At 34.9% G+C, this 70,412-nt stretch overlaps 8 protein-coding genes across 15 annotated transcripts; 3 read left to right on the top strand and 5 right to left on the bottom strand.

The window, feature by feature from the left end:
- Nucleotides 1–2,173: 2,173 nt before the first annotated feature.
- On the bottom strand, nt 2,174–3,370 carry LOC141704708 (uncharacterized). Its single transcript, XM_074507897.1, has 2 exons — nt 3,150–3,370; nt 2,174–2,816 (listed from the first exon to the last, which is right to left on the bottom strand). Exons 1-2 carry the CDS (start codon nt 3,368–3,370, stop codon nt 2,174–2,176), a joined length of 864 nt encoding a protein of 287 aa, XP_074363998.1.
- Nucleotides 3,371–15,797: 12,427 nt separating this feature from the next.
- On the top strand, nt 15,798–17,576 carry LOC141704699 (protein FAR1-RELATED SEQUENCE 1-like). Its single transcript, XM_074507890.1, has 4 exons — nt 15,798–15,881; nt 16,026–16,255; nt 16,446–17,158; nt 17,515–17,576. Exons 1-4 carry the CDS (start codon nt 15,798–15,800, stop codon nt 17,574–17,576), a joined length of 1,089 nt encoding a protein of 362 aa, XP_074363991.1.
- Nucleotides 17,577–20,095: 2,519 nt separating this feature from the next.
- Nucleotides 20,096–25,132, bottom strand: LOC141704687 (uncharacterized). The gene is made up of 10 exons (XM_074507883.1): nt 25,002–25,132; nt 24,789–24,914; nt 24,110–24,196; nt 23,297–23,980; nt 23,075–23,215; nt 22,841–22,969; nt 22,653–22,748; nt 21,127–21,288; nt 20,880–21,040; nt 20,096–20,279 (listed from the first exon to the last, which is right to left on the bottom strand). The coding sequence occupies exons 3-10, from the start codon at nt 24,113–24,115 to the stop codon at nt 20,096–20,098; spliced, it is 1,563 nt and encodes a 520-aa protein (XP_074363984.1). The 5' UTR covers nt 24,116–24,196; nt 24,789–24,914; nt 25,002–25,132.
- Nucleotides 25,133–25,789: 657 nt separating this feature from the next.
- LOC141704677 (putative ubiquitin-like-specific protease 2A) lies at nt 25,790–28,552 on the bottom strand. Its single transcript, XM_074507878.1, has 5 exons — nt 28,423–28,552; nt 26,729–26,853; nt 26,307–26,480; nt 26,103–26,231; nt 25,790–26,006 (listed from the first exon to the last, which is right to left on the bottom strand). The coding sequence occupies exons 2-5, from the start codon at nt 26,791–26,793 to the stop codon at nt 25,790–25,792; spliced, it is 585 nt and encodes a 194-aa protein (XP_074363979.1). The 5' UTR covers nt 26,794–26,853; nt 28,423–28,552.
- A 6,953-nt stretch (nt 28,553–35,505) lies between these two features.
- LOC141708937 (homeobox protein knotted-1-like LET12) lies at nt 35,506–40,084 on the top strand. Of its 2 annotated transcripts, none has more exons than XM_074512787.1 (6): nt 35,506–36,417; nt 37,529–37,649; nt 38,708–38,898; nt 38,967–39,098; nt 39,176–39,312; nt 39,663–40,084. In XM_074512787.1, exons 1-6 carry the CDS (start codon nt 35,917–35,919, stop codon nt 39,664–39,666), a joined length of 1,086 nt encoding a protein of 361 aa, XP_074368888.1. In that variant the 5' UTR covers nt 35,506–35,916; the 3' UTR covers nt 39,667–40,084. The 2 variants fall into 2 exon arrangements, with proteins under 2 accessions (XP_074368888.1, XP_074368887.1); XM_074512786.1 differs by having other exon boundaries at nt 39,655–40,084.
- Nucleotides 40,085–40,400: 316 nt separating this feature from the next.
- LOC141704666 (uncharacterized) lies at nt 40,401–48,043 on the bottom strand. Its single transcript, XM_074507869.1, has 11 exons — nt 47,645–48,043; nt 44,038–47,102; nt 43,589–43,963; nt 43,340–43,485; nt 43,141–43,212; nt 42,904–43,056; nt 42,659–42,822; nt 42,418–42,565; nt 41,363–41,485; nt 41,142–41,229; nt 40,401–41,034 (listed from the first exon to the last, which is right to left on the bottom strand). The coding sequence occupies exons 2-11, from the start codon at nt 47,090–47,092 to the stop codon at nt 40,817–40,819; spliced, it is 4,542 nt and encodes a 1,513-aa protein (XP_074363970.1). The 5' UTR covers nt 47,093–47,102; nt 47,645–48,043; the 3' UTR covers nt 40,401–40,816.
- Nucleotides 48,044–51,535: 3,492 nt separating this feature from the next.
- On the bottom strand, nt 51,536–56,793 carry LOC141708936 (protein CHLORORESPIRATORY REDUCTION 6, chloroplastic). 2 transcript variants are annotated; one of them, XM_074512785.1, is made up of 6 exons: nt 56,521–56,793; nt 55,727–55,858; nt 55,432–55,640; nt 54,853–55,107; nt 52,056–52,123; nt 51,536–51,930 (listed from the first exon to the last, which is right to left on the bottom strand). In XM_074512785.1, the coding sequence occupies exons 1-4, from the start codon at nt 56,741–56,743 to the stop codon at nt 54,904–54,906; spliced, it is 768 nt and encodes a 255-aa protein (XP_074368886.1). In that variant the 5' UTR covers nt 56,744–56,793; the 3' UTR covers nt 51,536–51,930; nt 52,056–52,123; nt 54,853–54,903. The 2 variants fall into 2 exon arrangements, with proteins under 2 accessions (XP_074368886.1, XP_074368885.1); XM_074512784.1 differs by having other exon boundaries at nt 52,369–55,107; nt 56,521–56,792.
- Nucleotides 56,794–57,690: 897 nt separating this feature from the next.
- LOC141708935 (protein RGF1 INDUCIBLE TRANSCRIPTION FACTOR 1-like) lies at nt 57,691–65,323 on the top strand. 6 transcript variants are annotated; one of them, XM_074512778.1, is made up of 5 exons: nt 57,691–57,917; nt 59,313–60,611; nt 63,825–64,070; nt 64,195–64,335; nt 64,774–65,323. In XM_074512778.1, exons 2-5 carry the CDS (start codon nt 60,576–60,578, stop codon nt 65,194–65,196), a joined length of 846 nt encoding a protein of 281 aa, XP_074368879.1. In that variant the 5' UTR covers nt 57,691–57,917; nt 59,313–60,575; the 3' UTR covers nt 65,197–65,323. The 6 variants fall into 6 exon arrangements, with proteins under 6 accessions (XP_074368879.1, XP_074368882.1, XP_074368881.1 ...); XM_074512781.1 differs by having other exon boundaries at nt 57,693–57,917; nt 59,313–59,444; XM_074512780.1 differs by having other exon boundaries at nt 57,693–57,917; nt 59,313–59,449.
- The last annotated feature ends 5,089 nt before the right edge of the window (nt 65,324–70,412 follow it).

The raw sequence follows: 70,412 nt of genomic DNA, 5'->3' as shown, positions 1-70,412 counted from the left end.
CGGAGGAGAGGCCCGAGACTGAGAGGGTCTCGCCGCTTCGCCAGGCCCCAGCTGCTTCCGGAGGGGATCAAGAGGATGAGATGGTGGTGGTCGGGGAGGGGAACCCCTCCAAAAGGACCCGTGGCCGGGAGGGGATCGTTCAGTCTTATCTCCCAGGATGGGGTGTGCTGACGTCCGATCACACGGTCTACCCGACGAGGTAGTCTACAAAGGAGGTGGCATCGGACTTGTGCCACGACCTCCAGCTCCCGGCCGATCTGCCGACCTTTGCTTCGGCTTCTCCGACCGAGGCTTGCACTGAGCTTCTGTCCTTTTTGTCCCTGGTATGTTTTTAATTTTGTTTCTAATTTCACTCATCTTTATCCTCCGGCACCTTTCTCTTCCTTCGTTTAATATTTTTGCCTTGTCTTTTTTGTAGGCTGCTCCTTGGGCTGCGACCGTGGAGGACAAAGTCCGGGACATGGAAACTCGGATGGCCGAGGTGAAGGAGCCGGAGAAGAGGGCCACGGAGGCCGATGAGGAACTCAAAAGGGTGAAAACCCAAAACGAGGTCATGGACGGTCAGACCACCGCGCTGAAGGGGGAGACAAGGCCAAGCTGGAGGAGGCCCTCGAGAAGGCGAACCGAAGGATCTCCCACCAGAACGTCCAGCTGAAGAAGTCCTGTAAGGAGCTTCGAAAGAAGCAGAAATAGCTGGACCTGACGGAGGAGCGCTACTTCCAGTTCGGCGCTGACTATGTCCTGGAGAAGGCTCATCGCCTTAATTGGGATTATAAGCAGCTGCTGGACGACAGCCTGGAGGATCCTATCGGCCGGCCATCAGTTGAAGCCCCTCATGTCTCCTCCGACGAAGACGAAGAGATCTCGGATGAAGACCCTCAAGCTTAAGCTTCCGACACCGAGGTGCTTGATATGACCGAAGATGATCTTGTGGCGAAGTTTGTCGTTGATGCTTCCATGGTCATACCCAACTCTTGCAGCGGCTTCCTTCGTTCATCTTCTTTAATTATAATTTTATTTTTTGTAATTAATACTCCTGCTTTCGAGCTTTTATAATTTAACTATCCTTAGAGCTTTTATATTTTTATGGATCTTTCGTCTTTTGTCAGCATTGTTTCTTTTATATTAACCGTGTATTCGCCCTTACTCATTTGCCATAATGATCTTAATAAAACAAATTGTATCTTCGGCTGTATTTGTCTTAATAATTTTAATAAAACGAATTGTATCTTCGACTTATTCTCCTTAACAATTTTAATAAATGAATTGATTTTAATAAAACCAATCGCATCTTCGGATTTATTCATTCGCCTTAGTAATTTTAAAAGAATGAATCGCGTCTTCGGCTTTATTCATTCGCCTTAGTAATTTTAATAAAACGAATCACGTCTTCGGCTTTATTCATTTGCCTTAGAAATTTTAATAGAATGAATCGCGTCTTCGGCTTTATTCATTCGCCTTAGCAATTTTACTGCCTTACTACCCCTTATGGCCCCGAGTGTTACAGGCCGAAGGTGACTTTGAGCTGTTAATACTTTGAAAGACTTCTGTGGGGCGAAGGAACAGGGATGCTGATCCTTTTGTGACTGTCGCTTGACTAGCATTGCTTCGTTCATTAGGCCATAAAAGAGGAGGGGTTGGTCTTTTTCGAGGTCGCCCTTAGCCCAGGTCGTCATCGCTCTGTATATGCTTTGAATACATGCGTGATGGAGGCTGAAGGATCCTGTCTTATTTGGGATTGCCCCTAGACAGGGTTTTCTTCGAACTTCTTCAATATCATTAAACAATAAGGGAAAGACGAAGGAGAAGGCCCTATCTTAGGATTGCCCCCTAAGGTTCTTCATTCGTCCTTACCATGTGCTCATTGTAAATTAAATAATAGTGGTGGAGTGAAGGATGTTTGATTTATATGGGATTGTCCCCTAAGTTCTTAACTATACATGCTTCATTCATAAATTGGACAAATGTGGCGATCAGAGAGTTTATCATCTTCGGGATAGCCCCTGGATAATACTCTCGCAGCCGTGCATTTGGTAATTAATAAAGATGAATGTGACAGAAAGTGCATTTTCATTTATGATTGAACTGCTTACACTTTTTATATAAAATTCAAGTACAAATTGACTTTAAAGGAAATATCTTACTAATAAAACTTTCGAAGGCGACTAGCATGCTAGGTGTTTTTGAATGCTTCATCAGATAATTTCTCAAGCTTGAATGTTCCTGGGCGAACGACCTCAGTCACCTTATAAGGCCCTTCCCAGTTAGGCTGAAACTTTCCTTGTTTGGTGGGCATTAAAGCGGCCAGCTCCCTCAGGACTAGGTCTCCTACTCCGAACGACCTCTTCTTAATGTTGGAGTCATAATGCTGGGCTGGCTGCAGTAAGTATTTCATGTTCCTTTGGTGGGCAGCTTCCCTTTCTTCTTCCAATAAGTCCACGTTCGCCCTTAGCCTAAAGTTGTTAGTCTCCATATTGTAGACCTCGGTTCGGTACGATTCCAATTCTACTTCGACTGGGACCAGGGCTTCGGTTCCATAGGCCATTCTGAAGGGAGTTTCCCCTGTTGAAGTCCTAGGGGTCGTTCGGTAGGCCCACAAAATCCATAGGAGTTCTTCTGACCACCTTCCTTTAGCTTCGCCCAACCTCTTCTTTATACCTCGAAAGATCACTTTGTATGCCGCTTCGATCGCTCCATTCCCTTGCGGATGGGCGACTGAGCTAAACCTCTGTTCGATTCTGAAGTGGTACAGGAACTTGCGAAACTTGTTTCTAATAAACTGAGTCCCATTATCAGAGATGCAAATCTTCGGAATCCTGAATCGGAGAATAATCTGTTCTAGGAAGAACTTATTTACTGCTTCTTCGGTTATTATCGACAAAGGTCAGGCTTCGACCCACTTGGTCATGTAATCAATGGCGATTATGCTGTACTTTACTTGCTTCGTGCTAGTTGGGAGAACGCCAATTATGTCCACGGCCCATACGGCGAACGGAATGGGACTTAGAACGGAAGTCATTTCTTCTGGGGGTTGCCTCGGGACCGTGGCAAACAACTGGCACTGTACACACTTCTTGGCATACTTGTTGGTATCGGCCTTCAGGATTGGCTAGAAGAATCCCTGGCGAAGGATTTTGAAGGCGAGGGACCGATCGACCAGATGCTCGCCGCAAATTCCTTCGTGCACTGCCTCAAGAGCTTGACGTTGTTCTTCGGTGTTTAGGCACCTCAGGAGGGGCTGACTGACTGATCGGTGATACATCCTCCCATTAATGATAGTGTAGCTCGACGCTCTATACTTTATCTTTAGCGCCTCCCTTTGGTCCAGAGGTAAAATACCTTTCTCTAGAAAGTTCCTTAGGGGAGTCATCCAATCGTTCCCCTAGCGAATCTCCAGACATTCTTTCTTCTCGATCGAAGGCGTTTTGGCTTCGGTGAGGTAGATAGAATCAGTTAGGCTCTGTGTCTCAGCCGAAGCTAGCCTGGAAAGGGTGTCTGCCCTTCCATTGTTCTCCCTGCCAATTTGACGTAGCTCAAAATTTTTAAATGACAGAGAAGCATCTTTTACCTTGGTGGCGTAAGCCATCGTCCAGGGGTCTCTTTGCTCAAATTCTCCAGAGAAGTGCTTTACAACCAACATAGAGTCGCTGAAGGCCCTCAGGTGCTTCGCCTCAAGGCTTCGGGCCAACTCCATCCCCGCGAGGAGTGCATCATATTCTGCTTCATATTCATCAGCGGAAAGTCGAATCTTATAGCCTGGCATATCTCGAACCCTTCAGGACTGGAAAGTTTCAAGCCGGCCCCACACTTTTTCCCAGTTACCAACTCGTCTATAAAGAGTTTCCATTTACCAGGGGTCCGAATGAGTTATTCGTCGGGCGTGAGATCCTGCGGCCCCGAAAATGTGCACTCGACCATAAAGTCAGCTAGAGCTTGGGCTTTGATCGCTGTTCTGGGGACATACTCGAGATCAAACTCCCCAAGTTCGATGGACCAGGCCACTACTCTTTCCAAGGCTTCGGGCCTTGTTAGAATCTTCTTCAGCGGTTGACTGGTGACAACTTGAATCGTTCGGCTTTGGAAGTAATGTCGCAATTTTTGGAGGCCATAACCAACCCATATGCGAATTTTTTGGCATTGGGGTACCTTGTCTCTGCATATTTGAGGACATGTGACACGTAGAACACAGGGTATTGGTTGCCTTCATGATTCTTCACAAGCACCGCCCCCAGGGTTCTGTCAGACACAACCTAGTAAAGCTGGAGAGTTTCCTTCGGATCAGGCCTCATTAAGAGTGGTGCCTTGGTAAGATATTCTTTCACTTTCTCGAATGCTTTCTGGCATTCGGGCCCCCACTCAAAATTCTTTGACCCCTTGAGCACGGTGAAGAAAGGGAGTGCCCTTTCGGCTGATCTGGAGATAAAGCGCCGAAGGGCGGCGAGTCAGCCGGTCAATTTCTGGATTTCTCTGATGCATTTAGGGGCTTCCATATTAATGACTGCTTCGATCTTTTCAGGGTTCGCCTCTATCCCTCGGGCACTGACCATGTAGCCCAGGAACTTGCCACTGGAGAATCCGAAGGTGCATTTGTTCGGATTGATCCTCATGTTGTTTTTCTGGAGAGTCTCGAAGCACTCTTTCAAGTCTTCGGATCTTGGAACAGTGATTTTACAATCATGTCATCCACGTATGCTTCCATATTCCGACCGATCTGCTCTTTAAAGACCTTGTTCACCATTCGTTGGAATGTGGCTCCAGCGTTCTTTAGTCTGAAGGGCATTTTGATATAAGCATAAGTCCCCTTCGGAGTTATGAACGCTGTCTTGGGCACATCCTTATCATTCAAAGCAATTTGATGATATCCGGAAAAAGCATCCAAAAAACTAAGTACTTGTAATCCTGCTGTAGCGTCTATCAGCTGGTCGATGCTAGGCAATGGGTAGTGGTCCTTCGGACATGCTTTATTGAGGTCTGTATAATCTACGCACATCCTCCACTTCCCGTTTGACTTCTTGACAACCACCACATTGGCTAGCCAGTCAGGGCATTCAATTTCCTCAATGAACTTGGCTTCCAAGAGTTTTTCTACTTCGACTTCTATAACCTTCTGTCGTTCGACTGTAAATGTTCTCTTCTTCTGCTTCACCTGTTTGGCCTCAGGCTGTATAATCAAGCAATGTTTAGCCGTCTTGGGATCCAAACCGGGCATGTCCTCCGGCCCCCAGGCGAACACATTATGGTATTGCCGAATGACAACAATTACCTTTTCCTTCAGGTCTTCCCCCATGTTTTTCCCTATCCAAATCATTTTTCCTAAATGGCCTGTATACAGTTCTACCTCTTCGGTTTCTGCCGCGGGTTCAACGATAGGGCTTGAAAGATCTGCTCTGAACTTTTCTAACTCAATGTTCAATGTTTCTCAGCTTCCACTGGGCTCTGTCTCGACCCTCTTTCTTTTCCCGGTTTCGTCCGGCCCTTCATACACTTGATCCTTTTTCAGGTCTTCCAGCATTATGATTCGGGCGGTTTTTTGATCATCCCTCATTTCTTCTACCCCTTTCTCGGTTGAAAACTTGAGTTTAAGATGGGGTATAGACTCCACCACTTCAAAGGTCGACAAGAAGGGTCTCCCAAATTGCATTGTACGGGCTCTCGATTCGAACCACATAGAACTTCACCGACTTCTCAACAATATATGGCAATTTGCCCAGTAGGACAGGGAGCGTTATTGTTCCCTTGAACTGAATGGGGTGTCCTCCAATGGCGTAAAAGGGAGCCTCATTGCAGGGCTTTAACTGTTCTCCTTCCAAATTCATCTTGCAGATTGTTTTGTGGAACAGTATGTTGGCCGAACTTCCGGTATCCACCATCACCTTCCATATTTTGTTTTGCCCAATGATAGGGTTAATAATGAGAGGGTCCTCGTGCGGGCGAATGACATCCTTGTAGTCTTCAGTGCTGAAAGTCATGGGCATGTGGGGCTTCGCCTGACCGAACTGATAGAGATTGTACACTTGTCGGGCATATTTTTTCTTGGCTGTCTTGCTATCCTTGTCTAGGATGCTGCCGCCAAATATAGTTTTTACTTCCCCCTTATCCTGTCCCTTTGTTCTGGCTCTTCGACCTCTACCTCCTCCTCTAGGTTCTCCTTCGGCCCCAGTCTGTCTCTCAGATCTCGGACGAACTGATTAAGTTCGCCGTCTTTGATCATACGCACGATGAGCCTTTTGAGGTGATAGCACACATTTGTATTATGCCCCTTGTCCCTGTGGTAGTCGCAGTATTTGTCGGGGTTCTTCTTGTGGTTTGGGACCTTTATTTTTGTCGGCCGAACGAACCCAGGTTTGCCCTTGATTTCATGGAGAATCTTGGATATTGGTGCATTCAAAGGGATGAATACGGCCGAACCTCTATCTCGTCGTTGTTCGGACCCCCGATCCGTCTCTTTTCTTCCTTCTTTCCTACCATGCCTTCGGTCAGAGCCTGATCTTGAGCCTTCGTATCTGTCAGCTCGCTCCGATCGGTCATCCCTTCGGGAGTCCTTATACCCCCAATACTTTTCATCTTTCGGTGAATGTTCTCTCCCCTCACATATATCTCATTCAGGGATTTAGGGGGGAAATCGTAAAGAGATGAACAAAGCTTTTTCCTTAATAGGGGTCCAGCCCCGCCGTCAAGAAGCCCATTGCTTTGACCTTGTCCAGATTAGTAACTATTCCAGCTTCCTCTTTGAACCGAGCGAGATAATCCCCCAACTCCTCGTTCTCCCTCTGTCTGTAGTGGACCAGGGCTTCAGTGTCCTTCGCCTTTCGGCACATGTGCGAATAGTACTTCAGAAACTTCCTTTTCAGCTGCTCGTAGGATCCAATGGACCTAGGCTTAAGGGATTTGTACCACATCGAAGCTGACCTCTTCAGATAGGTCTTGAACATTTTGCACAATATGATATCATTATGATCCATCCCGATCATTAGCAGCTCGTACTTTTTGCAGTGGTCCTCAGGGTCTCCCTTCCCGCTGAACTCACTCATCTTAGGGAATTGCCTTTCTTCACCCAGAGGGGGCCGATACTGTTCAATCTCTTGGTTCACGACTGGTTCCCTGTCGGCCCTCCTAACACCGAACAAGGCCTTTTCCAGGAGAGTGAGCCTGAGGCGGGATCCGTCGGGCTCCTCGTCCGAGTCAGATGAGAAGGGTTGCCTCGTTCTCTTCCTTCGGGGATGCGAATCAGAGTCAGACTCATCTTCTTCATCATGCGCCCTTCGATATCTCATATCCTTATTCGTTCTTGTCTGCTCGTCGGCCCGCATTGCTTCACATAGGGTCTTTTCTTACAGTTCAATTTCTTCTCTTTGAAGCTGCAGGGCCTTCAGTCGTAACGCATCAGCCTCCCTTCGCTTAGCGCGGGCTTCTGCATCCTTTTCTGCTTGGTCATTTTTGGCCTTGCCCTTCTCCGCGGATTTTTCTGCCCGGATCTTTAAGAGCAAGGCTTTCTCTTCAGGAGTTAATGTGATGACTCCATATTCGTCCACCAGGGTGGATTGTTGCCCTTTATCAGTAAAACCAGGTGGTGGTGAATGCTCATGAATTATTACTGTCATGCTCTCGTTGTCTCGGCTTGTAACTCTCGTAGTTCCCACAGACGACGCCAAATGTTACGCCCAGATTCCTTCGGATGGATGAAAAGGCTTCGGCCTCCGTGAAAGTGGCTCTGGATTAGACCTGAAACTGAAGAGAATGCGAGGGTTTGTACCCCCGATTCACATCCGGCGTGAGAATAAGAATCTGGTAGTAAATGGGTAGAGAATACAAGAAAAGCAGAGTGTTTTTCAGAGAGAATGTGTGTATGTTTTGTCTTACTTTCCAAGGGGTTTTATACCCAATTTTGTCATGAATGATAATTCGTTATTCATCATTAAGGAGGGAGTGAAAAGGGGGCGTTATGCCTCTTCTGCTTTCCAACGGTCCAAAAGAAAGATAGGCCTTGGCCTGAGCCTCTTCGCGGGCCTTTGGCTTATGGGCCTGGTGGACCTTCGGCCCAATGGCTCAATCGTCCGATGAGCTTCGTTCAGAGGGCTTTATTAGGCCTAAAGCCAACATATATATTTATAGATATTATGTTTAAAAAAACAACCCCAATGATGCATTCTCGTTAACTAAAATTTTAGCAAACCCTGAATTGCCTATATTTGTCGAAACTGTAATAAAATTGTACATCATCATTTACCGTATAAAAATACTACATTCTTTTTATAACAACTTAAAAAATAATAACATGCTACTTTTAAATTATAATCAATCACTATAACCAATTCCGCCGGAGGAAATTATCTTACATGTTCTGTTCCCCGAACACACCTTGAATCCGAAACAGGGATTTTTCATTACCGATCTCCTCCAGAACGGGGATTCACACGGGGATGCGGGAAATAATTAAAAATAAAAATTTTGTATTTCAGTATATTTTTTAAATAAAAAAAATCTACCAATTCATAATATATAAAAACATTGATAATATCTCATATTTTTAATATCAAATCATATTAAGACTGATTTATAATGTAAATAAATGACAAATTAAAAATATATATTACATTATAATGTAAAAAAATAGATCAATAAAACTATAGATAATTTTAAAATTATTATAATTTTTTAAATACTATTTTATATAAAACTTTATTTAATAAAATATGTAAAATATATATACTGCATCCTGATATATATATATATATATATATAACAAATCGGGGTTGATTAAGAGATTTTATAAATATGAAGTGAGTGAAATAATTTGGAAATCAATATGATATGAGTGAAACAAATATGAGGCGTCCTCATTTTTAAAATTTTATAATAAAATTAAAAAAAAATAAATAAAAAGGAGGCACGGAAGTAATATAAATAAAAAAAAATGAAAATAGATGTCCTGAATATATTTGTTTTTGAAGCTAAAGTACAGTAAAAATAACAAATTTCAAAAATTAAAAATATATTTTACACATTTGTAAAAAGAATGATCATATATTGTCACGTCTAATTAAGTAAAATATATTGATACTATGTGAACTGATTATTACAAGAATAATCTCCCTCAAGCTTTCCGTACGTTTCTAGTTCAAACGAATATTAGTACTTTGGAAATGTGAACTCAAGCTTACAATTACAATAACAAATATAATCAGTTTTCACCGTATTAGATTGATTTAGTGGTTTAAATTAATTTTTAGTTTTTATTTCAAAAATATTTCTATTTAATTATTTCCCTATATAAAAATATAATAAAAAAGCAATATTGTTCAAAAATTCAAAGTATATCAAATCGAATCTAAGCAGTACTCGAACTTTGAAAATGTGTATTTCGAATATTGTCCGGTTACTCGTATTTCAAAAATTTACCCGTGTACAAACCAGTTTCCGAATTTTACAAACTTGTTTAAAAAATCATAACTATGAAAATTGTTATAGGGAGAATTTGGTATAACAATATTTTGGAGGTTGGCTGAAATCACGGAGCAAAATATGATTATTTTGCTAAGAACGCGAAGAACACGGAATGGATTTTGATGAATGTTGTAGCTGATCTTGTTCGTTGATTCAAAGAATGCCAGAGAGAAAATATTTTTTCTCCCCTTTTTTCAGACTATTGATCATCCGCAAACAAGAGGCCTACGTACCCTTTTATAGGGGTTCAAGCCACACGTAGTTCTTGGAGGACAAGTTACCTAAACGGGCTAGGGTTTGGCCCGGTCCATCAAAGCCCAGGTCCGTTGACCGTTGGATAGTTCGTAGAAAGCCCATATTATTCCATGGCCCAAGCCCAATTAGGCTATAATAGGTTGTCATGGTATTAGGCGAAGATATCTCGTTGGTGAGGCACGAGACCACCTAGAGGCCTCACATGCAACCCCTTAGAGTCTGGTCATGTGATGTGGTCCCGAAAATATGAAAGTAGTGCTGACCTCGATGAGGCCCTTCCAAGCATATTGTAGTCCCGCTATATTTCCATGATGTGCCCCAATAGGGTCATGTAGTAATAAATTGTTGTAGTTATACCTCATGTGCAATTGAGATAGCAGTAATAACTCCCACTTGTCTCTTCAAGTCTCTTTAAAATATGAGGTGAAGACTCCTCTCATGTTGATACGAGAGCAGGACTTCCCTACTGTTTATGTAGAGGCCGCCATGTGCACTCAGTAATATAATGGCATGACTCATCTTATTGATATATCCCCATGTGTCAGCTGGTGAAGTCTTGGTCAACATAACGGTACATATCTCTGGTCAATATACCGGTACGAGAGTTCAACTTTATACTCGGACCCAATTATTTTAGCCCAATAATAATAACAATTCTTGTTGTGGGTCTGTTTAGAGCCCATATCAATATTCAGGTATAACAAAAATCATTAATTACTTGTAAACAACATTCATAAAATATGTACAATTGAGCAAAGGCCATGACATAGTTCTAGTTCTATGATTTTTATCATAAATATGTGTTGGCAAAAAGCAAGAAAATTCGAGGTTACTAAAAAACAACGAAATACGCCGCATATACTCTCAGCCTCTTACCAAAACTTCCGCCAAAATTTTATATTTCAAATAAAAAGCACGAGAAAATAATATAAATAAATAGTATCAAGTCAAACAAAATACGCAAGGGAAAAAACAAGCGTGTACAACTCACTACTAGTACATTTTATTTTACTAGTGCTATATATAACCTAACAAATTACTAACAACCTTTGTAACATTGCACTTTATAGACAGAAGAATGTCTATAGGAGCTGCAGGGGACGGACTTTTCCGGGGAATGTACGACGGTTGCATTCCCGGACATGATACGGGTGTTCAGAACCGCCCGTATCATCGTAACTGTGGCTGCGCGTTGCACAAGACGCGCAGCGACTGCTCTCATTCGCTTCCAACTTCGAAGGTCTCGTATCCGATACGTCGAGTTTGGAGCAAGGCGATTACGGCGTCCTGTCTGGCTAAAAATGGAGAGATTGGGAGAATGAATTGTGACAAAAATCTGGTGTCGTTGTACGGAGAAGATCATGATAAGCAGAGGTATATATCTAGTATATCTAGTTCGTGTAAGCCGGTGAATTTGTTAAAATATTTGTTTCTGCCTCGTTTCTTGTATATGTTGTGATTGTAATATTGTGTTGATCGCAAACTGGTTATGTGTAATTTGTTATTTTTGCAATTTGTTACGCATATAAACTTCATGTTATATAGAAATAACAAACCACCAAGGGTTTTGGATCGGTACGTGATTTCGGTTCAAATCGGTTTTACATTATTTTTTCTTTTTTTTTGTGGGACAGTTTTACGCGATTATTTTTTATCAATTTTTATCAGTTTTAGTTCTGGTTTCATTTTGATTTTTTACTCGGTCCGAGATCATATTCATTTTGCCCTGAAACGACAAGATCCAAGTCCTAAATTATTAAATAATATTTTGATATATCTTTTGTAAATGAATGAAGGAAACATTCTCGATATCACTAATACAAATATGTCACGTATAATTCGGGAAAAAAAATTGGATTCCGATTGAATTTCCAGATATTACTCTTTTTTTTTGCTAATGAAATTATTCTTTCAAGTAAAGACATTTGATCAAGAATTTACTCTTGTGAATCTTTTAGTTGTGTTAATTATATGCAAAACCCGAAATTGTACTCCGTCCCAATTTATCTGTCTTGTTTGATTTTTTTATGATCAAATTGACTCAAATTTGACCGTAAATAAAACTCATTTTTTCATTATTTTGAAAAATAAAAAATATATATATTAAAGTAGATTAAATGTACTTTCTAGTGGTATAATTTTTTTACTATATGAAATATACTATATAAAAATATATCATCAAAATATGGTCAATTGGATCGTAAAAAATCAAACATGACAGATAAATTGAAACGGAGGAGTAGTTGTTTTCTATATGTTCATTATGCACATCCTTTGGTCCAATATGGCGTGCACATTTTGTTTTGGGTTGTTATTATGTGTAATATAATGCAATAATACTAGAGAAAAATTGGCTAGAATACAGTATAGAAAATGACATTTCCTTGCAATTGTACAAAGTACTAGAGGGAGTCGCAATTTTCAAGTTCTCAAGGCTTCCACGTTTTAGCCACCGTGCAAAGTCCACAAACGCCTGCTCGATGTTCTCAATGTAGAGGTAACTGCAGGCGGGCGGATTGTTACTCAATATTATGAGCTCTCAAGTGTATTTAAGTTTAAATCCAACAACATCACCATGACTATATTTGATCTTATAGATTAAACGTAAATTAGTAGTCAATGGCTTATCATGAACAATATAAAAAAAAATGGGAAACGTAATATGGGACGGGCGAGTAATTAGGTATTCAGGAATCAGGACTATCAAGGTTTTGTTACTTGTAAGCAAGTGACCAACAATATTTTGTTTTTCCGCGAGCCTCGTACTAATGAATCTAATCGATAATATATATATATATATATATATATATATATATATATATAGGCCATCCTTCTAGAGAGGGCCCTCTTATATGGAGGTTTAGAGAGAACCCCCTTATTTAATATGAACCCTTGGATTAAAAATAAATAAACGATCCAGATTAGTTCTCATTAAATAATTAAACTTACCGATAAATATAATGAGACAGTTGTATCTACAGCTCGGCAGTTATATACATGCAAATCCACGCATCTTTGTTATTCTCCGACGAGCTCTCTCTAGTAATATTTCCTACGAGCTCTTTCTTTTCGAAATCTGCTGCTTTTCTGTGATTTTGATCTAGTCTTCAAATTTCTCTTCACCGTTTCTCAGTGAATCTCCTTTTATCTCCTCGATTCTATTGCAATCTATGGCTTCTTCGTCAAATCAAGCTCAAACTTTTGACTCCACAATTGAAATTCAGTCTTCTTCAGGTAATTGTTTTCATCTTTCACATTTAATCCTCAATTTTCATTTTACTGAATAATTCTGCTAATTTAGGTATCGGTCTTTAGTAAATTAGAGATTAGATTTTGTTAAATTATATAATTTATTCATGTTTGTTAATTGTTGATTGAATTCAGTTAATATTTAACATTTTTGCTTCTATAATGTAATCAACAAAAAAAAAGGTTGATCATTCAGGTAATCTGATGAATTCTGATTAACTTTTTTTTTTGACAAATGCAGAAAACTTTCATTAACTTCAATATAATACAGTCGGGACAAACCCCCAACTGTCGATAGAACCAGGTGGTAAAACAAATATCATACTAAAAACAATTAGATGATTTGTTTCCTGATCGTTTAACACATAGAATTTAAAAATTCTTGAAATTAAAAACGAAATCAAAGACATCCCGAGCAATCCAAATTGTACCAACATCTCTGAAAATAGCAACATCGCAATTGACCATATCACATAAAAACCATTGTTAGCCCAATGTTCAAAAACACCAATCACTGAGATTGGAGAAACGACACCACAACTATCTACTTGCCGGACACCGGCTATAGACATGCCGAAAACACCCCAGCTATCTACATGCCAGATACCAGCTATAGACATGCCGAAAGTGTAAACACGTGAAAGATGAACAATCTTTGGTTGTGAAAGGTGAGCTCTTGCAATAATCAACACTGCTCCAGATTCGACGCAGGCTTTGCAGATCACCAAGAATATCAATAAACTCGTTCTCAATCGATTCAACACGAAATAAACCCAACCATAATTAAACAAAAACATAACAAAGCACTCCAAAAGGAGAGACAAAACACACACTCCAAAAGGAGAGACACACAAATACCCAAAAAATTGGGTTTTATTGTAGGGAAATTAATAAGGACAAAAGAGAATGAAGGGTTGGGGCTTTCCACCGGAGAAAACCAGTGGAAGCCCCTTGATTTACTTGAAAATAAAAATAAACAAACCCTAGGAGAGGAGAGGAGAGGAGGGAGGCTATTCAAGAATAAGTAGTTTAGTTTTTATGAATTCTGATTAACTAATTTAAGTATGACCGTCTTTTTTAGTGAAATATAAATTTGATCATTTATATGAGAAGAATATAGCTTTACGTTCGTTTAGGTTCTACTGTATTATTTTATTTAGTTTCATATTTTACTTTTTGGTTTAATTGTTGTTTTTTTTTACTATGTAAACAAATTTTTATAAGTTCATTTGATGTTCCACTATAGAATAAATCATGATTTGTAGATTAAATAATCTTATTTATGAACTCAAACTACTGTTATTGGTATATTCTGTTATATATCAATTTAGTTTTGATTCTATAATGTCTGCATATTACTAGTTCGATTTATGTTCTATACTTGAATAAAAAAAATATGAATTCTTTTTATTGGAAGCCATGTTCAGTGCTATATTTTGAAAAATCTATATAATGTTTAAGTTGAGTAGTACACAATATCATGATTTTTGTCATTTTTTGAAGTCACATATATTTGGTTGCCAATTATTGTTTTTGCAGAATGTTGTTATTATAATGAAATAAATATTCTTTTTTGTTACATTATGTGTTAATGTTTGATATCTCTTCTCTCTTAATTTTTATTAATGTCATGCAGTAAATGCTGGGAATACACACAATAATGATATGGCTGAAGTATTTTGTGATTCTGAGGGTTATGATATGATTGAAGAGTTGATAGAAGGGTTTGATGAATCTTTTAAAAGGACTACTCAAGTTTGGAATCCTAAAGTTCCTGACCTAAAACTCAAACCATATATTGGTCAGCGATTTAAAGATATTGACTCATATTTTGATTTTTACACTGAATATGGAAGGCAGGGGGGTTTTAATGTTCGAAAATCATCACATAAGGTGAGGAATAGAATTGCTGTGTCAAAATATCTTGTTTGTCGGAAGGCAGGATACCCATGAAACTGGTAAGATAAAGGAATCTGATTCAAAAATCAGAATCATCGCATGCATCTAATATTGTTGGTAATCAAATTCGAAAGAGGAATACAATCACCAAAAAATGTGATTGTAATGCGAAAATTATTCTTAAGTACATTGGTCCTGATGGCCCCAATAAGTATGTAATTTCCACTTTTGTTGAGGGCCACAATCATCTGTTAGCTTCTGAGTCGGGCAAAGAGTTTCTTCGTGCGAATAGAACTATGACTGCATTTCAGCGGCATTTTCTTTTAGCTACTGCAAAATCAAACATTGGTGCTTTAAGGGCTCATAGCATCTATACCTCCTTATTTAGTTTATACTCTGATGTTGGATCTACTACTATGGATTTTCAAAATTGGATGAGAGATATCAAGTTGTATATTGGAAAGCATGATGCAGATATGTTACTTCAAAAATTCAAGATCAAACAGGATACATCTGATGGAGGGTTTTTTTATGAGTATGAGACAGATTCAAATGGTCACCTCACTCGTCTATTTTAGGCTGATGTTCGTGGTCGAAAAAATTATGATGTATTTGGTGATGTTGTATCTTTCGATGCGACATATCGTACTAATAAGTAAGTATTGTAAACTGTCTATCAGTTACTACTTATTAAATTAAGATTTGATGCTTTAGTTTTATTTTGTCAAATTTGATTATTTAATATACACTTTTTCTTGTTTATTTTATACTTCAGGTATGGTATGGTTTTTGTGCCATTCATTGGCGTCGACAATCATTGGAAGAGTTCCACTTTTTCTTCTGCTTTACTTAATTCTGAAAATGAGACAAATTTTACATAGGCATGTGAGATGTTTCTCAAAGTTTTTCGCCGCCCTCCAAAATGCATAATTACTGATCAGTGCCTTGCCATGAAAGTTACAATTGCTAAAGTGTTTCCTGATTCTGTTAATCGATACTGTATGTGGCATATAATGCAGAAGTTTCCATCCAAGGTATATTTTATTTTAAATGACATTTTTTTTGTTTATTTGTCGCACATATAAACAAATATATTGTGATTCTTATTACCTTGACTTATATTTATTAATTAACTTGCAATGCTTAAAGTAACTGTGCCTTTTTTATTTTGTATATAGGTTGGTCCTATTTTTTGTGCCGAATCTGGTTTTATGGACAAACTAAACAAATTTGTGTGGTCATCGCATTTGACGGTAGCTGAATTTAAAGAAGGATGGAATGCTGTGTTGAAGGAATTTGGATTGACTGATCATGTATGGTTGAAAGATATATATTCTATGAGGAAATCTTGGATACCTGCTTTTTTCAGGGACAAGCCAATGGGTGCACTGCTTAGAACCATGTCAAGGTCAGAAAGCACGAACTTTTATTTTAATCACTTTGTGCAGAAAGCAAATAAAAAGCTAAATGATGGAAACACATGTATTCCACAATCTGTAACAGAAAAAGCAAATTGAAAAGCATGCGTCTCATATTTACACTCGTTCGATGTTCTATAAGGTTCAGAAATAGATTAGGTCAAGTTGTTTCCATATTAGTTTGGCAAGCCAACCAATTGTTGTTGATGGTGTAAATAAATATGTTGTTCGTGATAAAAGCTTTGATGAAAAATTCTTTGTGGTTGAATTTAGTTTCTTGAAGAATGATGTTCAGTGCTTGTGTAAGCTTTTCACCAGAGTGGGTTATCTTTGTAGACATTGTTTCTATATATTAGGTCTTTGGGGTGTGGAAAGAATACCTCAGCAATTCTTGTGCACTCGTTGGATGAGAAATGCAGAGCTCAGATTCTCTAAATTAAAGTTTGGTAAAGAAACAGAACGTAGCAATGGTTCTATAATTAGAGACACATCAAAACAAATATCGTCAGAATTTCAAGCCTGTTTCGGAAGTGTCTCAAGTAATGTTGATGGACTAAATTTTATGTTGGATGGGATGAAATCGTTAAAAATCAGTATTGCTGATAAATTTCAGATTTATGGTGTTACGAAAGATGATATGCTTCAAGAGTGCTTTGGTGTTAGGCCTTCTGGTTTGAGCAAAGTTCTTCCTCCACTACAAAGCAATAACAAAGGGAGCAGAAAAAGGATTGCTGGCCCTGCAGAGTTAAGTTGTGATGGGAAGAAGAGAAAATTAAGGATGTGCAAAACTTGTAATTCAAAAGGATACCATGATTCACGCAAGTGTCCAAGCAAACTAATTCAGCTGCAAACAAATTCTTCTCTTCAGAGTGTTCAAACTACTTTAAATCAAGGTATACAATATTCAAATTTTGATCTCATTATCTTCAAGTTTACCTTGATCAAAATAATAATAGTTTTAATTTTTTTTAATCTTTTGTTGATCAGAAAATGTGATTCCTGTATTTGAGCAAACATTTTGAATGAATTGATATGATTTACCTTGTTTGTTATCAACATTCTAAACTTCTTGATTATTTAATATTCTTTTTTGTTATTCATTTTGTTAAGCAGTCATTCTAGCAAGAGGTCTATACACATATTCATTTTATACAATGCCTTAACTATTTTCATACATAAATTATTTAACAATGCATTGTTGTTGGATACTATTATTTTTTTATTCATCACTATTTTGTTATCTGTGCAGGTAATGTACAAGAGTATCCATCATCCAGTCAAATACTTGTTGATATGTCATCTGGATATTAAGGATGTTGTGCTGAAAAGGAATTGAAACATAAATGTGAATTGTGATTTTTAATTTGTGAATCGTTATTTTTTGAAGCGAACTATTTCATGTAATGATCTGATAGGATACGTTATTTTTACTTTAATTTTCAGTATAACCAGATTGCTATTATAATGTAATGACATTTGAATGTTATGATTCAATATCTGGTCATTTTATTATTTCCACAAAGAATGTTTTATATTTTTATGTTTCGGCAATCTTTCTTTGGTTGTTGATAGTTATACAGTTGAAGGAAAAATTAGGGTTTAGGGTTTAGAGTTTAGGCCCTAAACCCAAGAAACCAATTGGGTACATTAATTTATTAAATTTTAACCCTTTAGGGTTCACAAATTCCTCTTTTGGGTTTTAGAAATACTCCAATATTTATTTGATTGACACCATGAGTTTTGTTTCTGCTTATAGCCGCAGAAATACTTTCTAAGTTAAAGCAAAGTCATAGAAAACACTAAATAATAGAAAGCTTTTTTGACAAGTACTAAATGATTATGTTTTGCAATGCAACATTAAGTCTGAAAATAAAAGTATCCACCATCATAGATTCTAACAAAATTTTTGAAATGACAAACACTAATTTCCCACAGTCTGACATGCTGACTTGATTTCTTTAAGTATCTTCTCCTTCAAATAATTGTATTTTGAGTGCATTATCTTTGCAACATATATTTGACGCGCTTTTTCTATCTGCTTTTTCTGCTCATAATTCTGCACCAAAATATTAAACACTAAAGTTAATTTTTCAAAGTAGATACACAGTACATGTTAATCATCTACAATCATATATAGTCAGTAATATTGTTTTTCTTGTCCATCGAACCAGTATTTTGCACAACATAAAGTCTGTGTAGCATTCACAGTTTACATTAATTTTATTTGTAACAGATCATTCAATTCCTACTAAGGATAATATATGATGAATCAAATGATAGCTTGTAAAAAGGGACATTTTAAATAATTGCGTTTACAATATACACACTGTAAGATTTTGATAATTAAGGCATTATTGGTAGATGACTTGGTATTTAGTAACATGAAATGCCTAGATGAAGTTTAATAGAGATCAAAAAAATTATTCTTAGAAAACTAAAACTTTATTGAAAATGAAGGAAATTTTGAGATTCGAATTAGATAATATGTGTTATCCTTACCTCTTCAGTAGCAAATTTGCAGTCCCAGTTGCGTAAGCCATTCCCCATGTAGGTTTCCATGTGGTTCATTGCAAACATTCCACAATCTACTTTATTGTTCTCAGTCCTCCACTTCATTTCCAAACGTACAATTGGAGCATTTTTTAGTTGCATGCTCTTTCTTTGGCTAAATTGTTCCAAGTACTAAATAAAGTTTTCTTTCTAAAATAATATAATGAATAATATATGTTAGGATCTGATAATTTTAAAGTTCAATTTCTAATTATTAAAAGTTTATAATATTTACCAAACTCTCTGGTATTCCATCATAAATTGATATCACATTTCCACCAAGTGCATTGTTATCAATAATTTCAATCTTGATATTTTTCATGTTGAAACACACCACATAAAAGTGTTCCACATAATGGATTGCAAAAAACATCTGAAAATAAAAGCAATGTCAACTTGAAAGCATATAGTAGTTTTTTTACTCCAAATTTTAAAACTGCATGATTGATTATTTACCAGGTCTACATCATTGATATTAATTCCATGCCTGTTGAGGACAAAATCCAAATTGGAACGGAATCTCACAAATTTCATGTGCTTGTCCATACTATCAGCTCGAACAGGATTTGTGGCTGTCAATGTTCCAATCTGCAGAATATATTTTAAAATAAATCCATGTATTAATAACATGCATTCCATATTAGTCCTTCTTGCTTCTGTTATTCTTTTGTTTCTTTATTTCTAATTTAAGTTTTTAATGACTCTCCTACGTGCAAAAGTGCGTGACTGCATGATCAATGATATTTTGCTATCTATTACTAATCTGTGTGTGAATTTGTCTGCATGACAGTATATATCAAGTAATATAAAAAACCAGTAGTTCAAGAATAAGAAGTCTGAATGCCATAGTCTGATATTTGGGTAACAATTATATATTATATAGGAGGAGAACAATTACAAAGATTATATTAGCTTAAAAAAATACAATAGACTGGTTGTTGTATGACATAGTATAATGTTATTCTATGCAAGTTGATAAAAAATAATTATTACCGTGGTCATTGTGTTGCAGAAGAATCTATTAGGAGAGTCAGCTGATCTATATTTTTCTTCCTCGTTCAATATGGCTGTATATGTATCTACCACATTTGTATAGATCTTTTTGCCAAACTGCAAACTTTGGATATGGTGCTTTATGCATGTTACATTGTTCCAAAAAAAAAACTTCTTCCCTGAATAATGGATTAGTGTTACAAATATATATTCAAAAAATATAAAATTCTTCCCTGAATTATAAAGTGGTTCTATTAATTCATAATCAAAGAGAATTTATATTTTTCTTACATTGATTTTTCTGATTTTGCATTGATCCATATCCAAACTTCATCCTCTGCTTTTGTAAGTTTAGTCCTATTGAAGTCAATGGTTCGATTGAGAAATGGAGATTTCTGGAATTCGCTGACTTTGTGCTCCCTTCTTAGTTTGTTGAGACCGAACACTACTTCTTTAGTTTGTTTATCAGATCTAACAAAATCAACAATTTGACCAGCAATTGTAAGTTCCCCAAGGAAATCATCTATGTCATGTAGCTTATTGTAGGCTCTATCAAAATCATTAAGAACTAATATATCAATGACTTTCCAGTCATTTTCTGAGAAATCAGGTCCACACACACACAAATTTGGAGTGCACTTTGATTCTGGCCAATGTAGTTCAATATTGTTTCTGAAATAAAAATTTAATGTCATCTTATTAAATTAAAATAATAAAGTGAAAAATGAGTTATAATTACTAAACATAATATTCATTAACGAAGTTAAAAGAGTAGACACAATCATTCTTGTAAACTGAAAATATGATATTCTTTTTATACAGATTCATTAAAATTGATATAAACATAAGACTTACATTTAATCATGTATAAACATAAGAATCTAATTTGACACAAATGAACTACATATTCAATATATATCTTACAAGAAAAAAAACATAAAAAATGTTGAAAATTGAGAAAAACAAACTTTATTTGATTAATAAAATTTAAGATTAATAGTACCTGAATCAAGGATGAATTGTAGCGGGCATACATAAAAAATTTTGTATTATTTTAATTATTTGTTATACCTTTTTTCTGCAGCTCCACTTATTTTGGCAAACTTTTCTTGAAGCTCTTTCCACTTTTCGTTGTTTGGGAAAAGTGTGTTAGCTTGTTTCAAGCTTTTCTTGATTTTTTCATGGATTGACTCCATTTGAGTTAATTCCACCTCAAGTTGTGATATCATTTCCTAGTTCCATAAAAAGAAACAATTTAATTGCACAATTATGTAAAATACAAAAAAAAGTATAAATCAAACTTACGACCACATTATACCTGCTCCGTGATAATGTCAATGTTAGTATGATTTTTTTCAATTTCCTTTGCAATTGACATAATATCACTGTCAATCAACTCTTCATCTGAAATGAAGAGGCTTGACCTTACTCCTTGAATTGTTTCTTTTGGAGTTCTCCAAATATTGTTTACTTCAAATTCCTGTACAGTAAGTAATGTAAAATAAGCATACTAGTCCCTTGCAGTCATGTACTAAATATTAAATATTGTAAACAATGTCAATTATGTACTACAGAATAATAAAAAAAGCTACTATTACATGTGCATAATCGAGTACATATACATGAATGCTTAATACATAATTAGTAATGCTTAATATTGGTAGCTACGCTCGCTGGTACAATTAAAAACCAAGCAACACTTATAAATTGGGAACGAAATAACTGACCCGAATATATATTCAAAAATTAGTATAACTGCATATTATAATCATGATAAGTAGAATTGTATACGTTCAGAACAGAGATTGGTATCTGACACAATCACTTAGGTATGAGAAGATCTAAAAATACTTAATCCTTGTCAGTGAATGCTTTAAGATACATTAGGTCCAATGAATGGTATCACAAAATTTTATTGATGCCACCATTCTAACAGTAACTTGATATCTCGTTCTCCATTAACTTATGCAAAAGAGCTAATTGCATATAACTAGACATCTATGGATGTCATATTTCACATGCAAAAGGTTAGTGTTTATGTACTATGACCTATGTAGGTGTGTATGTAAACACCACCACGCTTAGCATTTTAGTACAAGTGATTGTTGTTAATAAGTCAGATCTTCATTAAGCTTAATTGCTAGAGAACATTCCTTCTGTTGACCCATGTGACTTACATTCTATTAAACAGTTATGCATGTACGTAATATCACATTGGTAAGCTATATTATCAAATTACTTAATATTTATCAAATTGGTGCTATTGATATATAAATCTCTCAACCAAAAGATTTTCTAATAATACACATTGTGTTAGCCTGCTTTGAGATATAGTTAGCATTAGTACGCCCGCCTAAAAAATTATGCCACTCTCTGTCTCCTTGCACTCGTGACTCAACCAACCTATGTAAACTTACTGAATTTTTGGAAAAAGAAGGTTTAAAAAGAATGTGTTATATGTTTCCATTTAGAAGAGCCAAAATATATATTTATATGAAAAAAGAGGCTTTAGGGAAATAGTCTGCCTGGGTCCTAGTATATTTTAAACTCTGAAAAGTGTGTAAACGAGATCTTCGTATCAGTTATTTTTATTGCAGAATGCAAGATGTTCCGCGGGAGCAAACCTGATTTGTAGCGAGTCAGTTATCAACCATGACTGTTGCTCCAGTACAGAGTAACTTGACTCTTATATTACGGGCATTTTAGACTACAATCCCTGTATAGAATCTTATACTACACTTCAGATTTCATAGTATGGTGCCACTGGGAATATTCCACAATATATTACAGGCATTGTATATACGTTATACAGAGAAATGGAAAACATTTGAGAAGATAATTCACCTTGTTGATAAATTCCTCAACAATGTCAATATGATCTATTTTGAATCTCTGCTGCCGATCCTCATTTTTCTCATCAACATGAATATTGTCAAACACCTATTATCATTTTATACAAAAAAAATTATAAATTGAAATTCAAAATGTTAATTTTTGATTCTATAATGTAATTGAAATTTATTTTTGTATACCTCAGTTTGGTTATCAAGATGTACTGTACTTGGGTCATTATCTTTTTTATCAGTTAATTGATCTTGATCAGATAAAGTATTCTTTATAATATATTCCCCTTCTTTGTTTTGTGCCTTGAATTTTTCAACCTGCAAATATAAAGCACTAAATAAAGTACTCTTTGTTTTATAATAAACTTTTAGAACATAAATGCTAGTTATTGAATTAAACGTTCAATTCTAAATTGAACTTACAGTTTGTCCTTTTCCAAAACTATCATTATACATTTCAGCTTTGCTTCGGTTTGCTATTAATGATGTCTTCCATCCAATGAATGGTGGTAGTGTCCTTTCTACAATTATTCGTTCATGTTTTGTTCGATCGAGGTAAAGAAACTGAAATATAAAACCAAACAGAAATTAGATCAATTATAAATAATATGTCATGATGGGAGAACATTTTAGTATTTTACTTACGAGAAGGAAGACAAGTGAACCCGTATAGTATTGTGAATGTGGTTTCTTCCACCATGACTCATGTGCTTCCTTGATATTATCTAAAACTGGTTTGCACCAATTGAAGCTTTTTGTATTTTCATAATTTCCTTTGAATCTGAGTGCATATTGGCTGACATTTGCAGTCTTATCCGTCCTTATGAACAGATTTGTCATGAGGACCGTGAAATTTTGTTTGAACTTCTCATCAGCTTCTGTGGACATTCCAATTGCATTAGCCACCATCAACTCAGTTATCCTCTTCTTATTAAATTGTGCCCTCCATTTGTTATATACAGATCTATCCTTCTCAAATTGAACAACTTGTTCACCTCTTGGCAGTCCCAAAGTCAAATTTACATCTTTCTCATCCACCTTGATGCTTTTATTATTAGGGAAAAGCATTTCAGAGTTATTGTGGTCATACCACCATAATACATTGATTCCAATCTCACGGGATATGGTTCTCAACTCAAATGATAGTAGTGGACCAAACCCAACCTTCGTCACCCATTCCTTTTGATCTTTTGAAAGTCCACTTACAACTTTTGAGAACGTTGACGGATAAGCTCTTACCAATAATATTTTTGGCTTTTCTTCTGGTACATCTTCTGATTCTTTACCAAATTCTTCACATCTTTGTTTCTTTGCCTTTGTATATTCAGCCTGAAAGAACAAAAAAAATCAATATTTTAGTCGTACAAAATCTGTATTATATTCATTCTGACCGATATCAAAGTTGCCATAGGAACATGAGAATTCTAGCTTCTGTAAAATAACATAAATATAAAGTACCTGCATAGGAGTTTTTCTTTTTTTTGCTTCATTCTTTTGCCTTTGTTATTTTTCTGTATTACCTCTTGATACCCCTACACGTTCAGCCTAATAGAAGAATAATAGGAAAAATGTAAAGTACATAACTTAAAGGTATACTAATATTTTTTAATCAACTAATAGAAAAAGTCAGAGTTAAAGCACTATAAATTTACGTATTAAATTATTAAATACCTCATCACAAGTGGCTTTACTTCTCTCAATTCTTTCTTTTATGTTTGTCCTTCTTTCTTTTCTGCCTAATTTTCTTGGAGGAGTCTTTTCAAAATCACTATCAGTTTCAAATAAACATTCCTTTTTCTTTTCTACACATCCACTACTCTGATATACAATAAACAAGCAAAAAGTTTTTTAATATTAATTTTAGATTCATATTTAAATATGACCTATATATGTACCATTCAATATTATGACGACATCATTAACAACTAAAAGTACAATCCTATATCTTTTATCACAAACTACATGAAAAAATATATAGCATCAAGAAAAGTGTTGTTATCATAAGCCTTATCACAACCAAGAAATGAAAGTAAACTATATATTCTTAAAAAACCTAAACTAATTGAAGTAAGCAAATGTGTCAATACAATTGATATTATCATAAATGTCATTAAGATAGGACATAGATGCTTCTTACTGGAATTTTTATTTCTTCAGTCTGTGCTCTGCTAATTGGAGTCATTAGCCTCAGTGATCTTCGTTCTGGCATTGTACCGACATAAGTGCCTCTTTTCTTCTTCTTTTTTTCCTTTTTTTTTCTTTCCTGATAGAATGAAAAAAAATATCATAAAATATATTATTAAAAGTCATGTAAATTTATATGCAGTTAACATAAGGTTATAAAAATTACTTCAACATTTATGTCTAAAATTTCCTCCACTGAGTTCTTTACTTCATCATCTTTTGGCAAATCTTTTACAATCTTCGGACTTAATTTTTCTCCCCCTTCAGCAAATAACAAATCTTCCAGAACAATGTCATTATCCTACAATACATTTAAATAATTTACATATTAATACAATACAATTCATTTTTGTCCAATGAATATTTTTATAATATATTTAAGAAAAGGGGTACATAATGAACCTCTGAGTCACTTAAGTTTCGTTGTGCCCTCACTTTGATTTTGATTTTCTTTTTCTTATGCTCGAATTCAGACTTTCTAATCTCTTTCAACGACTCCTCATTAAATTTATGCTCTTCTTCAGCTGTAAACAAATATTGAGATATAAATGTTAGTGCTATTATTTACTTCTGATGCTAGTAATTGAAAATTTTAATTCTTACATGGTTGTACAGTTGGTGTAGTTTTGTCTTGAGAACTTTCTGGGGTATATATACATAAAGCCATGAGTGCCTCACTTTGTTCAATATTGCAAATACCAGAAACATGAGGTAATTGAAAATTACTCTCTTTATCATTGTTCTCTTTCTTCTTTGAAATATCTCTAATATTAATTACTTGAATATCTTCATCATCATCCTCTGTGTCTTCAGTTTCCTTCAGCATAGTCTCAAACATTGATGGTAATTTTTTAGAAAATTCATCTACATCATCATCTTTGAACCAGTTCTCATTCATCTGTTTTTAACAAAATAAGAAACCAAATTAAATACAATGTATTAATTAAAAAATAATTATATTATTTGTAATCCACTTACAAATCCTGGATAATCTTCTTCCCAATTATAATTTTGTGGACAGCACATTAAGAATTTGTATATGTAATACAGAACATATTGCCCACATTTTGAACCATCTGTTTGTTGTGGGACTTTTGGAATCCCAAACGGATATTTGACTACTGCTTCAGCTCCAACCCTTCCATCCTCTTTGTAAATATTCTTGACAAATCTATATATTAAATTTTTAATAAGATTAGTACAATTGTGCAGTTAAAGATGACAGAAAATCCAAGTTAACAACACAAAAATAAATAAAGTAACTTACGTTTGAAGGCCTGCTTTATGCTTATCTGAGATTGTTGATTGTAATGAGTCCAACAACAACAAACAGGGTCTTGTTTTGCTATCTACGGTCTTATCCAAATTACATAGTATAAGCAAATTCCAATGACCCCTGTTGTCAAAATAAATTCAATATTTAAACAGTTTTATATTCTATTATGTTTGTTTATAAGAAATATTTACTTACCCTTCACACATTGGAATGAACACATATCTCTTTTCAAAAACTTTTTCATTTGATATCCAGCGCAGTGCATCTGTTCTTGAATTACATGTATTTGACATGTAATTTTTGAACCATAATGTATATATGAAAGTACATCCTGCAATTTTGTTCTTCAATATTATTTTCCACATGCCCCTATAAAAATCAAACATAGTAGCAGAATATAATACCAAACTTCACACAATTTGTTTATGATTATTATATGTACTTCAGTAGAATATAAATCTACTGCAGAAGTGAAATTAACACAAGAACTAATATTAGTATTACAAGTTCAAGAAAATGGAAGCACCAATAAATTATGAAAGAAAACTTAAAATTTGATTGAATTTGACAGCATTATCCTTTTGAACAAACAATAAACATAAGTTTTCTTTAATTACCTCAAATATATATCAAAATTGTTTGTGCTCGGTTGTCCTTCTTTGTTTCTCATTTTCCTTTTCATTGTAGCTCTCCTTGATTCAGAATTTTTAAATTTTTTTTCCTCTACTTCTTGAATGACTACCTGCATTTACATCTATCAATTTACAACTGTAAACACTAACAATTAACATAAGTTTTGTTTAATTAAATCAAATATATATCAATTAACATGACTATGTACAAAAGTGCATAAAACCATGATACATGTCAGACCGGAGAATACAACAAGCAAATGTTTAAGGCCATGTCACTGCCAAACTTATTTTCATTTAATCGTATTGAACATTACTGATGGAGTATAACTGCTAGTCTTTTCCTTATTTTCATGTTTTACTTGTCAGACCCGAGAGAAAAATAAGCAAATTCTTAAACCATGTGTACATAATCAAATATTACTTTACAAGTCTAAATATCTTCTACTCTAGATGTCAAATAACACTCAATTTATATTAAATATGCTTATGTGCTTTAAAACAAAAAAAACTTACACTTAATATATCATGTTTACACTAATTCTGTTACAGAACAGTAAAAAATTACTATGCCAAATAAATCTAATGTTGAACAATATATTTACATTATTCTACTGTAGATCCACTCCATTGAACTGTTTGGTTGTACTCAGGCCCCCATGTCCCAATAGGTTCAAGAGTTGTGTAAGTGGTGCCATTGTGACGAAACGAAATATGATAACTCTTTTTAGATTTTATTGATTGTTTCTTTCGAAGATCTCGATCAAGAAATTGGACTAAATGAGGATTTGTTCCTTTCACCACATCACAGAATGTCTTCATCTTCCCTACATTTAACCTCAGGAACTCATGCACATTAAATAGTTCATCTACAGATGCCCTATTCTCTGGATTAGCATCAAGACATCTAGCATATACAGAATAGTGATTTCACCATAGAGGACAAAATACATATATCCACTCCATTGAGCAGGACAAATAATGCTTTCACTATAGAGCACAAAATACATATTCAGAAGCATATGTTGATTATATTATAAAGCAAACACTAAATAAATTGAATTACATGAACAAAATTTGGATCTATTTCAGAATCATAATATTAAACTTTGAATATTTTATATTATTCTACTGTATATCCACTCCATTGAACAGGACAAATAGTGCTTTCACCATAGAGCACAAAATACATATGCAGAAGCATATGTTGATTATATAATAGAACAAACATTAAATAAATTGAATTACATGAACAAAATTTGGATCTATTTCGGAATCATAATATTAAACTTCGAATATTTTATATTATTCTATTGTATATCCACTCCATTGAACAGGACAAATAGTGTTTTCACCATAGAGCACAAAATAGCACAAAATACATTTGCAGAAGCATATGTTGATTATATTATAGAACAAACACTAAATAAATTGAATTACATGAACAAAATTTGGATCTATTTCAGAATCATAATATTAAACTTCGAATATTAACAACAAAAATGTTTAAAATATAAGTATACAGAGTATACGGTGCCTAATCGAGTAAGCATTTCCGATTTGAGCTGGATTTTTCCTGAAAAATGAATAAACGATGCAAAATTTGGTCTAGTACGGAATCGTTATTATCGAATGCTCAAAATATAGTTCAAATTTAATAAAATAGAATGATTCAATACCTTACTGAGTTTTAAACGGAGATTTAGCCAACTATATCTCGATTGAAGCTTAAAATTGAAGATCTAATCGTTGCTTACTGGTTGCATGTCAGGATTTGTGAGTTTTGTATGTATACTGTGTCTATAATGGTTGAAAGGATCTAGATTATAACCGTTTATGCACAAGATTTTAATGCTTAATAAATGTCTTTGGATTTTATGTATTTTACAATAATGCCATTGTTTGTTTTTAACCGTTAGATGAAATGGATGGCCAAGATTAGAGTTCTTTGTAGACCTCTGTTTAAAAAGTTCTCTCTTGATGTGGACTCTATATATATATATATATATAAGGTAAAATTCTATGGAGTCCACCTTTTAATTGGAGTCCTCGGAGTCCATCTATGTTTTGCAAATAAAATATCTTCTAAAACGTGTTATCTTGCAAAACATGTTCACAAATAACATTACTTCAATAAAATCATGCAAATCTCATATATTTACAAGTACAATATGTATGTTCTGCAACATGAATATTTATGTTCTGCAAACTAAGCATGTTTTGTAGAATAATATATTTTGCAACGTTCTACTTGTAAAATCTATGCAATCTGCAAGATTTTCAATAAAATTGCGATATTTGTAGAATATCATTCGAAAAATAATACGTTTTACAACAATTTAAGCTATATTTTACTTGCAGAATATATATGGACTCCAATAAAATAGGGTACTTTATAAAACCTAACTCATATATATAATGTTTTGAAAATCGGTTGATTTGGACGAGTACTCGGATGAGTATTCGTCGACTGGATGTAAATCGGTTCCGATTTAAAAGATTAATAGAATGCTGAAAATGAATATTCGAAAAATTAATCGATTATTCGAATTTTGAAGACATAACTGAGTTGAAACAATTTCAGAGTTTTAATAAGAATTTTTTTATAAACCTTTGCTAATATGTAAACTAATAGTCTCCCTCTCCTGTAAACATACAAACAATCTTTTAGTTCACAGATAAGTTCGACAACTATCAAAATCTGATCATAGCGTGATTTAAATTAACTTCTCCAGCCCATATGAGAGCACATTTGTAAATCACCATAATTTTAAGAGATAAATGCACTTTACACCCTCAAACAAAGTTGAAAAAACAATTTTGTACCAGAACTTCAGGAAATACAATTTGCACTCCTCAATTTTAACTTACTAATTCAGTATGCACCCTTTTGCGGATTATAATTAAAATAACAAGGGGTAAAAAGGGAATTTTATTTTAAAATTTAAATAAATTTTAGTTAGAATTTCAAAAATAAGTTAAAATAGTTATAAAAATGATTTCTTGTATATTAAATATTAATATTGATCAGAATATTTTCATTAAATGCACTTTAAAATCATAACGACGTCAAAGACTTTAAAATGAAATAATTACATTAAATTAAATATATATAAAATACATAAAAAAAATTATTTTGAATTTAATTTTGGTAGAATTATATAATTTTTGGCATTAATAATATTACTAAAATTCAAAACTCAACTATATAATATTATTCAAAAAATTTAAAGATATTATTTTATAGCTATAATAATAAATTCAATTTTTAATATAATCTGAAAAATAAAAAAATTAGTTTAGTTAATATTTTACTGAAATTCCCATTCTACCCCTTACTTTTTTAATAATAACCGTCGAAGCGGTGCTTTCTGAATTGGCAGGTTGAAGTTGAGGGGTGTAAACTGAATTTCCAATACTATTGATACACATTTATTTTTTGAACAAAATAAGAGGGTGCAAAATACAATTTTCTCTAATTTTAAATTATAGCATACGTTGGGCTCTTACCTCGTTGGCAACAATGTGATACGATCACTTTTTTCTTCTAAAAAACCAAAGCAATGTGATATGGTCTATTTTTGTTCAATTCCTTCCGAACTTACTTTTCAAGCATCTCGTAGGAGATCATATTCCACCGAGGCTAACTGCTGATTTGGAAATAGAAAAGGGAAAATGGTTAGGTACTTCTTGAATTGACTCCTAAAATTCGTAAGTGCTTACAAGTAATATGTATAGTTATAATTTTTTTAATAATAAGATGTGATCACATGTGTAAATGAGGCGATGCATTCATGACTGGTTCAGTATTTGGCTCAAAAAAATTCGGCTCGAATTTGTTTCAATCTATAAACAAGTCGAACATGAAAATAATTTTATGGTTTGGTTTGCAGTTGAGCTTAACTCGAGTACATTATAGTTCGGCTTGGAAGTTCACGAATAAGTTCTATTACAATATTCATGAACCCGTACGTAAGTAATATTTCATGTACATGCTCGTTTATAAATATATATGAATTATTAGTTATATATAATTCTAAAAATATTATCAACAAACACAATAATTAGTTAATAATCGTGTTTATATGATTCTATAAATAAAGTTACCGAGTTATTAAATTCATTTATTATTTTTTATATTTATTGAATTTAGATTATAATGCATGTTGCATGGTAAATATAGAATTATTTTATATAACTTATGTTCATGTATTCGGTTAGTTTGTATATATCATTATATAAATAGAAATAATGTAATTTATGTGACAAAAAAATAACGTAATACATCATAATCAGAATGCTTAATACTTAAATTTATTTGTTTAGTTTGTAACTTTTTAAAAAATTATTTGATATTTTTTTAAAAAAAGAAATAAGTGAAATTGATGCAAAAAATCGGGAACTTTAAGAACGATTCGTCGACAATATTTATGAATTATTTGTTGAAATATAATTTGTGAGCTGTTCTGTAAATAACCTTTTTCCTAATAAGTTGAAATACAAACAAAATTTTTAATTCAATAAAAGTTTGATTTTTTTTAACTCATTAAAATACAAACACTTAAGAGTTTAACTCGATTCGGCTCATTTAGAGCCGGTCACCGGGGAGTTCGAATGTCCAAAATAGTGAGGGGACTAGGGCTGCTCATGGGTTACGCAACCCGCAAAACCCAATGCAACCCTAAACTGAGCCATTTAAATTGAGTCGTTTAATCTCATGGGTTAGTTGAGTTATTTTTTACTTGGGCCGTTTATAATGGGTTGGGTCCGATTTTACCAATTTGAAACCCTAAACCAACCCGGTTTTATTATTAAATCCATCTCATTTCAAATTTATTACACCCCGACCCATTTCAATTTCATTACATCCCTAACAAAAAAAATTAGGAAAATATCCATATATTAATAATTTGAGTATACAACTTATAATCCTAGCAGTGCCATCTTTACTCATAACCTTATAAATGCTTGAAACTATATAATTCATACAATTAAACTTGTAAATCTCTACTTAAAGTTAAAAGGAAACCTAAATAATATACATATATGTCCGGAAATATTTATAGAAACAAACTGAAAAAGTTGCGAATAATTATCAACTAAGATAACTATAAATTATGTCATTCGGTTTAAAATCTATGGGAATGCTTTGGTCTAACTTTACTTGTAAATCCATACATATCTTTGGTATATAATTATATTCCATCCTGAGTTTATATACCACAGTAAATGTAGCTGCATATCGTTAAAATGTTTATTATAGTTTTATTTATTTCTCCAATAGAGATAAAGTGTTTAGCATGCTACTACCTTTCTTAGTTGTATTTACAATGTGTGCTTAAACCTTCACTTAAGGTGTAACAGGATAATTGAAGTCCTTCCCAATGCAGACCGTTTGTAAAAAAATGCGAAAAAACGTTTGCAATTCGATCAACCCAAACCTAACCAACCTAACCCATCACACAACTCGTAGGGTTGGGTTTATTTTTTGACATTGATGGTTTGATATTTTTATAACTCGTACTAGATGGATTGAGTCGTTAAAATGATGAAACCGAACCAACCCAACTCATGTGCAACCCTAATGTTGTGCTCCAGAGATTTTTTAGAAGAGAAGAGAAATAGTAGAAGAAAACAAATCACTTTCGTACTCTCGAGTTTATGTAAAAAATGAGAGAAAGTGACAAAAAAAGAAAATAATGTGAGAGAATCTTTCCAAATCTTTTCATTTTTGGGAATAATTTTGGGGCGAAATTATAGAAAATTTTTTCTTCGAATTATTTTTCTTCTCTCACCAAAAAACGTAGGAGCACGCCTAGGTTGGAAAATTTTTAATTTTTTTTTTCTTTTCTCCCCGTTTTCTAACCAGGGAGGACGACGGTGCGTGAGTAGAGAGTAGGTGGGAGATTCGCGAAGACACCCGGTAAAAGCATGTGACGTGAATAGTTTGTTGGGACCCAATATTTTTGTTGTAACAAAAAATCTACGACGTTTCCTTGGTATATATGTTTGATCAGGAAACAAATGTTAACAAAAAATGAAATATTATAAAAAAAAGTGAATAAAGTGATGAGAACAATGACACATCCCAAAAAATAAAATATATAAAAATGAATAAAATACAGACGTCAAACACTCCTTTCTAATAATATTCCTAGGATGACAATACAATATACAAGACACACTGTACGTGTTCAGACGTGTCCTTTGACACAGTTTTAAAAGAGAAAGAGACAAATTAAAAGTGGGGTCCAAAGCACCCCTCGTGGCTTGTGGATTGACGGGGCCTGGTTCAGCATGGTCCCTGTTGTGGTCCAATGCAGCTTAGACCGACAACTTTGCTTGCTTTCTACGTAGTTCTGAATTAAATCGAGTATCCGGACCGGTTTACGAACATTTTAATTTTTCTAAATAGTGCCCGACGCCATCACCCCTAATTTATAATTCTGTCAATCATATTAAATCGATCAAAATTTTTTGCGATTATTTTGCAACGTCTTATGGTCGAATATCTCTGTCACTTCACTATATTGCCAAACATCAAATTTTTATAAAGAAAAATACAACGAGGAACTCGAAATTGCCATAGGTTGCCAATGAAAAAACAGACAAATATTTAACCTAGAGCAATTGTTAAATACTCGAAAGAAACTAGGCTTCCTTCTTATAGTAGAACTAGGGGCGGCGATTTTGGACGGGTTCCGAAATCCGACCCAAATTCGATTTACTATCCGATTTATTGAGAAAAAATTCGAAAATGAACTATACACAACCTATACAATCTGAAAATGACCTGAGATGACCCGTTAGTAGAATTTTATTCATTTTCACTTAAAAATTTATTTTCATTTAATTTAGGTAATTTTAATTTGAACCGAAAATGACCCGTTATAGACACGAACAGGACCCGAAATCCGAAAAACAATATATATTCAACTTGTCATGAGTCTTGTTGCATGTTGCAATTTTTATAATAAAAAAACTGCCAAGATTGATCTGGTTCTTAATCTTATCCTAATACTCCCTCCGTCCCTCCCAAATGTTTACATTTGGGTGGGGCGCGGAGTTTAAGAAAAATGATAAAGTAGTGGAGAAAAGTTGAAAAAATGAGTAAAGTAGTGGGACCGATTAATATTATATGTATAAAGTGATTATAGTGGAGGAAAATAGTGGATGTAGTTAATTTAAAAACTATAAAAACTTTACTATTTTTGGAAAGTTTTGAAATGTAAACAATTGGATGGGACATCCCAAAAAGGAAAGTGTAAACAAATGGGAGGGACAGAGGGAGTACAATTTATTATATAATTATGATTATTATAATGTCATTACCCACCTCCCTACGCCATTATCGACTACTGTATACATTTGTTTTACTTGGGACCAAACGTTCTCGTTACTTAATTTCACTTATTAAAAGTTCTACTTAACTTTTTAAGGAGTCCGTGAATTTTAAATGAGCCTGTCAAATTTTGACCTTAAGGAGTCGTAAATTTTGAACGAGTCTGTCAAATTTTGACCTTGTTAAATGTGTGCTTATGTACACACTTAAATAAAGTTGTTTATGATTTAATTTTTTTTAATGCCCCTGAATAATAAAATTTGTGTGAGCATCTCCGACCATGACCTCCTGCTAGCTAAAAATCCTATGTGACACTCAGGTATAGATATTAGGTAAAAAAAACAGCACTCTAACCACATCACCTGTTAGCAAAAAATTTAGATATCCTTCATCCGGTCTTCTATATTTGTTGAATCTGTAGCAGTTAACTATATCTTACACGTCACATTTAATTCATGTTTAAACCTAAATGTACACATTAATACATACACATACACATTAATACAAACATATATTTATATAATATTTAATACATAAATATTAAAATTATTAGTTTATATATAATATTTTTAGTTTATATAATATTAAGTGTGAAAATATTGTTCTCTTATTAATAAATTTTATTAATTATCTTTAACAAACAATATATATATATAATACAATATATGTTAGTAACTTTTTATTAAAAATATTTTTGTTATATTTATATGTTATTATATTTTCAGTTGTAATAATCATTAAATTACAATTATATATTTTTTCATGTACTGAATTAAGTATTAAATAAATTTATTTTATTATTTAAAGTTTATATAAACATATAAATCTGAAAAATAGGAATAAAATACTCCCTCCGTTTCAAAATAACTGTCCACTTTTGGAAAAAAATTTGTTTTAAAATATTTGTCCACTTACACTTTCAATATCACTCTTAAAATCATAAAATTTAGTTTATATTTTCGAGATGAATTCTACACCACACACAATTATTATATCCCTAGTTTATATTTTCAAGGCTAACTCTCTACTATAAATAATAGTGTAGTTAATGTAGTCAACACAATAAATATGATAACTAATATAGCTTTTTCAAGAATGTTAAAATTTCTTAATATACGTAATTTTTTTAAAAGTGGACAGTTATATTGAAACGGAGGGAGTAATATTTTTGAATATATCTAATGATTATAGCTAATACTACTGGAGTGCATGACATTAAAAGTTCAATAAAATTTTAGAAAATATTGATTTGGCTAACCATTTTAACTATCATTATTAGAGATGCGCGGATAACGTTGATTTGATGTGAATGCAGGGGTTTATTATTCAACCACCAACCACCAATAACAAGAGCTCATTTATATGGGAGTTAGTGAGCCCTTGAAAACACCATAGAAAATCCCTTTAACTATCATTGTGGAGATGCTCTAAATCTCTATTTTCGTGATGGCCCGGTTCGGTATCATCACTCACCTACGATTACGGCCTGCTCGTGAACTAAAATGAATTATCGCTGATTTTCGGAAACCAAACTCCTGCCATCATTTGATACACCCCTCCCCTGTTTATTGTTTGCGCCAACCCAATAAGTCATCACCTTTTCTGCTTTCTCCTGCTACTCTCCACCGCTTTACATCACTTTCTGTTGCACATATTAACGCTTTCTTATACTATTACTCCACAGTACCACTGTATTCAAGTAGTCCTCTACAGTACACTCTATGTGCTAGCTCTTCGAAATTGGTTAGGTGCGCGTAAACTGTACCAGACATTGCTTATCGGAGAAAATAATATATCTCAAGTCTCAACTCAATAATTTAAACTTTAAACGATGGCGTTTCATGATCAATATTCACAAGCAATGTCACTTCATCATTACACCGATCAACAACTCACCGGTAATATCTCACCGGAGCAATTCAATAAGTCCGGGCCGCCTACGTGGCTCCACAGCGCAATTCTCCGGCAACAAAACCACCACTATACCGGAGAAAAGTCATTATTATCTCCATCCGATCACGACGCCTCGATAATCACGATGAAAAATGAGAATCAGGAGAGAAAATTGCATAGCATGAGTGAATTTGTTAATGATATGAGTGATTTACGTGATTGGCAGAATGCGAAATGTAAAGCGGATGTGCTTTCGCATCCTCTGTATGATCAGTTGCTTGCGGCTCACGTTTCGTGTTTACGGATCGCTACGCCTGTTGATCAGTTGCCAAGGATTGATGCTCAGCTGGCTCAGGCGCATCTTAATGTCCAAAAATATGTTGCTCTGGGAGAAAATAATAATCAGCCGCTTGATGATAAGGACCTTGATCAGTTCATGGTAAAAAATAATTTAACCGCATTTTTATTGTTATGCTTATAACCATATGCATATGCACTGGCGGAACCAGAATTACAGTAGAACCCGTCTAAAGTGATATCCTAACCGCATTAGAGAGGTTTGTTATATAAATAGTCTTCATCGTATGAGACCGGAGACTTTGTATCACTATAGATGTTATCGCTTTAGAGAGTATTAGTTCGGACTAAAATTGTTTTTAACAAGTTTTTGAAATCGTGTCATAGCTAATAATTTAGTTTTGATTGTCAATTGAGCAAGTTCTGTATATTTATGTGGACAAACTAGGCATTATTTTGTTTTGCTAAATAGACGTTAGATTTGCATTATCTGTGATTAGATTGATTTGAAAGTGCTTGCTGCATTTCGAATGTCTAGAATTGAGAAGGCTTCCAAATTTTAGGTACTTAGATTGATAGATCGAGTATCGATGAGTATCGATGCAATAATCGTGGAATGATGATTGATTTCTAATCAGTTGGTGCTTGTGAGCTTTGTTTTTCCGGTAGAGTGCCTATTTGTGTGGTTGTTTGATTATCGCATAGTTCTTCTTCGTGGCAAATTTGAATTCGACAAGATATGTTGGACAATAATAGGGAAGTTCGGTGGGGGATCATTTTCTTGGCTTTTGGTATGAATGAAATTTCCTAGTGGAGTACATTTCTTGGTTGTGATGTGAACTGCAATGTTAGTTAGCCCGCACAATATTAGGAATAGTGTTGTTCAGTACCAATTATTGATGCTTTGGAAGTGGTTTGGAGAATCTTGTTGTGGGAGTGGTGGTGTTTTTCTTTAGTTGTTATGAATGATTAGCTACCATTTTGTTCTGAGAGTTGTTCTGGATCTGAATATACTCCAATTTCAGACTTCTCAAATAGTCCAGAGTTGTCGGAGTTGGGGCCATAACAGCTCTTTTTACAGTCTTGTGCTTTCCGTGGATCATATTATTCTTTTTTATATGGCACTAAATGTTCTTATGTTATTGTCTGGATTGATATCTTACGCGCCAGTAGTTAAGTTTTCTGGGGAAAAATAACTATCTTAATTATTCGGTCTGTCTTTCTGTGGTTTGATTTCTGTTCTTCTGATGTAGACAAATTATGTCCTACTGCTCTCTTCCTTCAAAGAACAACTGCAACAACATGTTCGTGTTCATGCCATGGAAGCAGTCATGGCTTGCTGGGAGCTTGAGCAATCTCTGCAAAGCTTGACTGGTATACTTTATATTTTCTTCTTAGATATGGCATTTATTTAAACTGCATGTTATCGCATCACCTGTGACCAGGTATGCAGTTCTTTCAACTTTTTTAACTCAAATCTCTCATTTGTTTTGGCTTGTAGCTTTGCAGTATATATGCTTGTCAATGGTAGTATGATAACTGTGGTTATATCTAATTCTTAACCAGACGGCCACTTTATTTTATCAGCTGGTTCATATAATTATGATGCCCCTAGTCAAATGTAGTTTTCTGTACAAGGAGAAAAGCCAAGTTTAGGTTTCCAAATCCTAAACTTGTTACTATGCAACTTGTTTGATATATGCATGTTTTGCAGTCAATTAATAACCCTCACAAGTTTAATGCAGTGTCAACTGTCATATACTGATCTTGTCATCACCTTCAGTGACTTAGTGTTGCTAATGCTGACAGTTAGGTGTTGTGACATCAGTTGAGTAAGTAGAGTGAAGTGCTATATTATGGTGATGTACGCATTTCAGAAGAGTTTGCAAGTCGAGGAGAATTAAAAACATGTCATGTTAAGAAAAATCATCCAAACTCTTGAATCTAATTCGAATACTCTAAAGCTTTTATAGTCCAACTTGAAATCGTTGTCTTCAAGCTTAAGTTCTTAAATACTCACTTGGTTTCTGGTTTCCAGATTTAACCTGTTCTGTATATTATGTCTCATGATTAATTCTAAACTTGTTCTTGTACCCTTGCATAGATATCTGGTAAGAGCATGTACCATGTGTTTACTTTGTCTAAACTCTAAACGTTAGTATTAATGTTTATTCATTCTAGAAAACATAAACTATGTATATAAATTTCATGAATCCTGACTTCTCTGGTTTGATGGTCCTGTTGGATCCAGAACTTATATGTCTACATGTGACAGTGATATGCTTCCATGTTCATTTTTATTCTGCCACAAGCAGATGACTGCAGCGTTAGCAGATGATCTTAGTTTCTCCAATCTCTTCTATCTCAATTACAAAATTATGTTCCCATCTGTTCTTAGTGTCAACCATTAACTAGTTTTCGCGCATGGACAGGTATAGCTCCTGGTGAAGGCACAGGTTCAACCATGTCGGATGATGACGATCAGGCTGACAGTGACACCAATATGTTTGAAGGAAGTCTAGATGGACAGGACAGCATGGGTTTCGGTCCTCTTGTTCCAACTGAAAGTGAAAGGTCCTTGATAGAACGTGTGAGGCAAGAGTTGAAGCATGAGCTGAAACAAGTAAGAATTCATATATGTGAAGTAAAATCGTTTATGTTCATGGCTACTTAATAATAACTACTTTCCAGGGTTACAAGGAGAAAATCGTAGACATCAGAGAGGAGATTTTGCGTAAAAGAAGAGCAGGAAAGCTTCCGGGTGATACTACTTCCCTATTAAAAGCATGGTGGCAGTCACATTCCAAATGGCCTTATCCAACAGTAAATGTTACCCTCCCTCTGTAAATGATCATCTTTTTCTTGAGATAAAGTTTAATTTCTTTGAACAATGACTGCAGGAAGAAGACAAAGCAAGATTGGTGCAAGAAACAGGATTACAGCTAAAGCAGATCAATAACTGGTTTATCAACCAAAGAAAAAGGAATTGGCACAGTAATCCATCGTCTTCAACTGTTCCAAAGAACAAACGCAAGAGGTAGGTCTGTGGCTCTTCGCCATTAATAACCAAGATATCGCATTTAGGTTAGTTTTGTTTAATATGATTAGTAATTCCTTGACTCTATGCTTAGTTGCTTCAGTTATCCATGCATTACATTTTAATTACCTTTTTTAGTTCATTTCTGTGATACTAACAATATCTGGGAGGGAGAGATCAAATAGGCCTTTCCAAAATGATAAACTTATATGTTGTTCACATGGTTATTTTAAAGGAGTTGAGTACACAAAATTAGTGCAGATTGTAGATGTCCTAAACATTATAAGCATTGGAAACAAAGACATTCTTGGATTCATTGCTAACTCTGAAATCTTGCAAAAGTAATGCAGGTGAAACAAACGGAGAGCCCTTCGTGTAATACTCACAGAATCAAGGATCCTTTTTTTGAGTTGCAACGCAGAGCTTGTGGTGAGTTGAGCAGAAGAATATACAAGATACTGTTGACTATAAAAATCGCCACTCATCATGTAGCAAATGATGCTGTCATTCCTACCTTCATGTGATTACCTTCAAGCGCAGACTGGATCCTGGACAAGCTTGATTAGTATGTGCAAGAAGCTACAGTTTGCGGTATGCTGATACCTGCACAATCTAAATTTCTGATAGTTTTATTTTCATATCTAATTTACTACCATGTATGTTAACCTAGCTATTACAATGTCTAGTTCTAGTTTTGGACTTGGAGTGTGGATATTTGATGTAATATACTCTATATGTAGGTAATGATACTGTTTGAGGGTAATGAACTGCAATTTACTTGATTTTCTCAATGTATCATTATCAACTAGATTAAATAAGCACAGAATACAGGAGGCACTTTCGGCTTGTTAACCAGGGAAGTGTCTAAAGATGCACTCGAAGATCAACCATGTACGCGCAAACCAGTGTTCAAGAATTCTCACCGGAGGTATGAGCCTCCCCTGGAGTGAGCAAGAAAGGGCTAAAAAGAAAGCAAGATCTTGAACATCGCTGTAAGTTGTTTAATCTACAGACATAGAAGCAAGACATGATAGAGAAGCAGCCTATTGTCACAAGTCAAGGCCTGGTTTTCGACGGGAAGAGACAATTGAAAATCCAAATCAGCCATTTAACAGTAAGCATTGAAAATTATTGTCAACATTACACATCTTACAACTAACCTCCCAGGTTTTCATCACAACACTTTCTTCCAAATCAGCCATTAAACAGTAACCAGTGAAAATCATTGTCAACACTACACTACAGATCCACCATTCCAGATTTTTATCGCAACATTTGCAAATATACTGCTACAACACAAGTGATTTTAGCATAGTTATAGTAGACTTCAAGGAGACTGCTCAGCATTCAGCAGAAAGAAGGATCAGTGATTACAAGAACATACACATGCGTTTAAGTAACCAAATTTCAGCAAACAAACACCGCAGATGCAACATTGTGACTTCCGACCAGATATACATTTCTATTTCTAATTCTGCAGAGAGAAAACAGTTAGGGAAGGAGCTTAAACTCTCTCAGTTTTAACTTGGGGTTGAATAGAAATAGGTTGCTGCTCGGCTTGTACTTTCGGAGGGGAGTCCATATTCTGCAGCTGGCTTACTACCTCAGTGAAGCTCGGTCTTTCTGAAGGATACTCAGACCAGCATCTTTCCATCAGTGATCTCCATTCTGGGTCACAAGAGTCAGGTACTGGGGGCCTCAAATTATTGTTCATAATGCCACCTGTTACATTGCATACACGGATGAATTGTTAAAGCATGGTTCACCTCTTAATCAAGTTGCACAGAAATTTTAATAGATAGTTTAGCTATATGTTTAAAAGTAATTACCTATGATATGCACATCATGCATGCCCCGATAAGGCTCTTCTCCAGTTAGAAGTTCCCATAACACGATGCCAAATGAGAAAACATCAACCTACAACAAGTCAACAAAAATTAAAATTTATATATACTGGTAACCTTGCAAAAATATCCCCAGATTAGTTATCCAAAAACATAATAGAAATTCTGCGATCAAGTCAGAGAGAAAGAGAGAGAGAGAGAGAGACCTTCTCAGAGACCTCGTCAATGCTACCATGTAGAAGCTCTGGGGCCATCCAAGGAAGTGTTCCCCGCATCCGACCTGAGACCAGTGTCTGCCTTTTAAACTTGGAGAGCCCTAAATCACCAACCTGATGAAAACTAAAATGAGGAACAACGAACTATTTACATTGAAGAATTATGCATGTTAAAGTCATAATTCTAACCAACACAGTATCTCCCAAAATAACACAAGGACTGGTCTAATAATACCAATGTTTCATGACATTAATGTCCACTGGCGTATACCAGTTCATAAGATCACCAACAATGCTCGTTACAAGAAGTTAGCTTTTAGGTTCCTTCTGAAATACTCTCAGTAAACTAACCTACCATTGAAGTACTTGAATTGAACAAGCAACACACAGACAAAAAAAGAGAACGTTACTAAAGATGTAAATTTTAAGGTCAAGAAAAATTTGATGCAGAAATATCATAACTTAAAGGTGTATCTTTGCTAAAAGACTGACCTCCATAATCCAGTACATCTATGATCTATCTAGACCATATCAGACAATAACTAGAGAAACTGTCCTCTATTTATGTATTGACTAAAAGGTATATGTCAATACAAACATATCTGTAATGAATTAACGTGATTCAGTAAATTAAATTTATACCACGCTTGCATTGAATGAACCTAAAAATCAGTTTTCAATACCTAAAATGCTCTCTGATTGATTTTTGATAAAAGGCCCATGACCCCTAATTGTCATATCAATTCATTTTGATAAAATTCTAACATGCTCCCATGCAAGTCAGTATATAAGCAACGATACAAGAAATAATCACAACGCACTAGTGTGTCATATTGGAAAGAAGCTGTGGTAAATAAAAGTGAGAGAACTAGGACCGAAGCACATATTATTTATGAAAATTCATAAAATTGAACTTAAGTCGAAGCTAAATCAAGTCACTAAAAGTAGCACTTCCTAATACTGTGTAAAGATGGTTTCCAAACGATAAATGCATTGAATTAGTGAACAATGCACAAAATTGATTGTGGAAGTTTCATGTAAGTAACCTTGCATACAGGCCGGTGTGGATTAAGAAGACTGACAAGCAAATTGTCACTTTTCAAGTCGAAATGTACTATATTCTTTCCATGCAAGTACTCCATTCCATATGCAATCTCCTTAGCAATCAAGAGACGCTTTCCCATTTCAAGGTTCCTGAAATAGAAGTTCAGATTTTAAGTTTAGCATGTCTCTCTTGCAAAAAGTGAAGTAATTGAAAGGGCTTAGAATACTAGCTGGAAACGTTACTTGTACTCTTTCTGAAGCACAGTTTTTAAAGAACCATTAACCATGAATTCTGTCACAGTTGCCCAAGAACCGCTGGTATTATCACGTGCTACACCATAAAGCGCCACTACATTTGGATGATGCAGGTCTGCAAGCTTGATTACCTCATTCCAGAAGTCAGCTCTCTACATATTGTTACCAACAGTTGCAGGGAACATCAGAAAAAAATGTCTAAATCTTATCAAATACAAAGGAAGAAATCATACCATCCTTTCTTGCTCTGAAGGTTTTCCAGCAAAACACCTATCATTAATCCGTTTGATGGCAACATCGGAACCTCTCCATTTACCATAGTAGACAGTGCCAACAGTACCGGAATCTAGTTCTTGAAGCTCTTCGAGATCACTATATTCTATTTTCTGACACATGGACACATAAAAAAGATAATTGTTAGCTTGCTAGATGAAAAGTGATGTGAAATGAGGGCTAAAAAAGTCTCCAACCTGCAAGCCACCAACTCCATCTAATACAGGAATTTCAGACTTCACCCTCTCTGACAGTTTTAATTTCATATCCTGGATATTAATTAGCTCCAAAAATGTTAGTACTATAGAATACATGCAGCACCTCATCATAATTCTGAAATTTTCTATTCTAAACACAATAGCAATAGCAATTCTAGGGATAATGTCATCTTGATACCTCAGCTTTATTTGCGTCCAGCACTTCATCGTTATTCTGAAATATGCTATCTTGGGAAGCAGGACTAACAGATACACATGTTTGTGGAACAGAAACCGCGACACCCTCTGTGACAGCCTGAAGTTCGTGCTTAATATGCTCCTCTTCTGAAAGAAATAAGTATACACCGTGAGATTGCAAATTATTTAATAAATGATTAAATTATGTACGGAGCTCCAAACCAAGTGGTGCAATTAGCAAACAATTTACCAGATGGCAGGTGAACTCCATCCACTGTTAGTAAATCCAACCTAAAGTCACCAATATCTCTTGTAGCTGGTTCTCCACTACTACCAAATCGGTTGTTCCCTAAACGATCTCTAATGTGGGCTTCATTTCTTGTTAGGATTTCATTTGGTCTAGGTGGTAGGTCATGCTGCAGATTCTGAGGATCCTCGCTACTAAGACCAGAGTTGGACTTATCCTGCATATCTCCAACCCTGTTAGCCAGAGTTTTATAATAATTGTTTCCATCAATATGGACAACTTCGACATCTCCATCAATTTTTGAACAGCATTGTGAAGCATTATGCTTCAATTCACAAACAGGCGGACTTCTGTTTGCTACCTGGGCTGGATCAAACCCTGAAAATGCAATTGATTTTCATCTGTAAGCGGATAAGCAATTGTAAGCCTTTTAAGTCGATATTCAGGATTACCTAAAAGAGGAGGTTGTGTCACTTCACAGTAAGGAACTTTTTCCTTTTGTTTGTAAAATGTTGCACCAAAATCTGTCTGGGGGATGTTGACAGAATTATCTATATAGGGTGTCTTATTCTCAGTCTGATATGCTTTACTATCCATGATATTTTTCTGCTCGGAATTACCAGCAGGCAACATTATTTGTTCGTTATCTAGAACTCCGGAGGGGGGTACACCAAAGGTTTCTACTCCACTATCGATCTGCTTGAGTTGATCACATGCAAATGAGGGCTCTAATATACCTTGCTTACCTGCATGCTCTTTGGAAGAATCATTAACCAGATGGTTAGGAACTTGAGAAGAGGTATCTTCAACAGGAGCTACAATAACTTCCGGGTTATACAACACTTCTTTAGCTTTGTGCTGCATTGGTACCATAGGCTCCTGGGAGACGTTTTTCTGGTACAACTGAGGAGTTGTTCCAATGAACAAACTATTAAGAGAATGCGGGTCACCTGCTGCGCACTGAGGAACCGATGGCTTTAGAAGGATATGATCATGGTCTAGATGGCCTGAAGGGGCCTGTGGTGCCTCTGTAACCTGATCTTTAGTTATGCCTTCAGGCAGGGTGGCAGTTGGAGCAGATGCGCTTACTGGCTGGCCTCTTATCTGATCCCATGGTTGAAGACTGTGATAAACCGGAATGAAATTGGATGTGGTTGTAGGACCCTCTCTCTGACCTTGTTCCAATGTATCTGAATGTGTCCGCAGTAAAGCTTTTTCGCACAGATTGCTTTCCTCAGATCTAGGCACGTCCGCAGTTAAAGCAACCTGTTGCCAACAGTCATCAAATAAGGGAACTTGCTCTATCTGTGGAGCTTGATGCCACCCATAACCACCTGAAATTGTGTGGGACTGAGAAACTTGTGCATGACAGGCACCGTGGCTGCGGTCCCCAGAAATTTGGACAGGCGGCCTATACATAATTTCCTCCTGAAAATGTTCCTGTCGAACTTGTTGGGGTTGAGTAATTGGCTGCACAGCAATTGGGTTGGGGTTGGCATAAGAGTTAGGAGTTATTGGAATTTGCGGTACAGGAATAGACTGATTGGGAGTAACACTAGAAACATTGCCATATTTTTGATGCTGTGTTAATACAGGCACAGCAGTTTCCGAGTGCTGAGAAGGAAACACCATCTGATAAGGACACTGTACATACTCAGTGTGGCCTAAGACTTCTTGTTGAGGATCTAAATAGGCCTGAAAATAAGGTGCACAAGGCAGAAGACCTGCTTGTTGCTGTTGTTGTGGCTGCACAATAAAACTAGGCTGTGTGGGTAAAACTGGAGGACGTGAATCAACTGCTTGAATACCTCTTGGATCAGTAGCAGGTTCAACATGCATTGGGAGGCTAGGTTCCGAAGAAACTGGTCTATGTGCAGTTTCTTTAGAGGCGGTAAAATTATTTTTAGATGATACACCCCCAGAAGATGTACTCCCAGCAATATCCCCTTGGCCTTGGCCTTGGCCAGTGCTATCTATAGCCTCGGTGGCATTTAAATCTGAACTCTTCATAGAAGTAGCACTAGCTATACTCTCCCTTCTGGTGATACCACCAACATTTCCATCTACAATTCTTTTTGCCTCCTCAACATCTACTTGTTCGTGCCTTGTGCTGTCAATAGCTTCGGGCCTATTCAAATCCAAATTATTCATAGAAGCAGCAGTATCCATGCTCCCCCTTCTTGTGATACCGCCTTCATTTCCATCTAGAATCCCTTTTACCTCCTCAATATCTACTTCGTCATGTCTTGTAGCCTCGGTCCTACTCAAATCCAAATTCTGCACAGATGTAGCACCAGGCATGCTCTCCCTTCCTGTTATACCGCCACCAATTGTATCTACAATCCCCACCACCTCATCCGAATCTAATTTCTCATGCCTTACCTCCACAATCTCCACTTGCTCATGCCCCGTGATATCGATAGCTGCAGCCTCACTCAAATCTGAATTATGCAGAGAAGTGTCACTAGCCCTAATCTCCTTTCTCATAATACCTCCACAATTTCCATCTACAATCCCTTTTACCTCATCAACTTTCTCATGCCCGGTGCTATCAAAAGCCTCAGTCCCATTCAAATCTGAATCCTGCACACTCTCTGTTCTTTTGGCACCATTTCTATCAACAGTTTCTTCTACCTCCTCCTTTCTCGTAATATCTCCATAATTTCCATCTACTATCCCTTCGACCTCCTCAACTTTCTCATGCCCAGTGCTACTACTACCCACACTCTCCGTTCTTGTGAGAGTGGCACCATTTAAACTCCTCAACTGAGCAATGAGAGAAGAAACACTCTGAGGAGACGAAAACAGAAATGCCTTCAACCTAGCTAATTCATCCGAAGACCTTTCAACCATTCTATCATATTCATCCATCATATTCTCAAGATCATCTGAAGATGCTACTGACACGAGTGCATCAAGATCCCCCCCTGGCAACTGGTACTTAAAAACACAAAATGGCCCACACATTCGATCGATTGTCTGAAAAAACTCATTAATACTCACATCTCTATTTACATGAACAAGCTTAGCATCCCCACCAACATATATCAATCTCGAGTCTCTAGGCACAATCAACCCTCCAAATCTACATAACAAACTCACCCTCCTCCGAGAAACTGAATCATCTCCACCCCCACTACTGCCCTCATCAGAAGTTCTACCAGCAACCCTGTTATCAATTCTTGGGCCATCAGAATATCTAATCGTTGAAACAATAGGAGGAGATTCAGCAACTGGGGCATTAACTAAAGTAGGCCTAGAAGGCAGATTTCGAACCCGACCTCCAAAACCAGGCCCTGGATCACGCTCATGTGGAATTACATACTCTGAAATACAAACTATCCAGGACAGATTCAATTCCCCACCAGAAACACTAGTCGGATTTTCTCGATGAGGCCTGGAAGAGGCCTCAACAGTTGCACTTCCAGAGGTGGCAACAGGGGCAATGCGAGATTCATGATCATCACCAAGATCAGTGGAATTTGAGTTGTTGGGATCAAGATTCATTACAATAGGCCTATTTACAACAAAACAAGAATCAATTTCAAGAAAATGGGTAAACACTAAACACATTTAGGCCTATAAACACAAAACAAGAGAGATACTAAACATGTATGTATGTAAATGCATTACATGCAACTAATTAACTAATAACAAGTGCAAACAACAGTCCTTTTTGCACAAAACCAGAATCAATTTCAAGAAAATGGGTAAACACATATAGGCCTAAAAACACAAAACAAGAGAGATACTCAACATGTATGTAAATGCATTACATGCAACTAATTAACTAATAACAAGTGCAAACAACAGCCCTTTTTGCACAAAACAAGAATCAATATCAAGAAATTGGATAAAGACAAATAGGCCTATATACACCAGAGAGAGAGAGAGAGAGAGGGAGAGAGGGAGAGAGAGAGAGAGAGAGAGAGAGAGAGAGAGAGAGAGAGAGAGAGAGAGAGAGAGAGAGAGAGAGAGAGAGAGAGAGAGAGAGAGAGAGAGAGAGACTAAACATGTAAATGCACAAAAATATATCAAAAGGGCAGGGAGAGAAATTACCAAGAATTGGGCAAGTGATGAATCTGTGTATGTATCTAAATCTGTATCAATCTTCAACTCTACTATCTTCTTGTTCTTGATCAACTAAACCTGGACTAGAGCAGCAGATAGTTCTTGTTTCTTGAAAAAATGGTAACCAAGAATTCACAAAAACACACAAAAAAAGAGCAAAAAAGTATGAATCTTTGAGAGTTTTATGTATAATAGGAAGTAATGTATGTAATGCTTGGTGTTGATGATGGTGGTGTTACTAGTTGTACAATTTTTAAGTTCTGCTGTTTATATAGTTTGTTGTGTGAGATGAGAGGGAAGAGGGACACGTGGAAGGAATATTCATTCAAATTTAGTTATTTTTTCAGTTACAAATCGAAATTAGAATCTGTAGAATGAAAAAGATTCTGGTGTCCCGGCTACATCATACTGTGTCATTCCCCCGCCACCTGGCATGCCCCTCATATTTTACTAAATATTTGAGGCCAAAAAAATTATTTTTCTCGGTTTTTATTTTTTTTCGGTTTTTGTCGATTTAAAATTTTCGACAAATTAATCATTTATAACATATTTCATGAACATGAACATGTAATTTAAATAATTTTAGAATAAAACCGAAAAATTTATTTATCATGATTTTTTTTCGATTTAAAATTTCCAACCAATTAATCATTTTTAACGTATTTTATAACATTAATATATAATCTAATCATATTTATAAAACAAAAAGTAATATAGTGAACGATTTTAAAATATAAATTATGCAGCAACAATTATTGTGATTAATCCGAACATCGAAAATATGCGTTTGTAGCTTAATAATAAATATTTTTTTCCCAATTTGTGTAATTGAAGTAGAACATAGTTTAATTCTTTATGATCGGGAATAAGAGTGAACGTTATATTTTTAAATAACTTTACTATTTTAACCCCTCTAATACAACAACAATTATTGAGATAAATTTGTGCATCGAATTATACGTTCGTTTATATACAGTTTAATCGGTTACTACATTTTTAAGTAATTTTACTATTTTAACCTCTCCAATAAAAACAGTCAACGATTATTGAAATTAATCCATGCATTGGGAATATATGTTCGTAATATTTATAGTTTAATTTCTTACGGACGGAAATAAGAGTAAACGCTATATATTTAACTTTACTATTTTAGCCTCTCTGATAAAATTCACCTAAAAACTGCAACTGATTAGTCCTTGTAGAGAAATTTTTGTAAGTTGTAACAAATGTAACATGCACATTCCAGAATATCTTGATCATTGTATCAGATTTAACAACAATGTATGACAGTTTAAAGATGAGTTAGTTAACTACATTGAATCTGATATTGACTCTGATCAGGTGAGTGATAGAGAGGATGAAGATGAAGTAGTACACCCTGGTTAAATAGACAAGGAGAATGGAAGGTGCAGTGCAGTTAAGGTTGAAAATGCAGGTCCTCCTGTAGAAGTAGTTCACGGAGAAGAAGTCGAAACATTGGCTGTGGATGAAGAAGATGCACAGCCAGTAATTGAACTTGTAAGAGTTGTTAAGGTTGAGTAGGGCGCGGAAGAATCCTGTACTTCATCGAACTTGTCTTAAATTCGTAATGTTGCATTAGTAGGAGATTTGCTACATGTTATGGATGTGTTGATTGATCAAACAAATCAGATGTCTACATTTGATTCTAACAGTGAGAAGGACATGAAATGCACTGATACAAAAGATAGATTAGCAAGAGAGAATGATATAATTTAAGGCAATGCCTACGTTGTTCTTGAGGGTAGCAGTCCAAAGTCATATTTATGCAAACTAATGGACATTCCAGGTCATGTTCATTTCTCGGATGAGATGACTTCTGCCATTTGGCCTTCTAACGATGTAGTATTGGTTGTCGATGCAGCTGATAAAGTAAAGATAAGCTCTAGATACTCCTTACTCGTGTGTTATTCGTTAATCCTTCCTCAATACCACCTAATTTGTATTCTCATGAACTTCACTTCCAGTGATTTACGTGTGCAATCTGTTAATCCTTGTTATCTAAGTAACTTGGCATTTCTCAGAATGGGTGGTTATTGTCATTTGTGTAAATGAACTTCTTGATTTGTAGATTGCAGAGCTAATAGAGAGAGGGCTTGCTGAAGAAAGTGGGTATTTTTTAACTACAAAATATGATTGGGATCTGCTTCTGCACGGTCTATTTGGGCATTTTGGGCCTGCAAGAGGTTTCATCAATTGATGCAAAAGGCTATATATAATATTTGAAATAGTTACACAATTACTCGTCAGAGCTCCCCGTCTGAGTATTCTTTTCAATAAGCTTGCTAGTTTCAGTCCTTGTTAAGGAGTTTAAACTGAATTTCATCATACAAATAGGGTCTTAACATTCTATTAGATGACACACTCTCGGGTGAAGTGGATAAAAGTACGCTAAATGCTGTTAATTAAAGATTTCATTGTTCAAAGGTATGTGCTTTAACCTTCACTTACTCTGATGTTTCTCTTCTATGCCTGTGCAGATTCCAGTGTTGTACTTGAGAAGGACCATTGTGTGACAAACTTATCAGAAATGTAAAATTCAAAGTTGTGGGTGCAAGAATTGACAAAGCTATGGTGCAATAATGATCTGAGCCTGAATCTGAATGTTCTACTGTTCTCAGCAGCATATGTAAAAGAAATGTCTGTACCCAACAGTAACCTTAAATGTTAGCATCTGGAACTCAGTTACATATTATACTTGCATTTCATCATCTAAAATCTAGAAACATTAACATTGCTTCTCTGGTTCATCGTTAACAAGTCTTTGTTAAGTAACGTTAACAAGTCGTTAAGTAACCAGCTCATCTAAAACCATAAAGTGGATCTTATGCTATTCAACACTCGCTTAATTGCTAATTATATCATATCAGTGTTCTGCTAATGAACAGAACATGAAGGTCCACCCCCATAATGTGGAAGTCTCCAGGTTAAACACATTAAAACGACTAAAACAAAAGAAGCATATGAGCCCACATGTCTGTGTGACCACTTAGATCCATCATCCACTCGTATAATTACAACGATAATAATTCATAAGAAGAAACATGTAGGGTTCCATTGAATTGACCTAAAAGACATAAAAGGTGTGGTTCATGTAATGCCATACACACCTACTTCTTAGTCTCCATTTATGGATTACATCAACATTCATATCTTATTTCCGAGCTTCATACTATTAACAAATAACAAGTATAATGTACTCGTATTTGATTGAAAGATGGTAACAGAAATCCCCAGTTAAGACGCTTAAGAGCTTTAGAAAGATTACTCGTTAAGTAGACGATTTTTAATAAAGAGCTAAGCTTGAAGAAGGGAACCTAAGTTAAGTTTCATTCAGACGCCTTTGAACTATATCTTAGTTCTTAAAAAGTACTATAGTTTTTAATCTCACATTCTTAGTTCTTGAAATTGTACAATTATCGAATTTCACCTTATCATATGAGTACCTTACATCTCGCGTAAACCTATGTACTAAAAGTTTGTAAGAATCTCAACTACATGAAGAGCTCCTGTGGTAAGATACAGACCAGATTAACGCGAACTTAATATAAAATATACTACTAAACTTTTAAACAAATTTGCTTCATATGAGAATGGGGCATGTCTTCTTAAAGAGTCCCTCTGATGACTGATCCCTCCATTCATATGCAATTCTGACTTCTGCATTAATGTGGGGAGCATCGTGTTCAACGTGACTGCATTGAAGAATGCTGTGTAGTTTTTAATTAATTCGGGATAAATAAAAAAACATAAGAATATATCTGGTCTCTCTTTTTCGTACTTTCTGATCAGTAACTGATCAAGTGTACTATTCATTAAGCTCCCTGAGTTCAGGGTGTGGATGTGCTTATGACTTTATCATTGAACAAATAGTATTATCTAGCTAGTTATCGATAAAATAGCCAAGTAAACTACCATTATAACAAAAAAAAAGGTATACTATATACAAAGCCATCCTTAGATGATGCATGGTTTCTGCAAAGTATTAGGAAGTATATTTTTCTAATTTTTCAGCTTCATCCAAACTCTGATCAGTTGTGTATCGGAGATTTTCGTCTTGCTGGAGAATAGTCCATTCCAGCTATGTCTAACACATCTGGATAGTGTTTCGGGGCAGCCTCTAGTTCCACTGGTGATGACTTTACTGAGAAATTTTCTCGTTTCCTGTTGTCTTCCCTTTGTTTAGTAGTAGCACTAGTATTCATTTTCCCGTTAACTTCCACTTCATTCGTGTTTCTTTCAATCTTCTGGTGATTCTGCAAGTAATTCAATCATTAAAATCATGTTAAATAGAAGGTAATGGTTTTCTTAAGATGTTAATCACATCTTTCCTTAATACCAACACCACTCTCTAACTAAATTTGGAAATTAAGTAACTAACCTTTGAAGAAGTAGCAGAAATAGAAGTGGAGTCTGTTGTTCCTGAGAGAAGTTTTCTACTTTTCAGTCCTGCAAATAGAAGTCGAATAGGTCAATTAACGATAAATACAGCCTTAATTTTTATCGTTTCTGTAAATCATGTACATGCTCCAGACTGTTTAGACGTTAGGAGTGCTTAATATGTATATCATGCCTGTCTGTCAATACGAACTCTATCAAAACCTTAAGGTGCTAGAGGAAGACTTGACATGTATATCAGGCTTATGTGTTAATGCATTATAAAATTTCAAATATCAGATGGTAGTTGGACATACCTTGAGCTTCATGCAGGAGAGTAGTCAACAGCAGAAGAGAAATTAAGAAGGATATATTCTTCATCTTCGATATATAGCTTTTGTTGCTCTAAATTAAGCAAGGAATAGAGCTACTATGCTAGAAGCAGATAGATCCTAAGTGCAGCTAATAAAAGAGTATCTCTTGAGAGCTTCAGATGATACAAGAGGCTTTGCTAGATTTTTGAATGGTTAGAATAGGGAGGCCATGCTTTTATATGTCCAAATACAGGGTCCACCAATGTCGATAACAAAAAGTTCTTGTTAATTGGTTTTTAACTTTATTTAGACTTGGATCATTAGTTTAAGATCCATAAAGATGAAGTTTGTTTGTCAGGTTAATTAGTGGGGAACAAAGCTAAATTCTCCCAAATAACTAGGACTCCATATTCTTGATTTTGCAGGCACAGAAAACACTCTTCCTATTTCCTGCTATCATGCTAGCTTTATATTGTTTTACCAAGTTAATCTGCTAGTTTTAACGACAACATTTTTTCAAACCAAACATGCTCAGTATATCTCACTCGTCTAGTAGGGTGTGTAACAGAGGGTAAAATATACGCAAAACTTACCTCTACTCTAGATCCGAACAATGCTTCTGTCTGTTTGCTACTATATCATCACAGTTTTTGTGATATTAGATTTGTATGTCTGTAGATCTAATTCTAAGATCTGAACATTTAATGATCAGAAGGAGTATGTTTTTTTATGGTCTTCAAAAAAGGACACTGCAAGTGGCATTGTTTACAATACATGTAATCTTTTCACAGGCAAAAAGGCAGAATCAACATCCCTGGCCCCAAGTAGGGCTGTTAATGATATGGGCAGTTCTGATCAACTTGAAAACTTATATGATTGCAGGGACCATGAATAATGTATCAAGTATGTAGCTTGAGAAGAAGAAACATGACATTCATTTTATTATTATTGCTAGAATAGTCATGGCCTGCAGACAGATGGACTCTTCAAATATGCCAAAACATGTCACTTGCCACTCATAGCAATAAGCTAGCTTTCCTTCACTTAGTGTTTTTCTTCTTGATTTCTAGGTCTAAATCTCGAAAAAAGTTACTTTATAACCAAGAGGCTGAATGAACCAGAATGTTTAGCATCAGTCTAGTTGATCGATCAGCATTATAATGAACACTTGTGGATACTCCTCTTTTCTTTTCTCGATAACAAGAGGTCAAGCCTCAGCCTAGGCATACTTGTGTTGGTTTTAGAACTTCTCCGATTGATCACTACTACCAAATACTGTATATTTTTTAAAAGTGTCTGATCATGTGTTCTTGTCTTGTCCAGGGAGCTAATTTAAACTCCTAGCTAGGCAAGGATCCGACAACTTTTATGAGAAACCCTGTTTCAACACAGGGTAGAAATCCATCTTCTTCATACTTAATTTTCTGCTCCTTCAATGCCTTTCCATACTGGCCTATCTGTTCTATCAAAGTCCCCCTATCTGTTTCTCCATTTTTTTTTTAATTTTGTTCGTTGTCACATGAACTGACCCGTGATGATTCCTCTCCATAGGAACGTTTGGATCAACAGAACACGGTATTTAGTTATACACGTATAGTCTGAGATCACGTAGGCTGAAACATTGCTGGCTAGTTTGCCCCTTGGCTTACCGACCACGATATCCAAAACAGGCCCTACTATCAGATTTTAAGTGATGCATTTATACACAGCTCAAGAATTTTGGTCTCTAAATCTAAATGCTTGTGTTCAGATACCTCCATCTCAGTAATCTTGGCATATTTAAAGCGTTAGTATATTGTCAGAAGAGCCATATCTAACAGACTAACATGCTTCTCTTTGTTTTTTTCCTTTTTGGCTTGCATTTGATATCAAGGAGACCGATTCAGGAAAATATTAAGTTATCGGCTCTCCTAGATCCTTAAAGGTTTCAACTTCGTTTTATGATCAATGTACATAAATTAATTTATTGAAAGGATCAACTAATAAAAAAGCATTAAGCTTGTAGCTAGAACTGCTGAAATAATTTAGCTCAACATGATTCATATCTTAAAAATAGTACTTGATATGAGTCAGAGGTTAAGAATTAAGCTAAATCATTACCAACCTGCACTAGCAGCATTGTAAATATAAACAAGTTATCCAGCCCCCCCCCCCCATCTCTCTCTCTCTCTCTCTCTCTCTCTCTCTCTCTCTCTCTCTCTCTCTCGCTATTATAGAGTACATGTCATGTGACAGTATCAGCAGAATATGGTTCCATGTTTACTGACTAATACATGTTGGTTGTGTTTTTGATGCAGCATTTCCTGTCGCGGATAATAGACAGTTGTTTAAGAATCAAAATCTGTTCTTGGATTATTATTTTAGATAGTAGCTTCAAAGTTCAAGGTACCATTTCTAAAAAGACTAGGAACATAAGCAGTGTCACATCTATTCTTAATTTTTACCATATTCATTTGCATACATGTAAATGATTTCTAACTTTCTTACCTCTATGTTGTGAAAGCTTATATAATTCCAAACCTAAAAGCTCATAGTGTATCACAAGTCCACGGGATGTTTATCGATCAAGTCAAATAGTTCATCTCCGATCCCAAATCCAAGCATTCTGGCCATATCTTTTGCCTTCAATCTTGGCTTAGGAATATCGTGTTGCTTCAACCATGAATATGCTACAAAAACTTTCTTCATCACGAATAACTCCAGTGCCTCAGGGTTAAATACAACTCCCATTCTCATACTCATCTGTCAATTGTGATATTCACTGTTAGAATAATATAAGATCCTGAAAAGGGTCATTCTCTAACACATTGAGATGGTTCCTTGACATGGTATCAGAGCTCAGGCTGGCAGAGGACCAATTTAGTCCACTCTTCGACCCATAAATGGTCTTTCGAGTGAGGGGGAGTGTTAGAATAATATAAGATCTTTGGAAAGGGTCATTCTCTAAAACCTTGAAGTTTTAGAATAACTGGTTCCTTGACATTCACAAACTTATTAATTTGATGTTTCCACCTTCACTTAGTCTCTACCAAAAACAAAGAAACAAATGGAGGCTAGATTCATTACCTGGTGAGGAACTAGCATGGCTGCATAGCGAGCAAGTTCTCCAGCTCTCCAATCTAACAGGACAGGAAGCCACGGATAAGTAGCATCGAGTCTTACAAACCAGAGTCGTATATCAGGATATTCTGAAAGTTCTCTAGGATCATATTGATCTTCTTTAGTGTAGTTGATTGTAAATCCAATCGTCCGTTCAAGAAACTCCTTTGGTTCAACTACAACAGCACAATAGAAACTAGATATAAATATAAGCCTTCCCTTCTCACTAATGAATGTAGAATAGCTTTCTCATTGTGCTTACCAGAGGAAGGCGAAGTAATGCCAACAGCACTCTGAAATGGTGTTAAGTCAAGACTGCGAATATCATTATTATCAATGGTTACTTCATATCGCCCTTCTTTTGGAGGCATTGAAGGCGGTGCCTTCTTTGAATCTGTTGAGTCAATATAGAGATTTTAGGCTGATTATTTTCGCTATTTTCAATATTCTACAAATTTATTTAGACACTGATGATCATATCTTGCATCAATACATTACATAATGTTAGTTGATATAGACATGTCTGCACATTCCAGTAGTCTGAGAAGTTAGAACACTCTCTAAAGAAATGTTAATAATTCATTTTGTAGAAACTGACACTGAAGCTTCTTAAAACCTTCAGTTTGCACATTTTCTGAAGGTGAAACATATTGACTTTGATAAGTAGGACTTATATAACTTACTTCAAGCTAAACTTTCTTAACACTGGAAATTTATATATGAGCACAGATTAGAAACAAAATTAGCTAAAATCTCTAACTTTCTTAACTTGAGTTCTAGTATGTTCTTTACAAGTTTGGACAACTAAATGCTGATTGATAAGCTCAGTTCTATTAAAAAAATACTCGAGTTCGAAAAGGAAATATTCAGCTCTGTTCGTTTACAGCCCTCTTACTAAAATGAAGGCAGCTTGCTAAACCTTGACTTCATGACAACTAAATATTGCACTAAATCTTTAAGACAACTAAAAATTATAAACTAAAATGTGGTATGAAGTCACATTAAAATTCAAAAACAATAACATATTTAACATAATCAAGAACATAAAAATCTTACTGTCTATTTCTTCATCATCTTCCATAGAGATATCAAAACTGCCAGGAGGATTGAATGCTACAGAAGGTGCAACTAGTCCTCTATCTTGACTAAACATATGTAATGAAGCATTTGAGTTGAGCTTGTAAGAACACACTGCAGGACTTAAAAATGGAATCTTTATAATCTGTTTTAATGAACAAGAAGATAGTGTGTACATTGGTTTCATAGTAGCCATAGACATGGCTGATACTAAAAAGATATGTAATCAAGATTCTATGATTTGTATATCAAGTTTTCAAACATAATATTTTTTTATTATTTTATCCTGTTTTATCCACTCTACATTCTGGCCTTGTGTTTTCAGTTTTCTACATTCCATTTTTTTTGGGCCAATCAATTGGGCCTCTCAAACATCACTTATCATGTTAATTTGCCCATTTATCTACTTTTCAATGGAAAATTAATTATAAAGTCCCTAAATTATAATATTCTTTTTCTGGGTCTCTGAACTATAAAAGTAAATTATCAAGTAATTGAACTTTTGATTTTTTCAATCGCGATCCTTCCGTTAAAATCTGAGTAACGTCATTAGTTTTTCACTGACGTGCCAAATCTCTTAACAACATTTTTAAAGTTCCATAGAATCAAAGACAACTTTGAAGGTGATTCCGATATCCAAATTCGAAACTTGAGTAACTAAAATACTCATTTTTCAATCTTCTACCCAAGTACACAATCAAGTTCAGTTTGGGAAACTTTCAATTTTTAAATGAAATTAGGGTTTTGATTCGATTAATTTTTCAGTAATGTTGACGATATTAATGGATAGAGTATAGAAAAACAAGCGATTTGGTTACTCAAGTTTTAAGTTTGGAAACCGGAATCGTCTTAAAAATTGTTTTTATTCTTCGGACCTTCAAAAATGTTCTTCAAAATTAACGGCGTCAATCTGATTTTAAAGGAAAGACTCTATTGAAAAAAATCGAAAAATAAATTACTTATAAATTTATATTTATAGTTCACGGATTTTTAAAAAAAAAGTATATGTAGTTCAGGCGCGTTAGAATTAATTATCCCACTTTTTTCAATGGGGCCTTGTGTTTCCATATTTCATATATTTGGGCTAATATTTGGGCCTATCATACATAAAGTATCATTTGAATTTCCCCTGGCCCATTTCAGTTTCATTTTCAAGAAAATGGTTCTTCTTGGTTTTAGAACATGAAACACTGTTTTCTTGAAGTGAGCACAAAAAAGAATGGAGAGACAGAAGATTTCCCCAGTGTTCATAGTGAAATTACCTGTGTATATAGCCTTGTGTATCTATATAGGGAATAAGCTCAAGAAGAGGAGGCAATAACAATACCCATATCTCTCTCCTACCCTTTAAGTATTTTGCAGGCTCAATTCAGCAGGTAATCTCTCTCTCTCTCTCTCTCTCTCTCTCTCTCTCTCTCTCTCTCTCTCTCTTATGTAGTTCTTGAATAAAAATTGAACCTCTAAGTATATTTTTGCAAGCTCAATTCAGCAGCTACTCTCTCTCTCATGTAATTCTTGAATAAAAATTGAACCTCTAAGTATATTTTTGCAAGCTCAATTCAGCAGTAACTCTCTCTCTCTCTCTCTCTCTAATGTAATTCTTGAATAAAAATTGAACCTTTAACTCTATCTGGATCATAAACATGCACTATTTGTATGTTGGGTCAAGTCAGAATTAGCTGATCTTTTGCAATACTTGAATAAAAATTGAACCTTTAGCTCTATGTGGATCATAATTATGCACTATTCATATGTTGGGGCATGTCAGAATTAACTGATGTATGTTTCTTGATTTTGATTACATCTTCCAACTGAATCATTTGGAATTATATTTATAACTAGACATGTTTTTGTGCCTAAAGGTGTTTAGGGTATGTAGCTAAAAAAAGTTGTTTATGATTTTTGCGGAATTGCGGGGAACCCATGTTATGTGTAATGAGGAGCAAAGAATTAAAGTAATTTTGATTGATTATCTATTAGACAACTGATTGAATTAGAATTAATTATCAGATTAATTACATTACTAACATATCATATTAGTAATAGTGGTAATCTGTTGCTGACTAGGGCCGCATTTGAGTAATTTTAGTAGAATTATTAGAATTCTTATTTGCCGGTAATCATTTAATATACTTCATTTCATAGTATGATCACTCATTCACAATGACGACATTTTGTATTTAAGGTTTTTACCTTATTTTTCTCTTGTAAAATCTCAAATCCCCGTATTATATGTCTTACTTTTCTAGTTTTTGAACTTTTCTACAACCTTTCTTGTATTAGTAGGTATGTTACTACATGATTAGTCAAATTATATATTAGAAAACCAAAGACATCTGTATAAAATTTCCACAACTTGATTTTACTAGAAGATATACTTCCCGTAGATTAAAGTAGCCTGGGAAGGGAGCTCTAACAAAGATGTGTCTATGCAGATGCTATCATTTAGTAATTCCTTATTTTGTTTTTACTATATATGTAATCTGAGAGATGAAGAGCAATGTAAAGTTCCATAAATTAAGAGCTTTACCAACTATCAATTGTATTCTGTATGCTTGTATAAGGGAGATGCTATATTCACAAATATTAAAATTTTAAAAGTAATCTGTGTGTGTGGCAACATCTGAGCATATTGGAAAATTTTACTTGAGCAACGTATAGATACTGGACATCTTTTTTCCTGCAATTTACTTGCTAAACACGCTTTTTTTTATTGACCTATACCCCTATCCCATCTCAGTCCATAATCTTTATGTAACTTTGTTTGGCAGAGAGGATTTTGCGGGGCTACAACAATTTGACTGCAGAAGATACTTAAGATATATTCACATTATTTGGTCTAATTAACAATACAAGCAAAAAATAATAATCTTCCAAAATGTGTTCTGCACAGAAGCCTTGATGTGGGGTTTGGTTCTTTTAAACATATTTTTCTACATACTTGGCTTTCTCCGTGCCTTGTTTATAATTTAATGTAAAATATCATTTTTGATTCCGTAATCCTTGTTATTATCGTTGTAATATTGTAGTGATGAGGACAGGTTATTATACATAAAATACAGCACTATATAATTATGATATACTTCCCAGAAAACATGAGAGAATTCCCCTATGTTCTTGAGTTATTTTTAAATTAAAATGTTTGTAAATACTAAATATTCATTATATTTCATTTATTAGGAAGTTTTGTGACATTTATTTATTGAAATGTCAGTGTCAACTTCATTTGGTTGACTGATTGGGAGATGGATGTTATCCTAGAGCATGGACTGTGTGTACTAATTGAGTATAAGTACAACAATTAAGTAAAACTAGGTCGGATGTCGTGAATAGGGCCACAAGCAGGTGTCCATGCAAGTGCAACTGCCTAAACTATAGTCCTGCAGAGTTTTCTGAAACTTACAGTTAAAGCCCAAGGGTCCTCTTGAGACAGTAACTGATCTAATTGTATGCTCTTGGCCATAATCTGCACCAAAAACTGTCATAATTCAGAAATTATGGATTTAAAGTGAAAGTTTGCTATAGTTCCCAAGGTTCTAGCCATGGTATACTCCTTTTGGTCAGAAAAAATGAAAATGAGTGAGTATATAATGAAATTTAGAATTTTGGAATTTTACTTCTCTGTTGACATTTGGCACCCATTTGGGGATGAATGTCCATTCCTACTTCCTGCTCATTTCCTTTACATAAAAATTTGCATTATCATGCTTTCACTCTTCCCTCTTACATTATTTTCTTCTACCTTAAGTTTTATTCACATGTTTCCTCTGTTATTCCTACCTGATTCCATTCCCTCTACCAAGTGGAGCATTGTACTTCACCCTGTAAGCCTATATTCTTGTTTGTTCACGGAAAAAATTTAACCTTCTTGTGAGGATATTCCTTGGAAATGTTCTGGTCGTGACTGCGTCTAATTGGCCAAAGGACCGGGTTGTTTACAAACGTGGGAATATCTTTAACTTTTGGTCAGTACTAGGTTACTGAAGAAACGCTTTTGGTAATAATTTCCTTAGTGAAGAACAATATGGCTCGCAATGCCTTGGGGTTCAGAACAGAGCCTTCCAAATAAGGTACCCCGTTATTTTATTTCTCAGGTCTAGTTGAACTAGCTTCTGATTCTACTGATGAGTTTTGAGTAAGACCTACAAAGCCATAACTGGCGGGTCTCAACATAAGCTCCAGAGGTTGTAAACTTGTAATATTTTGTTAACCATCCTTGGCAAGGAGCTTTGTCACAGTGGGTGTAACTCTTTGTTTTGGAGGGTGATAAATACTGAATAGAGTATTACAGATCCAGCACAACAAAGAAGCACGGGTGATTTAAGAAAGTGAATTGATGCTTTATATGTGTGGTTAGTGCAGAGTGCAGGTAAATATGCAAGTAATAAGAGACTAAGAGTAAGTCGACCTGTGTGACCCCCATATATTACTGTAGGAGCCCAAGTATCCTAGAAGCGAGTGGATAGAAAGGCCCTACGCCTGCAATAATTCGTTATCGAATTATAGCAGAGATAGTGTGGGCTATAGACTACAGTTGAAGTTTATGCCTCATGATTTTGGATCATTTTACTCAGCAAGTATTATTGCCAAGTTAAATACAAGACTCAGAAGTACTTTCACAATGTGTCTCGAGTGACTCTATTTCGAACTCTATCTCGAGTGACCACTAGGGTAGAAGAATGTAACTGTGCAAGGGTTATGCTTAGTTTAGGTTAATCAAATGCGAAGGATGCGAGGATTATGGTTAGAGTTTCGTTAGATTCGGTTTTGGTTTGGCCCAGTGCGTTTAATATATCAATTTTGGATTACAAATACTGAGTTATACTTTATTCTTCATATATGATCAAGCGACTCTTGGATACCCATCAACTTAAAAAAGAATCCAATGTAAGAATCTTTTATTATTTTCAGTGGTTGGCAAGTATTAGAGTTATGAATAGATTGGAAAGTGTTCAGTGACAGTTAGAAAGATATAACAGAGTATAAGTGATTATAAAATTCGAAAGCTATGGGGAAGAAGCAAACTTAAATAAGAATGTTAGCATTATATTTTTAGAGTAAAATGAGAATAATGTTAATAATGGTAATAACAATAATAAGAAAATGCGATCTCTTTCACCCTCAGACACTAGTGTAATGTTTAATAAAGTGTAGAGTACTGAACTAGAGAGATAAAGTGATAAGAGATAAAGAGCTGAGAGATCCGCCCTCGTGCGGCTCACACGCTGATTCATTCTGTTTGCTTGCTTGTTTGTTTGTTCTCCGCTTTTCCACCTCCCACCCTCGTGCACTTTCCTCGTTCTGGCTCTGATCTTTGACTGCAATCTCTCTCACACATACCTTTTGTTACATAATTTCACCAGTTGAAGAAACTGTATGAGGACACAGTAAGATAGAAATACTATAGTCTATATAATGCCCCTGTCCATTATAAGAAAAAGGTCATTGCACCAAGGGGTTATTTTACAGTAGAAAATAATCAAAATTTCATGTTCTCCATGCTTACAAGATATCATTAATGGGATATATTGAGTGTGTTTGGTTCGAATTTGTCATTTCTCTTAAAGTTTTGTGTTGAAAGGTACATAACAAATCATAATCTTTCATGAAAAGTGTTGATTAAAGTTTTCGTTATTAGTCAATGAAAAAGAAAGTATATATTTTGTTTCATGTTCATAAGGTTTTTTGGCAAATGGATTCATGTGGGAGCAGTCAGGTGCTTGCACATGACTTCATTTCTGTACTTCCTCTGCATGATACCAGCCATAATATATCACTTTCATTTTGTATTATATTACTGCTGTACTAGCATCAGAGTAACATTTGCATATCTGTGTACATATCTAAACTATGCTTTTATTCTCGAGGTTCAGTCCTCTAACTGGCCTCATTGTTTTGCACTGCTCTTGCCATGGTCATTAAAGTGTTTAGATGAATGTTGACTATCAATTCAAATGATCACTCTTCTAATTTTTAATCAAGATTTGCTGATTATAGTCTCGTAGATATTCCAGTACTCTTGTTGGCTAAGAACTTGATTAATTCTTTGAACTACAGCATTAGCTGTACTAATCCTTGTTGTCAAATATATATATATATATGTATATGTATGTATAAGCATGATTTCCTCAAAATTAGCAATAAAGTGATTTGATTAATTAAAATCGTAGTCGTATTAACTAGTGCTTCATGGGTTGTGTTTGTCTGTCAACGTTTGTGACAAAAACCACATTACCAGCAGGAGAGTGTATCTAGGCTTAGTTCCTATTACTAGTACTACACTTATTAGTGGAGTGGTTGTTAAATGTTGTCATGTTTGTTTCCCCATAACCCAGTTTCTTGCACGCACTTTAACTTTTTATTTATCAGAAGTTTTCCTCAGTGATCCTGATTGCCAGTGTCTTCTGTGTGAAATTCACTATAGATTTCAGAAAATATATCTCAGGAACCCATGTTTTATGTATCACCGGACTGCATTACATAAGAATAACATTCGAATGTGGACGCTTGGCTATACTTCAAGTCCTGAAGTCACAGGAGTCGATATTCACCATAGATAATATGCCAAAAGCAAAAAAAAAATGGCGAGTTGGGTCATTTGTCGTCCCACGGCTCAACTTGGACCAGTTTTCTAATTGTAGAGGATAGCTAGCTACATCTAGCTCCACACGCACGCACATAGGTTACATGCTCAAGAAATAGGTATTCAAGGGGAAATGAAATGCAGGAAGTAAATATAATCAGGGTTGGCAGCTTCTTCAAAAACTAATGGTAGTTGGTGGCTTAGGAGTAGAGAGAGCTCCCAAGCCAAGGTGGTAATTTTATTTTATTTTATTTTTATTTGGGAGACACGGAAGCAGTGTCCACGTTCTCCTCCTCATATCTTAGTCCCTCTCTTTTTCTGTCTTTTTGAAAGGAAAAAAGATGGAAGGAAAAGAAAAAAGAAATCTTTTAAAAAATGGACATTATGTTGCTACTGTAGTATGGAAGAGTTAAATTGATAGCACTCCTTCTCTTGTGATCCTCCATAAATACACACTTCATCCCATACCTCACTTCCTCTCTTTTCTATAACACTACGTAGTATTACCCTTCCATAACACAGTTTCACATCCTCTCATCTCTTTAGGTTTACATACATAGAATTATGGTACTTTCTCTGCTATAACTTTTGTGTTGATCTTTCATTTTATTGCTAACTAGGGTATATATAATAATACGTGCATACTATCAATTTTTCATGTAAATATTTATTGATCAGGTTCATTTTGGTATGTATTTAGGAAATTAAGAAGGCAGCTTGGTTGCAAGCAGTTTGCACTGAGAAATTCTTTAGGGGATGCTCAATTCATGAAATGGCCAAGAAAAACGAGAAAAATATATGCTGTTTGGATTGCTGCACCAGCATATGCCCACACTGTGTTCATTCCCATCGTTTCCATAGGCTTCTTCAAGTACGCCGCTATGTTTATAACGATGTTGTCAGATTGGAGGATCTTGAGAAACTCTTTGACTGCGCCAATATTCAGGTACCTTCTTTTTCTATTCAATTGTCATGATCTCCATGTAATCCAATATATAGATGTACATATGTATTGTATGTCCATTTGGTTTTATGCATATAAACATGCTAGTTTGATTGTGCACGGCCAGGCATACACGATCAATGCTGCAAAAGTGGTGTTCATCAGGAAGAGGCCTCAGAATAGGCAGTTTAAAGGCTCAGCTAATTACTGTACTTCTTGTGATAGATGCCTCCAAGAACCATTTATTCACTGCTCTCTTGGCTGCAAGGTAATTTCATGAATAAATCTCCCCAAGTTCATATTATATGTTTTCTAGCTCAATTCTAGTACATAATTCAGGTGATCAGGCCATCTCCCAATTCCTGTGCTTTACACCGTGATTATTGATCATTTGAGTATAGATGTATCATCTTTTAGGTATCGTTAAAATAACAGTATCCATTAAGCATGCAATAGCTGAATTACTCTATTTGGTACATAGATAGATAATCTAACATGTGTAATCCGACGTAAAAGGTTCATCAAATTTCATGATATAGATTCGATGATGAACTGATTCCATGCATTTAGCATGGTAGTTATGGAATTAGCAACATAACAGTACCATACAACATTACAAACATACAGTGTGCTTGTGTGAGAAGGATAATTTAGTTTGTCAAATTTTTTACGGAATTTTAGCTCGTAACTTGTATTATACGTACAGGTGGAATTCGTGTTAAAGCACTATACCGACCTATCTCCATTTCTCAGAAAATGCAAGACATTACAGCTAGGTCCGGACTTCTTCATTCCACAAGAAATGGGAGACGGCACCAACCCTCATCAAGAAACAGCAAACGAATCACTCCATTCGACAATTGTTGATTCCGATGAACAACCAATGAGCTGTTATAATTATTCATCCGGCTCCTCGGGTTCAGAAAACATAAGTAGCAGCAGCAACAACATGTTGTGCCCTGAAATCGTCAGGAAGAAGAGAAGTGGACTTGTTTATGTCTCGTGCACCGGAATCAACAGAAGATCATCATCTTCATCTAATAACAACAACAAGCTTCACTCAGAAGAAGACATTGCTACAAACATGAGTAGAAGAAAAGGCATCCCTCAAAGATCTCCACTCTGTTAAACTTTTTTTAGTTCTTTTTTTTTACCACTTGATAATTTAATAATCTTGGTTCAACATTTGGAATTTTGACTGGCTCTTGGAACTATTTTAACTAATCTTTTGTCTGTGCAAGGTAATTAATTAATTACTTGGTCGGGGTTAAGTTCTAATGGTATCACGTGATTCCCAGTTCCACGTAATGGTGTCGTACATTTCTATTATTAGTATATTCTTAGAATAATATATTATGGTAATTAATAGTAGTTTAAATCATAGATTAGAGAGCTTTCTTGTTCTATTCATAACCTTTCTCAATGTTTTATATAAGCATTGCCATTCCCAATATTGTTATGTTTAATGGCATTTGAATGGAATAGTTACACTTATGCTACAAGGTTTTGATATTTTGATCCAGATGCTCGGATAATTTTTACAACATACTTTTTCTGGAATGTTAAAGTGTGTCAACATACAATCAAGAACTGAAAATTAAATCTCTCACCGAGAAAACAAAACAACCTGAAAATATAAATCAAAAACTAAAATAAAAACAAAGTTAAACAAATGAAATTCAAAAAAAACTTAGATCGCATAGTTGAAACCACAAAATAGACAGTTAACTCTCGAACCTAATAGCCTGAAGAAAAAAATTAACAGAAAGTCTTGATGACGTAGATCTAGAAAAACAAACCAAACATAATCAAAAGGATATAAATCCTTTTCTGAAGAGGAAGATTATTGAAGGAAATAAAATTTGAAGTGTTGCACCGGATAAATCGCCACGCCGGCTATGGTGTTTAAATGGGAGAGAAAAAGAGAGTTTTTAAGTAGGTATTGTCTTTTTCCCGAAATTGTGATACTAAGAATCATTGCCTACTATTAATAAGTAGGATAAAATACATTTATCATCATCATCTTACCCAATAATACCGCCTATAGCAGTGTCTGGGGAGGGTATACAATACGCACCCTTACCCTCATTCCAAAGAATGAAGAGGTTATTTTCTCAAAAAACCCTCGACCTGTGTGTCCACAAATATGTGTGACCTACGTAAAAAATTATAAACAATGATATATAAAAGTAGGTAAAATAAAAGTAAACGAGACAATACCAACCATGGGAGTTACCTATTCACATCAGCCAAAAGTAGTTGTCGTAAGACCCTTCTATTTCTCATATTGCACTCATTTCGATACCTCAAACTCAATCTTTCCCGCCAGTATCCTAATTCTGAAAAAGCCCCAATTTAAATCCATGATTTTCTGAGACAAAACATCGAAGAGGTTAATGTTTAGCGTAAATCACTTAAATTTTAAACCATTAAACTATATGTTATTCTGCACTGTTATATTATACAAAAGGCTGAGCAAAACCGAACCGAAACCGAAAAACCGAACCGTGCTAGTTCAGTTCGGTTCGGTCCTGATTTTTCAGAAATTTCAGTCTATTCGGTCTGAACCGAATAGATCGAAAAGACCAAATTATAAATACTATAATTTCATTTTTATATACATTTTACATATATCTTAAAGTTATAATCATAATTTTTAATTTGTAATTATATTTCTACACTCTTATTACTCTATATGTCACCTTACTTTAATTATATTTTAGATAATATAATTTTTGGTTTAAAATTTTAATACAATTTTATTTTTGAAAAAAAATCGATTCGTTCGGTCCAAAACCGGACCGAACCGAATTATTTCGGTTCGGTCCGGTCCAAGAAAAAATACTAATTCGGTTTTTCAGTTTATTCGGTCCGGTCCGATTTTGGACCGAAAATCGGACCGAACCCACCGAATGCTTAGCACTAATTATACATCTTACAAATTATAAGTCATAAATACATTATTATGCAATATGGTCTATGATTTAAGTATTTTAAATGAAATATTTTCCGAATAGAGTATGTATATTCTGTTATAACTTGTTAATAAGTTGGATAAAGTATGTTGCAGCGTAAATTTTAGAGATGCCCATAAAATCCGGACCCGAAAATCTGGCCTGGTTCGATCCGGTTAAAACCCGGTCAAACCCGGCCCGGGCTTAGGGCCTTAACGAACCCTATATTTTTAGGCAAAGCCCCGCCCGACCCGGCCTGGTTAAGAGTCCGGGCTTCGGCCCGGCCCGGCCCAATTAAAAGCCCGAAAAATTTCGGTTAAAATCTGATTATTCTCATTATTTTCTTATATATTTATGAATTCACATTTACTATAAATATAAATAATACTTTAAACACTTTTATATTTACTATTTTTTTATTAATAATATTATTTATATACTTCATTGCATAAATAATGAAAGAATATATAGTAAATACACTATATATATTTGGATAACAATGATAAAATATATTATTCTATAAACATATTTATTTTTTGCCGAACTTTAATGTTTTTAACGAACTAATATTTTCATAAAATATTTCACGTAAATTAATACATTTTTACGATGATCTAGTTGCTAACATATGTAGTCTTCGGAATCTCTAATAAAACTCAATTCAATTTAAGTTAGAAAAAGCCCGGCCCGATCCGATCCGGCCCGAAAAAAAAAGTCTGGTTAGGCCCGTCTCGAGGGACCAAACGGGCTCTGACATTTTCGAAAAGTCCGGCCCAGGCCCGAAAAACCCGATCCGGTCAAAGCATGGGCATTTTAAGGCCCGGTCAAAACCCGAGCCGGTGGGACTTTTGTACATCCCTAGTATGAATACACCTGTTATATGAAAAGAGATATTACTTTAGATTTTTGTTTTTTTACACATTCACACCTTTATTTACACATTTAAACTTTACTTGGTGAGTATTAACACCATACTCTTGATCTTGAAGCTAGGAAATGATTCTTTTATGTTAACTAAATTTATTCAATCAATGAGGTCTCTTTTCTGGAGATTCATCATCTTTCTAGGGATTTGTTTGTTTTCTTTGGTTGGCTTCATTGTAAGTGTGTGTTTTAAAAGATACACGGCCTCGGTGATGGAAATTTAAACCCAAAAAAGTTATATAAATCAAAAAATACAATGAAATTAAATACTAGGGTTACACTCCAAATGGGAACTAGTTTTCTGGAGAACTAGTATTTTATGTAATTATATTTTGTAAAACACTATTGTATATTATTATAGAACACTAAATATAAAACTATGGTATATTTTGTAATTTGTGCATACCATATGTATATGTTAAGTAAAAAAAATCATATATTTTTTCTATATACAAAATTTTGTTTTCATTAACATAACACGGGCATTTTGAATAAGAGATAAAAAAAATATACAAAAATTGAAGTGTGCTTCAATTAAGGTGTTCACAATCCTTAAGTACTAACTTATACCATAAATTTGAAGTGTTTTTAATGGTGTGAATTTAGAAAAATTCTTATTGTGTGTACATGGACGTAACACTGAAACTTCGATTAATAAATTCAATTTTATACGAATTTGATTAGGGAATGGGCCGTTTTCCGCAAAGAGTGATATTGGCCCGTTCGTTATTCCTGGGCTCAACGCTTAATGGGCCTTAACATCTGCTTCATGGACCTGGTAGAATTCTATGATTTTTTCATTATTTAAGGTTTTAGAATTTATTATTAGATGACAATTCAAGATCTGCACAATTCGTGCTTAACTAGGAAAAAAAGACTGATTAAAATAAATTACCTTATATTAATAATCAATGTTTTAATTAAAAATACCTATATTTTTAAAATTATTTACAAATACGGTCAATATTGCATATGAGGGAACAAAGGAGGTTACTCGAAATTGTATACGAGATTGCAAATGTTGCAGATTGTATTTTTTTAAAAATATTTTATGCAATATAGGTATTTTTTAAAAAAAATCCAAAAAAGAAAAAAGAAATTTGGACCTCGTAATACTTGTATACGTATTATATTTTTCGTGTCATACTTCCTGATATTGTAATCAGAGACGGAATCAGGAATGAAAGAACCGAACATAACCAATATGTTTGGTTTAAATGCATATTTCACAATATCGCAAAGACTAGACCTGTCAATTCGTTCGTGTCGTATATTTTCGTGTCGTGTATTTTCGTATTTTGTGTACTAGAATGTCAAAGACAAAACCGACATGTTTAGCGTTCGTGTACATTCGTGTAAGTGTGCTTTCGTTTCGTATCGTGTTAATTGAATATTAATTAAAATATAAGATTTTTAGGTAAAAATATTTATAAAATATATGAAAAATATAGATATATAGATCTCAATTATATACAATATAATGAAATCAAGTAATATTTTAAAAAGTAAATATGCATACATTTATGATAATTCTACATATATTTATAAAAATATTAAAATTTAAGTATAATATTTATATATGGCATATACTTCGTGTCGTGTACTCGAAGATTAAACACAAAACCGAAACTAAATCTTGATCGTGTATTTTTATATTTGTGTACTAAATATGCAAATACAAACCCTAAACTTTCGTTTTCATGTCGTTTAAATCATGTCGTGTCTAAAATTGTCGGGTCAGCGTCAGACAATTCATGACGAAAATGAATCGAGTCTGGTCGGTCAAAGCAGGTGTGTAAGCTAGTTAAGCTTATTACCACAACCAAGTGGACTTGTACATCTTGTTTTTGTAGTCTTCCTCTGAATGAATCAAAGATTCAAAGACATTCACAAATGGCCCCCCCGCAGAACCAAACAAATTGAATAAATTGTAGGTACTGGTGTAGCTATCAAGAGTAGCTAGCAAAGATTACTCATGCATGGCCCATTGCATCAAGTGGGATATGTACATTTTTATGAAAATTTTCAAAAATGAATTGAAAATCAAATGCATACCACTTGAGTGAAATATCCATTTATATTATTATTTTTAACCAGGTGTCCAATTCAGTTTACGTGTATTTTAACTAGTTTTAAAAAGGGTTGATACACTTACTATATAAGTTCAAATATTTATCTGAAACGGATTTAATATCTTGACACCAAGTTCTTAAACGGTCTTTCTAATGTGTGCCCAAGGGAACACATTGGTCACTAACTTCAATAAAAATGGCCTTTTTTTATTGGTGGAATTGATGTGAATGCAGGGGTGATTAACATTTATTATTCAACCACCAATAAGAAGAGCCTAATTCTATGGAAATTAGTGACTATTGTGTGCCCTTGGCACACCATAGAAAATCCGTTTGTATTATTATTTCTTCAATTAGGTGTCCAATCCAGTTTACGTATACCTTGACTAATTTTA

The sequence above is a fragment of the Apium graveolens genome, chromosome 2 (genome assembly GCF_009905375.1).
Source record: "Apium graveolens cultivar Ventura chromosome 2, ASM990537v1, whole genome shotgun sequence".
Classification (NCBI taxonomy): domain Eukaryota; kingdom Viridiplantae; phylum Streptophyta; class Magnoliopsida; order Apiales; family Apiaceae; genus Apium; species Apium graveolens.
This window is presented reverse-complemented; position numbering and strand designations above follow the sequence as displayed.

Bases quoted from the DNA above. Each gene is read 5' to 3' on its own strand.
- LOC141704687 (XM_074507883.1), bottom strand. The intron at 23,216-23,296 runs GTAAGTAAAATA...TTTATATTTCAG, and splicing joins GTTCACTTGTCTTCCTTCTC to TTTCTTTACCTCGATCGAAC. The intron at 22,749-22,840 runs GTATACAAAAAT...AAATGATAATAG, and splicing joins ATCTTGATAACCAAACTGAG to GTGTTTGACAATATTCATGT.
- LOC141704666 (XM_074507869.1), bottom strand. From the start codon at position 47,092: ATGAATCTTGATCCCAACAACTCAAATTCCACTGATCTTGGTGATGAT. The intron at 43,486-43,588 runs GTAAATTGTTTG...TATTTCTTTCAG, and splicing joins TGGAGTTCACCTGCCATCTG to AAGAGGAGCATATTAAGCAC. The intron at 41,230-41,362 runs GTCTCTCTCTCT...GACTTGTTGTAG, and splicing joins TTGACGAGGTCTCTGAGAAG to GTTGATGTTTTCTCATTTGG.
- LOC141708937 (XM_074512786.1), top strand. From the start codon at position 35,917: ATGGCGTTTCATGATCAATATTCACAAGCAATGTCACTTCATCATTAC. The intron at 37,650-38,707 runs GTATACTTTATA...GCGCATGGACAG, and splicing joins ATCTCTGCAAAGCTTGACTG to GTATAGCTCCTGGTGAAGGC. The intron at 38,899-38,966 runs GTAAGAATTCAT...ACTACTTTCCAG, and splicing joins TGAAGCATGAGCTGAAACAA to GGTTACAAGGAGAAAATCGT.
- LOC141708935 (XM_074512778.1), top strand. From the start codon at position 60,576: ATGCCTTGGGGTTCAGAACAGAGCCTTCCAAATAAG. The intron at 60,612-63,824 runs GTACCCCGTTAT...GTATGTATTTAG, and splicing joins AACAGAGCCTTCCAAATAAG to GAAATTAAGAAGGCAGCTTG. The intron at 64,071-64,194 runs GTACCTTCTTTT...GTGCACGGCCAG, and splicing joins TTGACTGCGCCAATATTCAG to GCATACACGATCAATGCTGC.
- LOC141704677 (XM_074507878.1), bottom strand. From the start codon at position 26,793: ATGAAAAGGAAAATGAGAAACAAAGAAGGACAACCGAGCACAAACAAT. The intron at 26,481-26,728 runs GTAATTAAAGAA...TGATTTTTATAG, and splicing joins AATTTTGATATATATTTGAG to GGGCATGTGGAAAATAATAT. The intron at 26,232-26,306 runs GTAAGTAAATAT...TTTTGACAACAG, and splicing joins TTCATTCCAATGTGTGAAGG to GGGTCATTGGAATTTGCTTA.
- LOC141704699 (XM_074507890.1), top strand. From the start codon at position 15,798: ATGAAAGTTACAATTGCTAAAGTGTTTCCTGATTCTGTTAATCGATAC. The intron at 15,882-16,025 runs GTATATTTTATT...TTTTGTATATAG, and splicing joins TGCAGAAGTTTCCATCCAAG to GTTGGTCCTATTTTTTGTGC. The intron at 17,159-17,514 runs GTATACAATATT...TTATCTGTGCAG, and splicing joins TCAAACTACTTTAAATCAAG to GTAATGTACAAGAGTATCCA.
- LOC141708936 (XM_074512785.1), bottom strand. From the start codon at position 56,743: ATGTCTATGGCTACTATGAAACCAATGTACACACTATCTTCTTGTTCA. The intron at 55,859-56,520 runs GTAAGATTTTTA...TTGACTCAACAG, and splicing joins AGATGATGAAGAAATAGACA to ATTCAAAGAAGGCACCGCCT. The intron at 55,641-55,726 runs GTAAGCACAATG...GTGCTGTTGTAG, and splicing joins CATTACTTCGCCTTCCTCTG to TTGAACCAAAGGAGTTTCTT.
- LOC141704708 (XM_074507897.1), bottom strand. From the start codon at position 3,370: ATGACTCCCCTAAGGAACTTTCTAGAGAAAGGTATTTTACCTCTGGAC. The intron at 2,817-3,149 runs GTCCCTCGCCTT...TCTCCGATTCAG, and splicing joins GGCGAGCATCTGGTCGATCG to GATTCCGAAGATTTGCATCT.